This window comes from Centroberyx gerrardi, chromosome 5, assembly GCF_048128805.1.
Source record: "Centroberyx gerrardi isolate f3 chromosome 5, fCenGer3.hap1.cur.20231027, whole genome shotgun sequence".
NCBI lineage: Eukaryota > Metazoa > Chordata > Actinopteri > Beryciformes > Berycidae > Centroberyx > Centroberyx gerrardi.
In genome coordinates, this window is record NC_136001.1 from 12,363,928 (window position 1) to 12,434,035 (window position 70,108).

The 70,108-nt window shown below is 39.2% G+C and overlaps 7 protein-coding genes across 9 annotated transcripts; 3 read left to right on the forward strand and 4 right to left on the reverse strand.

Moving 5' to 3' along the window:
* The first annotated feature begins 3,222 nt into the window (after positions 1-3,222).
* Positions 3,223-12,798, forward strand: tspan2a (tetraspanin 2a). The gene is made up of 8 exons (XM_071903909.2): positions 3,223-3,370; positions 6,249-6,351; positions 10,413-10,510; positions 10,719-10,793; positions 10,897-10,989; positions 11,105-11,170; positions 11,403-11,486; positions 11,698-12,798. The coding sequence occupies exons 1-8, from the start codon at positions 3,302-3,304 to the stop codon at positions 11,761-11,763; spliced, it is 654 nt and encodes a 217-aa protein (XP_071760010.1). The 5' UTR covers positions 3,223-3,301; the 3' UTR covers positions 11,764-12,798.
* Positions 12,799-14,169: 1,371 nt separating this feature from the next.
* On the reverse strand, positions 14,170-19,163 carry slc25a55a (solute carrier family 25 member 55a). Of its 3 annotated transcripts, XM_071903889.2 has the most exons (10): positions 19,008-19,163; positions 18,162-18,268; positions 17,844-17,969; positions 17,339-17,394; positions 15,801-15,891; positions 15,598-15,716; positions 15,311-15,506; positions 15,034-15,188; positions 14,847-14,922; positions 14,170-14,733 (listed from the first exon to the last, which is right to left on the reverse strand). In XM_071903889.2, the coding sequence occupies exons 2-10, from the start codon at positions 18,179-18,181 to the stop codon at positions 14,574-14,576; spliced, it is 999 nt and encodes a 332-aa protein (XP_071759990.1). In that variant the 5' UTR covers positions 18,182-18,268; positions 19,008-19,163; the 3' UTR covers positions 14,170-14,573. The 3 variants fall into 3 exon arrangements, with proteins under 3 accessions (XP_071759990.1, XP_078139705.1, XP_078139706.1); XM_078283579.1 differs by lacking the exons at positions 18,162-18,268; positions 19,008-19,163 and having other exon boundaries at positions 16,738-17,394; positions 17,844-17,936; XM_078283580.1 differs by lacking the exons at positions 17,844-17,969; positions 18,162-18,268; positions 19,008-19,163 and adding an exon at positions 16,738-16,808 and having other exon boundaries at positions 17,339-17,390.
* A 4,103-nt stretch (positions 19,164-23,266) lies between these two features.
* tshba (thyroid stimulating hormone subunit beta a) lies at positions 23,267-25,388 on the reverse strand. Its single transcript, XM_071903910.1, has 2 exons — positions 25,221-25,388; positions 23,267-23,545 (listed from the first exon to the last, which is right to left on the reverse strand). The coding sequence occupies exons 1-2, from the start codon at positions 25,380-25,382 to the stop codon at positions 23,267-23,269; spliced, it is 441 nt and encodes a 146-aa protein (XP_071760011.1). The 5' UTR covers positions 25,383-25,388.
* Positions 25,389-28,227: 2,839 nt separating this feature from the next.
* On the forward strand, positions 28,228-35,270 carry slc5a8l (solute carrier family 5 member 8, like). The gene is made up of 15 exons (XM_071903861.2): positions 28,228-28,581; positions 28,948-29,013; positions 29,272-29,323; positions 29,898-29,965; positions 30,312-30,466; positions 30,928-31,068; positions 31,158-31,287; positions 31,400-31,488; positions 31,833-31,945; positions 33,332-33,399; positions 33,519-33,605; positions 33,785-33,978; positions 34,710-34,819; positions 34,946-35,031; positions 35,151-35,270. The coding sequence occupies exons 1-15, from the start codon at positions 28,228-28,230 to the stop codon at positions 35,268-35,270; spliced, it is 1,833 nt and encodes a 610-aa protein (XP_071759962.1).
* A 1,137-nt stretch (positions 35,271-36,407) lies between these two features.
* LOC139915276 (uncharacterized) lies at positions 36,408-40,455 on the forward strand. Its single transcript, XM_071903852.2, has 5 exons — positions 36,408-36,500; positions 37,032-37,581; positions 37,686-37,838; positions 37,931-38,533; positions 38,722-40,455. Exons 2-4 carry the CDS (start codon positions 37,038-37,040, stop codon positions 38,083-38,085), a joined length of 852 nt encoding a protein of 283 aa, XP_071759953.1. The 5' UTR covers positions 36,408-36,500; positions 37,032-37,037; the 3' UTR covers positions 38,086-38,533; positions 38,722-40,455.
* sycp1 (synaptonemal complex protein 1) lies at positions 38,491-47,167 on the reverse strand. Its single transcript, XM_078283437.1, is given in 34 exon segments — positions 38,491-38,818; positions 38,975-39,040; positions 39,182-39,289; positions 39,380-39,451; positions 40,462-40,605; positions 40,708-40,794; positions 40,918-40,992; positions 41,091-41,183; positions 41,281-41,391; positions 41,476-41,592; positions 41,718-41,780; positions 41,869-41,931; positions 42,019-42,075; positions 42,107-42,112; positions 42,204-42,285; positions 42,369-42,439; positions 42,579-42,696; positions 42,827-42,930; positions 43,093-43,236; positions 43,316-43,432; positions 43,537-43,598; positions 43,683-43,750; positions 43,836-44,020; positions 44,113-44,207; positions 44,881-44,989; positions 45,116-45,189; positions 45,453-45,519; positions 45,646-45,704; positions 45,812-45,885; positions 46,017-46,084; positions 46,233-46,397; positions 46,507-46,547; positions 46,679-46,763; positions 47,078-47,167. Coding segments are annotated over 34 exon segments (3,081 nt in total). The 3' UTR covers positions 38,491-38,677.
* Positions 47,168-50,213: 3,046 nt separating this feature from the next.
* Positions 50,214-56,261, reverse strand: slc16a1a (solute carrier family 16 member 1a). The gene is made up of 4 exons (XM_071903851.2): positions 56,045-56,261; positions 52,458-52,601; positions 51,460-52,233; positions 50,214-51,338 (listed from the first exon to the last, which is right to left on the reverse strand). Exons 1-4 carry the CDS (start codon positions 56,259-56,261, stop codon positions 51,103-51,105), a joined length of 1,371 nt encoding a protein of 456 aa, XP_071759952.1. The 3' UTR covers positions 50,214-51,102.
* Between the last annotated feature and the right edge of the window lie 13,847 nt (positions 56,262-70,108).

Genomic DNA, 70,108 nt, shown 5'->3' on the forward strand with positions numbered 1-70,108 from the left:
GCAATTTGTGGATATTGGATAAATACCACAAGGTAGTGTTGTACAGAAAATATACATCTGTCGGTATAGAAACCACTATGGATAACTGGATGGATTTTTGGATTTTCCTGATTGGCAACTGAGCAAACTTCAGCTGAACTCAGGTTGATGCACCTTCAAACTTTCAGCAAATTCTTTTATGCAACTAGTCCCAAATTTTGATTTGTGTCCTGTGGTGTTCTCTTGCCGGGCTACAATATTGTTATGTCTCCCCTGCATCCTTTCTTTTTTTTTTCCCTTTTTTCCATAATTTTTTGTTGACAGGTGCAGTATACCTTGCTAGTCCTTAGGGTGAATAACATTATCAGTGTAATGAGTAAGCAAGAATAACGAAACTAATGTGAACGCATAAATATGTGTTAAGTAAGTAGGATATATAGACAAAATAAATAGACATAAAAAACATAAAAATAAACAAATAAATACATTAAATTTAGAATAACAGAGAAGTTATAACAATGGCAATAAATCTAGAAAAGAGAGAATACACCAAAATAAATAAATTAAATATGAATCTTCCCAGCATCCTTGATGCTGAAGTACCAGCAGACTGCATTTGCACTTCTCATACTGTCCACTAGATGGTAATATAATGATGAATCATATCTGACTAGTCATCTGTTAATGCACACATGCAAGACACAGAAGGGAACATTCAACTTGTAAGTGAAAAATCATTGAAAGACCTTTAACCTGTATTTCATAATACTACACCTAATTATTCTGTCAGATTTTACCACACCAACCCACTTTTTTGCCTTCTTTCTATCGTTCTTCAAGACGTTCTTCGACACTTTGTGAAGTTGGAAGGTTGTGTAAGAGCCAGGATGACACTGATTAGCGCCGCCTTTCTTCAGGAAAGAATCCTATTCATTAATTACATTGATATCACCGCCTCTTCTCTTCACCTCTGATGTCTTTGGATTGTAAGGATGACTCACAGTTGCACCATATGGATATTGCACCAGATTTACATATCAAATGCAAAAGAGGAGGGTGAGGGGGGGTTATGGAGGGATAATGAGATTTTGACTCCATTATTTCCTGTGGATGTGGTTTCCATTAGGATCTAATTCCATTGTGATAATTGCAGCTCTGAGTTCACAACAGGATGGGAAAACAAAACTGACAGACTATTATTAATGAGAGTGTAGAGAATATATCGATGCTCTATATGATGCTACGCACAATGATTAAACTGTTAAATTTGTTTCTTCAACACAAATAGAATACTAGACAGCACCAGTTATGACCTTGTGTGTGTGCAGTGGTGAAGTTGTAAATAAAAAGTAGATGAACTATGAACTCCAGCTAGTTAGCATAAGATGTACAACAAACAGTCCAAAATATAAATTATATTTTCAAAATAATCTATTTGGGAAACACCCTATTTAACTTTCATCAGTGTGATAATATTTTCTTCAAGACATAATATTACTGTGTGTGTGTGTGTGTGTGTGTGTGTGTGTGTGTGTGTGTGTGTGTGTGTGTGTGTGTATCTATCTATCTATTTATCTATCTATCTATCTCTATCTATATATCTATCAAATGTTTATGTTTTTGTTGGTTTTTGGTTGTATTCTCTCATACAAACAGCAATACTGCTAGTTTCATAAACAAATAATTTTCTGTTTTGTTTACTCTTGTTAGTGTAGTTATCTAATGTAGACAGAGAAAGAGAGGAGGCAGACAGAGTGAAGTGTCTCATGTTCCCAGACTGATCCTGATATCCTGCCAGAGAAACAGGGGGTCGCTGTTTCCCTCTCACATCAGCGCAGCAAACAAAGGGAGCACAACATGAAAAGCTGAATGTCAGAAGGAGTGAACTCAAGTTGACCCCTCCGGACCGGGGGAGAAGATGCAGAAGAGCTCTGGCGACGCCCCATGAGCTCTCTTCATTCACAAGAATGGCCTTGTATTCAGTGTGCAAATGTGACACCGTGATACTATAAGTGCATGCATACATAAATTGAAGTTAAACAAGTAATTAGTTTATATTTGTTAAATTTCATTGCTGTGTCTGGTAAATTTGTTGTTTTAGAACTATCTCTGTATAGGAAAAACCTATAAATGTATTAATAAAATGAAGACACATTGTTTATGCTGTTATTGTATTAATTTGCAATGGGTGTCTGATTTAATTCACTAACAGTTCTGTTCTTCATAAAGTAACCTATACCAGGTATAATTTATATAATATTTTCTACACGGACACAAAAAGATAGATATGTAACACAAAGGAATAGGCTACAACTGCCTGCAACTTCTTACAGCTGTGTTGGTCATTGGCACAGCAGTTGGATCACTGTGTTTTAGGTACATACAGTACACAAAGATCCCATATTTCCATAATAAACATGTGATTATATTTTTGGCATGGTTTAGGATGACCTGAAGAGAAAACAAAAATGGTGTTTCAGTTAAAACCCATCAGAGTAAAATGTATTGTAATATTGCGGGACATGAATGATGATTCAGTTGATAAATAATTCACAATCATACATTAATACTCATCATAACAATTTAGTTTGAAGGTAACAACAATTGAACTAAAGTTCAAAAAACCCATGGAGCTTATAGGCTTCCCATCATCGCTGTAAATGGTGACTTTGAGATTTTGATGTGAACAAAAATATATAGCTGTTCAATCCGCTAGTGCAGTGGGTCCCAAAGTTGGGTCCAGGGCCCCCCAGGGGTCCTTGAGGGGGTTCAGATGGCCCAGCAACTGAGGAGTAGCTGAATTTCACTAATATTTTACTTACTTGAAATTAGCACAGTGAGGGAAGGGACGGCCGTTTTGTTAATACAGTACCCACCAATCTCCCACCTACAGTTTGGACTGTTATATAATTCTGCACCAAGTCTTATCTACCCAGCAGGCGTTTATCTGGGTGACTTGACTGAAAAATGTGGCAACCCCAGCCCTTATACACTCATTATGCTTAACTCTAGTCAGTGATATTACACTGAAATGAAACTAGTCTTTATTTTGCTGGGGGACCTCCTGGAGCACCCCTCAAGGACCCCTGCCCGTCCCTGGACCCCACCTTGGGAACCCCTGCCCTAAGTGCACCCTCACACAGAGATGGGCGGTCCAAGAAGGCGCGCAGCCTGTGCAGCTTATGCGCATGTTTTCATGTTTAGATAGTGTAGCGGTGCAGGTCATTGCATGGTTGATGTCCAACTGGGAGAGGCGTGCATTTGCAAAGAATAACTGTGGGATATTGTTTTGATTGCAGATAGCGACAAATCATCTGGCGCCATGAGTAAAGTGCAGGGTGGGATGAAATGCGTGAAATATCTCCTATTCGTTTTCAACTTCATATTCTGGGTAAGTCCGCTCCAGAAGCGGGTTGATAATGATCTGCATGGAAACAATGTTGCATTCAGTGAGCTCAAACGTTTCATTGTTGCTGAATTGTAGCCTAACCTTTGTTCGCAGTTAAAGAAATTACACTCATGGGTTGAATAGCCTGAACATTTCTATCGATTTTTGCCGGAAGACAGATTTGATTTTTATTTATCCTGTTGTTATTATCAAGCTCTGTTGTCATGACAAACCTGTTAGTGGTCCACCTTATTATGGTATGCATGGGTTACATGTAGCAATCAACGTTATTAGCTACCTGTCGGTCTAATGATCAGCGAGATACCGTTTGGAATGAAGCTTGCGAATATAATAGTTTCAGTATTCAATTGAGAAATGGATGAACTGTTACTGTAAGCATGCAGTTTGTTTCCATCCACCTGCCACGCTAGTCTCTCTCTCTCTCTCTCTCTCTCTCTCTCTCTCTCTCTCTCTCTCTCTCTCTCTCTCTCTCTCTCTCAGTCCTACAACATGGGACTGCTGTTTACTATAGTAGACCTTACGTTTCCTCATGGCCTTAAGGGCATAATTCTCAATCCATTTCCCTATTATATGGCCATTATATTCACTTAATTAAAGCCCATAAAGTAGTCGATAAAATAGTCTATAAAATACTTTATTATTAATAGTAAATTAAAATGATTGCCTTAAAGCCACTTATCCTTTTAATTATGCTTCATTATTTATGTATAACCTGGTGAAATTGTGTTGCAGTCACTTCTGTCACTTCTACAGTCTTATACAGTCATACTGCAACACACACAGAGGCCAGAACTGCAGTGTGTTGCTACATTTCCAACACAGCTATGAAACCCAGCCACTGTTTTTCGACCCCTCGCTTCACCAGTTTGGCAGTGTGATGTGACTTTCCTGTTGCAGGCCTGGGAGTGTGCTGGGTGTTGACTGGGTTAATCTGTTTTGGGTACATCATGGGCGTTTTTGCTATCATGGAGAGGGACTGTTATGCTGCATTAGGTTTGCTCAGGTGTGTGTTACCTGTGGCTCTGTCTGGGAGAGCAGGCATCAGAGGCTATTGTGGAATCCCTGATGATTTACAGTGCAATGACTTTTCATCTGACACTGTGTTAGGTCTTATTATTATCTATCTAAATTAGTGTAAATACATTTGGCATGATTTACATAACAAATTTAGAAGCAGTGAAAAATTAATTCACACTTTAACATGCAAAGGATTAGGCTACAGATCTCCACACATGCAAAAAAATAAATACATTTTATTTTATTTTCTGTCAAATTCATACTTTATGTTGATCCAACATTAGAAAAAATCTATTTTGTTATTCTCATACCTTGGTCAATTGTGAATGGTCAAATAGATAAAATCATGTATATGAAAGATCCTGTTATAGACTCATGTAATTGACTTCAATGGATACTTATGTTTAAGCACTAATTGATATAGTATATGGGCTTCAAGCGGCTGCATCGAGTAATCTATGCTCTGTAAGACAATCATTTGTCCCAAAGTGGTGTCACCCAAACAGACAGCAGCCTCTTTGTTCTGGAGTTTGGGGACTGAGAGCAGTGCCGTTGTGGTCCGAGCCAAAAGGGGCGTACAGTACACTGTCATTTTGGGGTGCGGTGCCAACGGGCAGCCAATGCCTGTGTGAGTTACATCACAGGCTCTGTGAGGCTGGCACAGCCTGTGGCTGAAATGCACCATGGGAGATGGACCACTGATGTGATGTTGGGGTTCAGATCTGATACGCCGACAATCCATATTGAAGCATACAGCAACAAAGTGTTTTTCCTTTTCCAAATATTTTAATTCTCACTAAGGTCCCTTGTTTATGCTACAGGCTGTATGAATAGAAAGCTTAAGCCAGGATAGGATCATGGAATAAACAGACTGTTTTGGTTACAGTTTCATATTAGCATCAGTATTCTTCTCAGAATATTGGAATTCAATATTTTTGTCAGAGCTCACCTTTAAAGGTTTAGAGGTTTAATAAATCAGAAAGAGGCTAGTTTTTTTAATTCATTGACTGAGTTCATGGCTCTACAAGACACAGAAACATGAGTTGTAAATGCATTTTCAACCTGTAAATCATTTGTTTACATCTGATTTTTTGTGTACAATGTAGAGAAATTCACCTGTTGTTTTGCGAGATATCTGAAAATTGTGATTATTATTCATCAGCAACTCTACCCTTCATGAATTTATGTGTAAATAACCCTTAATCTGTTCATTTAAATTAACCAAAGATTGGAGGTTTAAACAAAATGTGTCTCTTAAGTGTCTCTGGAAGGACAGAAGGATTAACTGACTCAGGGTGACACCACTTTATATTCCTGGGTTTCAATCGATAGGTTTATTTCTGGTAAAGCTTGCCCAGGGAGCAGCGATGTGCGACGTCCTGCTCAGTGTTGTGATGAGCTGAGACTCGTCAGGCGCATCACACCTGCCAATCTGTTTCTCACATCCGCCCCATATTACGCACCATTTCCCACCAGAATAAACCTCACCATGGCTGGCCAAATTTAGTCATCTCCCAGAATGCCATCCCACACAGCACAATTTTATTTTGAGAAGAAGATGCAGGAGAAGTTACAAAAATGTCTTAAAGTAATACTTCATCAACAGAAAATCCAAGGAAAATTATGTCACAGTACTGGACACACTGTTTGATTGACAGGTGATCTCTGGGACGTGCAGTGCAGAAACACCACAGTAATGATTGCTTACCATCAAATTACCACTTTGCGATTACATTTCAACAATGCTGGGTCTAAATGTGTGCCATATTATTCTAATCATGCAGCACCTGCAGAATTGTGTAGCTATACCATTAATATTGAGTGTATGTTTTTAATTCCACAGCTGTCAGGCTCGTTTGTGCTGGCAGTGGGACTGTGGCTGAGGTTTGACCCAGATACAGTCCAGCTCCTGACAGGTGATGGCGCCCCTGAGACCTTCTTCATAGGTAAGTCAGAGTCCGGCCTTCCTGCAGACTCACATCTGCATAGATATGGCTCAAGATAATAAGTGAAATGCATTTGAATACTTTTTTCTGTGATGGGCAGATGGACAGGCCTCATTCAGTGCATTCATCTTAATTATCTAAAAGTGCCAGTTTAACTTATATCCACTCTGCAACAATGGACATGATTGGCTGCACCTATTTGGCACACAGCTTATGGTATGAGGAAGGAAGTCGCATGTAGATTTTATCAACCCCAAAATGGCTACAACTTTATTTCTATTCAAAGGGGAGCACCAGTCATTTTATTAAGAGTTTGTGTTATTCCACTGGTCTAAGACAGTCCAATCAATTTGCAAATAGCAAACTAGAAAACTGTGACTCTACCTTGCCATGTAACTATGTATAAAGTGTGAAAGCTGTTGCATAGAGAATGATTTTTTTTCTGATTTTTTTCTGGGGATCACAACACATTTTCTAGTGTAATAAAACTAATACATGAACTATGACATGAACTAATACTAATACAAAAACTCAAACAAATATTCTGTGGGTCCACAAAATCAGTCTCCTATTCTTTATAGCAGCTCCAGATATTATATGACATCCTAACATTTAGTTCTCAGGCTCATGGCTTTAGGAGGGAGCAGTTCATATTCACAAATATTGATTTGATTGTCCTACTATTGGAAAAACATGAATTTGTCAGTTGAATGGTGTTCCCCTTGAGAAGGGAACTGAGACAAACTGACTTGAGCCTTTACTTGATTATTAATGAACATTTCTGTCTCTAGACTAAAAGGGCTTATAGGTTCACCACAGCACTTAGCGAACAGCTGTGGCTTTTGATTGATATTGAATGAACAGTTCCTCCACAATGCTACCAATAAAACATACAGTAGACAATTAGAACATACAGTAGACAAGACAAACACTCTTCAGTGTTCAGTGGTGTTCTAGTATTCTGTACAATAGGCCTTCTCTCTCTCTCTCTCTCTCTCTCTCTCTCTCTCTCTCTCACTCTCTCTCTGTAGGCTCAAATGACTAGAATGAAGCCTATTCTTGTTACTCCCATTTAGAGCATGACCTAAAATGGTGACTTCACTTCATCAGCTCTCTGCCATGCTTTCATGGAAGTGGCTGCTGCCCCTCAGGGTGTAGTAGCTTGTCGGGGTGGGGCAGGTGACGGACTATGACTTCTACCCTTAACACTCAGTTCAAAGCAACAGTCATGATATCATGCGTCGCATCCTTCCACAAAGTAATGTTTCACACAGCAACTGGCCAGCTTCTTAGTTCTAGCCCTGTGTAAATGTAAGAGAAGATAAAACAGCGGGGTTTTTATTCTCACTGTAATTTGTTTGATCCAAGAGCATGCCAACTGCTGCAGGTATGATAATGTTCTGCTCAGTTTGGTTAAATTTGACATTCAAATATCATATCAGCTCCTCTTACCAAACACATTTTCCTTGATGATCAGTTGCTTGGTACCTGATCTGCCCATGAACAGCCCTTGTTGTGTTCGGCAGCGAGAGGCTGCAGCAGTTGACGCTGCAGGAGTTTGTCAATTTATCTATATATCTCAAAGATCCCGCTTGATCACAGCGCTGTGTCGCCTTACAGAGGAGCCTTAGCAACAAAATAAATATTATCTTGGGCTGCCTGTGCAGAATGGTGGAGTGTGGCTGCCTACAAGTAGCTCTAGCAAGGAGACTTTACAAGACTAAACAGAGTGATACCATAACAAGGCAAGGTGGCAGCATTCCCTATGGGTGATTCACTTTCCATTCTGTCACCTCTGTGACTCTATGCTGCTGTGTGTAAACAGGCATTGTGTGTGCATGTGTGTGTGTGTGTGTGTGTGTGTGTGTGTGTGTGTGTGAGAGAGAGAGAGAGACAGAGAGAGAGAGACAGGGAGAGAGACAGGGAGTGAGACAGAAAGAGACAGAAAGAGAGAAAGATCAGTTTGCACTCACTGATTTGCATTTCCAACTGATACCTTCCACCAACTTTGGCCCAGGAAAGAAGTATAAATGGTAATTGTCTGTTAGATATTGATGGTTTCAAAAGGAGGGAGTGCTGTAAAAAGCTGCATATCAAAAGTCAGTGCCTAAGCGATGGAAAACATCATGTGTCAAGACGAGTTCTGTGGACACATTCTGTATATGGAACTTGTCTTCGCCCATGATATTTTCCATTGCTGACCCAGACAATCGGCTTTGAAGCAGTGCATTTCTTATTTCCAGATCCCTCCAGCAGTCTACTCACAGTGGACGGCTTCGTCTTTACCTCCCCTTTTGTTCAGCAGCAGGAAAACAACAGCTTGCATTCCCCCATGTGGATTAATTAAATTGCTGCAGTGGTTGCTGCCTATGTCACTGATTAGGCCCGTAGCATGGACCTTAGGGACTGGCCTGGTGTATAGTTACAGTGTGAGGGGTTCAGTAGTGAGGGCTGGGAGCGAGGGAGTAACACAAGGGAGGTGACGCCATCCCAGCTCTTAGCCACCATGGCTGGAGCTGTAGTTTAATTCTCGTTGCAGCAATCAAACCCCGGGCAAATCCCGGTCTTTGTCAGGCCTGCTGTCATCTCTGGCTCTGTATTGCTGCTCAGGGGTTGAGAAACACACAAGATGCTGAACATTAGGGTTGCACTATGAGAATGATTATGTGTTTTATATGTGTCAGTAGAGTTAATTAACCTGGAAAGAGTTTATTTTTGCTAGGCAAAAAAAAAAAGCATTGTCAATCAAAACTAATTTCCCTTATATTATCTTAAAATATACCGTCTGATTTGCCTTTTTCCCTACTTTTTAGCATTTTGCATAAGCTTAATGAGTGGTGTGGTGTGGGAATTGAACCTGCCACCATAGTGGAGTAGAGGCCTTGCTCTTCAATAGACTATAGCCTTTAATTTAGATTTTAAAAGACACAGCACTTGATCCTGGTCCACTACACAAAGTCATTTGTTTGCATATTCCTCTGAGACACCTACAGATGGGTAGGGTTTCCAGAGGGGCTGGAGTGTGGGGTCAGCTCTTTGCAGAGTCCAGTGTCTTGTTCTCCACATCAACAGGGATGGACAGATGGCTATTCCAGGGACACATCTTCAGACCTGTCAGTTTTCAGACAGTCTCTTCAAGCACTGGGCCACTCTGAGAGTGGTTATTCTGCTGGGGATTGAACACAGGGCTTCTGTGTGTACCTCAGACATGATGACCACTACACTGTGATTGTATTTTATACACCAATGCTTTGACAGAAATACACAAAATTCAGGCTGTAAAAACTGACAACAGAATGACAAAAATTGATTTTTGAAAGTGAACAGAGGAACAAGCCAAAGAAGGGAAAACACCTTATTTCCTATAAATTGTGCCGGGGATTTTCTTTTGTTTCAGATCTCTTTCATTTTAACTCACAAAAGGCTGCACAGAAGGAGTTTCCACCTACACATTTGAGTTGACAGAACAACAATCCCATTATAACCTCTACTTTAATGGTGGTCTTTATAACAGCACTTGGATAATGCTGCCACCTTCAGTTATGGCTATGAGTTGCAGTCATATCACATAGAGCAGTGATTCTCAACCTTTTTCATATTAAGGACCCTAATTTAGTCCACATTAGGGCCACCGACCCCCATTTGATGAGATTTTGTATCTTGGACCCAAATCTGAGAATATTTTTTATAGTTAGGTATGATTTTGTTCAGAATTCCATGACTATCTGTAGAGAGATAACAGTGAAGCTATGATTAAAATAGTCACTCTTCTACATTCTCTAATTGTGTTAACTTCTTGTAAATTAAATAATGGTGAAGTTTAACAATTCATCAATTTGCTTGGGACTGCCTAGTACCCCCTCAAGGACCCCTGGTGGTCCCCGGACCCCACGTTGAGAACCACTGAGCACTAACACTATGATTAGATTCCAGTCTTTTCCTATGAAGCAGCAGTTCCTATCAAGCAATATATAATGAACAGAGTGAGGTCTTGTTTTTTCCTGATTTATTTATTTAAAGTACTAATCTGTCTCCTCTTATCTCCCCTTTCCTTTCCTCAGCGGTGTACATCCTTATTGGTGCAGGAGGGCTCATGATGCTGGTGGGGTTCTTTGGTTGCTTTGGGGCTGTGCGCGAGTCTCAGTGTCTTCTTGCATCGGTGGGTTGAAAGCGTTCAAAAGCGCTGCCTGTCTATAGCGCATCATCCATGCGCTACGTTGCTGTGCTTTGTTGTTCCTGTACTGACATTTCAAAAATACATGCGACATAATCCCCCTGAATGCTTGCTGGTTCACTGTACCTAACCTTTCCATGTGAGAGACAGGCCTAGCTCGTATGCGATGATAAACTTGCTCTCTGTCCCGCAGTTCTTCGCTTGCCTTATGATAATCTTCGGTGCAGAGATTGCAGCTGGCGTGTTTGGATTCATAAACAAGGAACAGGTACAGCATTTTTATTATGTTCTTTGCTTTTGAAATACAATGATTCAATTCACAGAAAAGCATTATCACTAACTTATTTTGTGTTATCTTTTATCAATATTAGATCGTCGAGGAAGTCCAAAAGTTTTATAGCAGCTCCATTGCTGACAACTCCAATTCCAACAGCACTGCAATAGCATCCATGTACCACACTGTTGTGAGTACAATATTCTTCATGTTCGTTTGTCTCCTTCATTTGTCAGTTGTTGTCACTATCAGTGTGACCAGGATCAGGGTTTTATCCTGATAGGGCCTTTCCTTTGCATTTATAGCTGAACTGCTGTGGAGGCTCCACACCAAACCCTGCTCTGTGCCCTGAGGTTAATGAGGAGACCAAGGTAAACGCTCATGCCGCTTTAACACCGCATAGCCACAGAGTGGCAGTGTAACGCCATTGTAAAACTATAAAATTGCAGCAGTATAGTGTTGGAACCACATACTGTAGGCTATATGTATCAGTAGTATTTATCCCTCTCCCTTGTTTGATATAAAATAATTTACAGCAGGAGAGGTTTGATGTCAACAATAGAACGGCATGAATAATGAAGTGTTGTTTGTATTTGTTTATAGGACTGCCTGACTGCGATAACAGACTTTTTCAACGAAAAGCTGTATATCATTGGATATGTTGGGATTGGGATTGCAGGAGTAATGGTGAGGATTTACAAAACCAAATATTCCTCATAAACCTGATATAATAGTTCAGATTTTTGATAATTTTGTGATAATTTGTCACCATTTATCCACAATGACAATTTGTTGATTAAACTGGTTCATGCACGTCATGTACAACCTTTCATGAATCCTCACAGCCTACTGATATTTGTTTCAGCATGTCCCAAAATGTGTGTGATTGTCTCCTCAGATCATAGGGATGATCTTCAGCATGGTGCTCTGTTGTGCGATCAGGAACAGCAGGGAGGTCATATAGACGGTGAGTTGACCCCGCCTCCCACCCTACCAGCCAGCCCTGTACAGGCTCACTGAACCCCTCAGAATCAACCTATCTGCATAAGACGGGGAGAGGCCAAGGACTTTTTAATGTCATTTATGCAAGTCCAGGGTAATTAGGTGGGGAGGTTCACCGAATATCACAAAGAGAGCACAATTACATCCCGACTGTCCCAGTATCAAGGGCCGAACTCAACACGATACGCTGGACCGCCATCTTTACACCTTCTCCTCAACGCCACCAGCACTGAAACACATTACTTTCTCTTCTTTCCTTTCCATAACACATGCTCTGCGTTTGGCACTACTCTATGACATTCCTCGTTTCTAGCATCCTCTTGTTACACTGCTGCCGTTCCAGAGGCTACAGTAAAAGGCCTCTTTGACACAGGAATGTTATGACTGAGGAGTATTGCTGTAAATATGGACACTTATTTTATGTATCTGCTGTTGATTAACATTATTTATTCAGTGTCCTTTATATCCCTTTTTACGTAATTTATAGGCCTAATGCCAATCATGTGCTTAAATGTTTTGAGGACTAGCCTACCTTTGCATTATAAATTTCATTATGTGCCTATATAGTCAAACACAGACAAGCCTCCAGCTATTGTACCCATTATCTATTCATCGTGATTTCAATATGTACAGTACTACTGTGCTTGCTGCCTGCGATCATTCCAAAGTATTTCTACTTTAAAGCACAATAGAGGAAGTGTAGACATGATATCAACCCAAAGGGTTAGGAAAAGTCTGATGACAAACTGCCATTCTGTAAATCTCCAAATTGATCTAAATGTTAATGAACTTATACAATGTCCTGCTCAAGCTCTTCTGGAGCATATGATGTGTGAACCGTAACAGTGAGCTAGTTTGCATTTTGTGTGAATTATTGTGGATGTAAATTTTGTTGGTGTGCCAATAAGATGTGAATTATAGAATAATGTAGTAAATGTGGACTCATAACGTACTGTTAACCACAATAAAAAATACATATTGGGTGCTTTTATTGACATCTGTGGTTATCTTCTGTTTCCTGCCTCTAAACGGTCAGAATCATAGAAGTTTGCTTTTCACAAGGTGCCAGAACTAGCAGCAGTGCTCCGTCTCATAAATCCACTCTGTGGCAGGTCAGCTTTCTTGACATGTCAGCATTCTTTCTTGTTAGATCATACAGAGCAGCAGCCAAGTGTTACACCTGAGTTGAGCAATGTTTGGCAAGTAAATGTAGCACAAGTATGCACTTATGTAACTGCTATGTAGACTACACTGATGTAAGGGCCCAGGCACTCAGGATTCTACTAACAATATTACCAATGAGATTTATCTATCAATGTGCAATTGCCCTAGGGTACTTTCCTTAGATTGCTTACATAAAAGGTAGCTTTTAAAATACAATGGTAATGTCAAGCAGCTCTAATCGTTGATTTCCTTTTAGGAAGAGTTTCTTTTAGTAGTACACATCAGAATACTTTCCTTCCTGGGTTTATTATATGTGGTGATAACTGATAACTTGAAGTATATAGTGGTTACTTCTACGTTTGAGGCCCGTTACATGTATTTGTCATTTGTCCACTGTCCGTAGTTTCTTCAAAGTTCTTGTTCTTTTTTATGCAGCATTTCTGTTATTTTGTCCATCTCCTTTACGCTGGTGACACTGGTGTCTCCCATATCTGTCTGGTTACATCATCCAGTTTAACAGACCCATTAACACAGGTTGAGAGCATAGTAAAACTTTATTTCTTACATTTATGTACAAAAAGACAGCACAAACATAGAAAGTGTGGTAACAGGTATTTCAACATGCACACAGTAGCATAACGCTATTTTGGCCAAGAGCTTTTTCTAAGAATGAGAAATCCGCTCTGTTAAGGCATAAACCAAAGATGGTTGAATTTTTAAATACTTTTAAGCTATGCATCGAGTCCCCCATTCCATCTAAATTGAGTTTAGGTGGACAAACACATACAAACATAATGTGCATCAATGCATCTCAAGTATTTGCAGATATAATACAAAGACTGCTGTTAACGGATGAACAAACTACTGTAGGGCTAAATATCAAGTATATGTCAGGACACTGGTCCCATGTCAGTAGGAAGGTTTATGATCAGTCAAATTAAACATTACACTCACATTTGTTGAAAATGTATATATAAAAAAAATAAACATTCTTCTGCATGTGTAAATTGGGCCTCGTCGTGTTTCTTCCTCCAATCAAAGCCCTTGTTATTAATTGAAGCCTTCATGTCATAAGACAGCAATGAAAAAAAGAATAATTACATGAGAAAAAAAAGATACTGCAAGCTACTGCATCCAACAATTCAAAAGTGTATCTCACATGTTCAAAAGCAAATTTGAAAAGTGATGAATTGGGAAAAACAAATTGAAGGTCTGTCACTTTAATGAAGTCATTCCCAGCTCCTCTCCCTCACAGAGGGAAGAAGAGCAGGACTATCGAGGGACAAAGAAAAGATAACACTGCAACTCTAAGTCCCCAGCCCAGCAAGGCTGATATCTTCAAGTGCAAACATTGGTCACAGCCTATTGAATAAGCAAAAATGTGGAAGTGCAACGCAGCCGTTAGACCACACAGTAAGTTCAGAAACCACAGAGGTTTCGTTTTTTTCACTGAAGCTGTTCTGACCCCTCAGAGCAGTCATCTGTAGTTTTTTTTTGTTGTTGTTGTACACCAGTGGTATGTAGCTGCCAGTTGTTTGCTGATATACTTCATCTACGCTGAAAAAGGTCCTGTGCATAGCCAGCCAGCTTGACGAGGTCGGTCTGGTCTCATGCTGACAGGAAGCTGACAGGCGAGTTGTCCAGGATATATTCTCCAACACCAACAAAGTACATGACCTGTGCTATACCGAACAGAGGGGCAATGACCAGGGCCCGGCAGCCTGCACCTTTCAGGAAGGCAGAGGGTCCCTCCTTCCGCATTATCTTACTGTGGGGATACAGACGGAGGGGGTTTGTTACACACACATACATACACGACTACAATAAAAAGCTACTACAGGAGAATGACAGGTAGATCAACGAATGGCTCAGCCGTCTCACCTCACACAATCCACAACACCGTTATAAGTCTCCTCAGTGGACCCTTTGTTCAGTGACTGCAGTCTTGTCTTCACCACTGGAAAGAAGAAAAAAAAACCTGAGATTACATCCATACCAATTACATTACTGCTGATGACACTCAACAGGACACATCAAAAGGTGACGTGGTTGACGTCTCAAAACTCACCATCACAGGGATTAACAGCCACTGCAGCAGTGGATCCAGCCGCACAGCCAGAGAGGAAAGCCCAGTAGAAGGGTGCGGACTCCTCAGGACTGGGTTTACCCAGGCGATTCAGGTTGGCAAACAAGGGGAAGTAGACGATCGAGAAGGGAACATCCCTGAAAGAAAGAAATCAAACCAATTCAAATTTGTTAGATATCAAAAACTTGGTGCAGTGTAATTGGTCTATAAAGTTCCCAACTTAAGACTGCTTCCACTTCAGTGAGGAATGAGAACTTACCTCATTAGTGTGGCTCCCAGGCCTTTGTAGAGCCCCTGGATGCCCTGGGTGTGGAGCAGCTCCCTGGCAATCTGAGTGGCTGACACCGCCCGAGGTGCCTGGACCACCGGGCCAGAGTTGTAGGAACGGCTGAGCATGGCGTTGGTGGCCGCAAGCTTAGTGGGAGACATCATGCCTGGCTTTCTTTGCTGGGCCGCTTTCAACAAATGATACAAAATATACATTAGTGACATTATCATAAAAGAAGAGAGGCTAAACTGTACCAAGAATGTGTTATATTTGCTCACCTAGTCTGCCTGCATCCTGCAGTTGAATCTTGAGCATTTCCATTGGGGTAGTGACAACAACTTGGCACATGCCTGCACCACAACCTGCCAGCATCTCTTTGAATACCGTCAACCCCTTCCTGTTAACAGTTAAGAGAAATATTAGAAAACAATTGATGGGACATGGTATTTCAATGAGTGTAAGGCCAGACGATCTTACTTACCCATCCTTGGCAAGGTGATGACGGAAGAAGTCATTAGCGGCGAGCTTGATTGCCTTCTCAGGGGTAACCAGGGTCAGATTTACAGCAGCACCTGAGGACAAAAACTGAAAATTAACAATGCATTCACAATCAAATTTGAATTCTTCAGTACATGTTACAACATTCCCAAAACATTCCCCGCCACTATCATTTCAACATTAGAATGGAATTATTCCATTGTATACTAATCTAAAGCACACCATCATACAAATGGAATAGACAAGACAAAAAGCTCAACTCAGAGTAGATTCAGACATGATGATGGAGGGGGATTATTTCAAGGGAAATTACATTAAATGACATGAGTTTGAAAAGGAAAATGAGAAACGAGCTAGACATAACGACAAGAGAAAGAAATCAGGAAATGAACAATCAAAGGGGGATGCAGACTAGAAAGTAAGTCATTATATTATAGGGCCCACTTTAATGTGGAGAAAACTTTGGGAAGAATGACAGTCTATGTGTCTAGAAGAAAGCTACAAGTCAGTAAGTAGGTTAATGTTTGGTTAAAGAAGACGAAATTTGGACAGAAATTAAAGAGATGTTAGTGAAAGGACTGGCTGAATCCTTGGCTATGGGCTCTGTCCACGTGGACTTTGCGTAAACTTTAAATGCATCTGTGGCAATCTGATGCATTCTGTCCATGGCAAGCTTATGTACCATCTCAAAAACAAATGTTATCAGGCCGCCACAGATGCGTTTGTAAGATCAACCAAAGTCTGCGAGGACACAATCCATAGTCCAGAAACTGGGATTCCACCACAGAATGACAGGACAGTGGAGGGACAGCCTAATAGATAGTTACGAATATATATAGACAAGGAGCCTAAATACGGAACAAATAGATGGCAAAACAAAAACTTGTGCCTAGTTTTAAATAGAGCAGTGTTGTAAGAACCATTAAATGATTTGCCTCCAGCGTGGCTGCGCCTTATCGGCTAGCCTTCAATATCCCAGGGGGACCCAAGTCTGTAATATGAAAAACACAGATGCAAACAAACAGCATTCCTCACACAAGCAGAGACCCACACTAAAGACCTCCATTTTCCTTAAATGAAACTACTCCCATAGAATTAAACTTTTCCTTTTCTACATTACATGAACAAATTAATGAAGCAGACAATTTCTGTTCCTACTGATTGCTCATGTGCTACATTACCTGCCTATACATTACACAGCAAAAAGTTGTAAAAGCAGTTTGCATGAGAACAATAGCTTTGGCTACTTCTCTTTGATCAGCATTTCATAGCCTATAATGATTTAAACTAAATCATATTTCTAAATAATTAACGCAATTCAAGCATTGACAATATTCTATATACAGGACATGAACCCTCAGCAAACAATTAAGTGTACCCATATGTAATCATATCCATGTGCAGCTTAACCATATAAAAATACTCTTATCCTCTGCAAAGTTTTAGTGTTTGAAAGCAAACTTCTTCAGGTACTGGTATTGGCCTATGTGTTCCTAAGACTCAAATGTGAATGAATCTTACCTCTATACATTCCAAAGTATCCCTCTGATCGAACTGTCTTCACAAGGCAGTCCATCCTTTAGAAACAGAAAGAAAATTGTAATATCAGTATGAATTGCCTAAAGGGAGAAACTAACTAAAATGTTCATAGAAGTGAAATTATACAAAAAATTAACTCAAAGCCAGTGATTATTCCAATTTCAGTTTAACAGGTGCCAGAGGCAAGGAACAGTGGGTGCTATGAGCAAAATGGCTGCTGAGAGGGTGAACAGAGCAGTACATTTCCATAGTCATTGGGCATTCCAGAGGATTAGGCCAGTCATGGGAGATAATGAGAAAGATGAAATGGTCCTCATGGTCTACCAGGTCAGGCATTTAACTTAGTCTATATATCCATCATGATGACATGCACTGAAGATCAACATATGTCAATCATGGGATTAGCAAGAACAGCATTGTATTATATAAGTGATTTAGCACCAAGGGCATCACATATGTCACGACAACAGTAACTAAGAAGACTTACATGCTTTTGTAGACCTGTTGACCTGGTCTCTGGTTCTGCAACCTGGTCTTTGCCAAGTCAATGGGAAAGACACAAGTAACCCCAACAATGCCAGCAATACCCCCATTAATCAGCTTGGCTGGGAGGCTGAGTGGAGAAAAAAAACACGGATTTAGTATATCAAGACAACTACCCAGGACTCTTAACAAAGATGATAATTACATGGATGCAGGACAATTATGTTAGGTTGGCCAACAGCTAAACAAAGACATTGTACACCTATAAACAATACTTATACTGAATTAGATTTAAGTAGGAAAAAGACACAAGTAGACTTACCTAATCTGCTGCTGAGACATGGTGACTTTCAAAAAAGTAAAGATAGGAGATGTAAAAACGAAGTAGTGTGTAGACAAGTGTTCTTGAGTCAACCAATGAGTAGAGTCCTAGATAGAGATACATGTATGAGTTACTTGATGCACAGACAGACTTCTGAGTACACACATGCAACAACTCTCGCTGCACACAAAGCTTATCCCTCACACATGATGCGCTTTGGCTTATCTATGCACCTCATTACTAAAGGGTGACGCGTCCTGCTAGGCGTGGGCGTGTTCCAGCTCACATACCGGGACACCATAAATGGGCATTACCGCCATTTGTAAGCTCTAACGCTCTTACTGCCTAAAAGCCGGTAGTCTGTAATGCAATTTTTGTTGAATCTGCTGTAACATCCGGCCGGTGAGAGGTTTAGCATAAATCATCGACTTCAACTCCTCGTGAACTGGTTAGAATTTTTAGGGAAAAGATGCAAAAGCTATGGGAAAACATCGGCTTAGCATGCTTCAGACTAGACATCCCCCTATGATTTTTTTTTTATCCCATTTCTGATAAGGTCAAGACTTGATCAATGAACGTTATCCATTGCAAGGCCTTAATTTGCTAACTAATTATAACACGAGGAGAAAAAAATTTCTACAAACAAGTGTCCCTCTAGTCTTACAGAGAAACACACTTCCTTTCAGATGCTCAGAGATAACGGTTGATTAGCTTAGCTAGCAAGCAAACGCTAGCCAGCCGGTGTTAGCCATTCAGAACAATACAAGGTTTGAATTTAAAAACTTAGTCACGTTAAACACACGTTAACTCATTTAAACGTTGTTGTTTTTTTTATCTGCTACTCACCTAAAGGTTATTTCTTTCGCAGTTATTTTTTTTTTTTTTAAAGTTTGTTTCGTTTCACTGATAACAGCTATGTCTGCTTCAGCGGTCGACTGAGTTAGATCTAGACTCACTGGAAAATTCCATTCAATTTTAAGCAGGGGGAGGGACTAAACCAAGTCGAGACACAGCTCCATGCAACCCGATCCTTATGTCGCATATTTACATACTGGCGGCTGATTGGCTCCTTTTTACTTCTCTCGAACGAAGAACAAGATCAGTGTCGCCCAGCCCCAGCCCCAGCCCCAGCCCCTTCCAGTTTTAGGCTTTGGTTAAAAACCACTTCATATGATCTCAACATTAACTCATAGCTGATTTTTTTTTTTTTGCTTCGCAAGAGACCATGTTCTCAGTCGAAACATACGTTTGGTAAACTCTACTACACCGTTTGGGACAGTTGCTGTAGGTGCCCAGGGATAGCAGTATGATATCAAGCTACATTCTGTTCATGATGGAAAATTACAGGGTGAAAACCAAAGCTCACGTATAGACATGTAAGCTCTTGTTGGCCTGTTGCCACTGAAACAGGTCTTGAAGTTGATTTAAAAGCAAGTCCCAAGTCAGTCTCAAGTCTTGAGGCACAAGTCTAAATGTAGATTACCAAGTCAAGTCCATGTCATTAATGTCAAATCTAAAGTCTAAATGTAGAACATCAAGTCAAGTCAGAACAAATCAAGAGTCCAGTATCAATTTCATATCTTAAAGGAAACAAAATATCTAAGACTTTTCAATGCAATATGGTTTTAATAGGATAAAAAATTGGTACGAGCATCATGAGTTTGATTTCTATAGCCTAATTAGTTAACTTCAATAAAATCTCAATAAAATCCCATCACTTTAATCTAAATCATTTACACAAACACAAGATCTTTCGTCAAGACTTTAGAAACCTTTTCAAGTTGTCAAAGTACAAGGGAAAGTCAAGTCCCGAGTCACCAGAACCCAAGTGAAGTCAAGTCTCAGGTATTCTCTTCATGCATCAAGTTAAGTCTCAAGCAACTAAAACTGTGACTCAAGTCTGACTCGAGTCCAAGTCACGTGCCTCAAGTCCCCACCTCTGCTGGTTGAAGTTAAGCATGAAAATTCTGGACTGGAGAAGTTCATATAATACATGATTCTATTCTATTCTATTCAGATCCATTTAGGATAGTCTTGGCTCAGTAACCTTTGTGTTTATATGTATGGGAACTTGCAATAACAATTGGTCAAGTGATTTCTTTGGAACCGGTTAAGCCAAATAGCAACACATTCATGCCAAATTGCCTGAGCAATTGTCAAGACCTTTTATAAACCTTGGTTAGGCCAAACCAATAACAAAAGCTACACTGAATTCTTCAAGGGAAACTCCAAGGCTGGACCAGACAATCTGTTTTGTAAACTCTACTAAATAGTGTAGGCGCCCAAGATATCTATATAAACTGCATGATATTAAGCTATACATTCTGTTCATGATGGAAAATTACAGCGCAAATACCAAAGCTCATGTATAGACATGTAGGCTTTTGTTGGTCTGTTGCCATTGAAACAGGTCTTGGAGATGTTGATTTTACAGCTATAGCAAACAGCCATTATTGTGAAAGGCATGTCAGCTGAGTGAAGGGTAGATTAACTGTTCTTTACTGGTGAAGCATGACCAAAGTTGGAACGATCTACAACAGTGAGTGCTACATACACGATAAGTAATAGGCCTACTTATTTTCGCTTTACTGCATGAAAACGGGCATTGAATGTAGTCATAAACTTGAGGTAAAAAAATATAGCCTATATATATACAATTATCACTGATGCAAAACCATGATATCATCTCAACACCAACTCAGGGGCTTTCTGCTTTGGAAGAGGTCGTTCTCAGTCGAAACATGATATCCTATCTGGCTGAAGTGAAACACAATCATCCCAGAGTGGAGAGAATAATAAACTATTCTATTCTATTCTATCCGAGTCAAATAGTGTAAAAATGAGTGCTATATACAAAACACTTATGCCTACATTATGCGCCTATTTTCTCTTGATTGCATTAAAACTGGCGTTAAATCCAGTCAAACAAAAAGTATCACTGATACAAGATCATTCTTCACATGAACCTCAGTCGAAATATAATTGCATGTCTGGCTCAAGGAAAACATACGGAAGTAATGAATGTAATGAATTCTTCTATTCTATTCTATTCGACAGAGGTCCATTTATAGTCTTGGCTCAATATCCTTTGTATTTAAATGAATGGCAACTTGCCACAACAGTTAGACTTGGGGTTTCCCCTACACAGGGTGAGTCACAAAGAGACTTGCCAAAACAATTAGTCAAGTGATTTCTTTGGAACAGGTTAAGCCAATTTAGGAACACATTAAGTCTTAGCAATTGTTGTGCATTGAAACCACTCTGGGAGATGTTGATTTTAACAGCTATTAAAGCATGACTGAAGTTGGAACAATGAGTTACAATGAACGTTAGATACATTATAGTTATATACTCAACGATGTTCTCCTATTTTCTCTTGTGCGCATGAAATACAGCAGTTGTAGTGAACTAAAATAAACAAAACTTTGAGAGGAACCAAGTAGGAATGCAATGGTGAATTTGTGACAACAGCAGCAGGGCGCAGTTACGCAGTCTAGCCAACTCTTACTGAAGAATTTGGTTTCTCACATTTTTTCTGGGTGAATAACACAACAAAAACAAAACTGTAGTGGTTTGTCTGAATGGCACAGCGGTAGGTATGTGCCCCACATAGTTGGTTCTCCTGGAGCGCTGACGGAGGCAAATTCCATTTCATCCATTGCTTTATCCATTAGGGTATTAGGGCTGTGGTTTTCAAAACACCACCACACAGGGAATTCCAGCCGGGCAATTCAAACCATTGTGTTGTCTTATGAGTCGGATTGTTTTAGAATCAAATCAGGTCGGCTGAATAAAAAATAAACCACAATTAAATGTATAATGTATTAAGGTCTCTTGCTGCATTTTAAAACGCAATGGACACCATAATGACACAGCATGTCTTTTTGAATCTAATGATGATTTGCTGGGTTTCAAGTCACCAGCTTTATACCATTTCAATTCAATTCTATTCAATTCTATTCCAGGCTGGTTCTGAAAACGTTTCGTGCCAGTAGAGTGGGAGTTGATGGACAGGAAAATATAACTGAACATATATATCATCAAACAAACCTACTTTCATCTAACATAAGATTTTTTCGGCAACACATTGAAGTTGAATAAACGCTACAATGTGATATCTGATCATCTGGGTGATTTGTTGTCTCACTACTCCACCTCACCCAGTTTTTACCATTCCGTCAGCAAGCGACGCTGCGTACGCACACATCGGCATGTGGTCACTCACACTGGGACATTAAAATAAAGCTGTGGAAACTCTGTGATGTCAAACTAAGAATTGGAGAGAGACGGCACAGAGCTCCACGGTGGGCTTATCGTATATTCCCCCACATTACCCACTCTGAGCTGCAGGGCTATAAATAAACTCCAGCTGTCTTCCCAAATTCCCCCTTTGTAAATCTCAGACAACACATGACACACAAATGGTCTATTTGGGATGAGACAAAAGCTAGCCAAGAGTTCACACAATGAGCTCTTCTTTTTATGTACTGTGGCTGGTCTTTAAAGTTTTACATCTTTATTGTTGGTACATTTTATCAGTGGCGGTGTATCGATGATAATCATGTGACTTGTGACCAGAATGACTCTTAAGGTAAATATAGCAACATGAGGTGAGTCAGTGTCAAGGCCTTTTATCTGTAATGTAGTAAACAGAATGCTTGTGTTGTTGTGTGACGGCACACTACTTCCAGCACAGGATGTGATTAAGTCAAGGACAGCTTAGTCGGAAAGCTATTTACAGAGTTCAGCTTTAATTGAGTTGCATTCAGGGTTTTGGTTTCAGAGAGAGCATAATAACTCTGGGCGTCACACACACACGTGAGCAGACAGAAGGCTAAATAAAGTAATGAGGCTGACAAAAATACCAGGATCAACCTCCATTGTAAACAGAGTTGTAGAGCTGCAGCACAGACACATAAGGCAACAAAGGCACAATACAGCAGGATGGTACAATGGGTAACAGTACAGACAGTTCAAATGTCACTTTATCCATCGCAAGCTAAAGGATGACATTTGTCTTCCCTCAGAACATTCACCGATCATGACATTTCAACTCAGTCATTTTAACAAAAAGAGGCAAGCTGGAATAGACAACAACAGCAGAATCAGAAGGGGGTCATGTAGTTGTTCTGGCCAGGATATGGGTAGATACGCCTGACCGGCTTGGTACACCTAGCTCCGTCCCCGCCGGCCCTGTGGGCACACTCATCGCTGTCAGTTTTGCAGGCGCCACAGTGGCAGCTGAGAGCCACTGGGTAGGTGAAGAGAGGGTTGGCGTCGACGGGACAGCCGGGCAGGACGGCTGTGCGGTACTCCATCTTGTCATAGGTACAACCTCTCTGGATAAGGAAGCGTGGCCCTACTATATCCCTCACGTTGCTGTCCTGGTCACCACACACAAGCACAGGATCAGCAGATGAGTGATCTTATAACACATTTTAATCCCTTGAGCTAACGAAAACATAATATAATAATAAATAAATAAATTAATTAATGAATATAATTTGTAAAGCACTTTTCAAAAACAAGAGTTTACAAAGTGCTGAACAGAAAGAAATAAAATCGAATACAAATAAGAAGAAAAAAAAACTATAAAATAAACAGAATAAAACAATACAATAAAATACAATAAAACACGCAGTAAAATGCAATAAAAAAACAATACAATACAATAAAACACAATAAAACACAGGTTAAATAGAAGGAAAAGCCATGCAATAGAGGTGAGTTTTTAACCGTGATTTAAAAACATCCACCGATTCTGCCATTCTGACGTTGTATGGTAAACTGCTCCATAGTTTGGGGGCCAGAGCCGTAAAAGCTCGGTCTCCCTTTGATTTGAGCTTAGTTGGAGGGACAGCTAAAAGACCTTGGTCTGACGAACGAAGACTCCTTGAAGTATGGTAGGGCTTTAGAAGTTCAACAATATATCTGCCATGCAAGGCCTTGCAAAATCAATTCTAAAATGTACTGGGAGCCAATGTAAAGAGGCTAAGACAGGGGTAATATGAGCAGAACGTCGAGTCTTAGTTAGGAGTCTGGCAGCGGAGTTTTGGACAAGCTGTAGTGGATTTAAAGATGACTGAGTCAAGCAAGCAAAAAGTGCATTACAGTAATCTAAACGGGATGTGACAAAGGCATGAATGACTTTCTCTGTATCTTGAAATGACAGGATGGGGCTGATCTTGGCAATATTCCTGAGCTGAAAAAAGCATGATTGGACCAATTTTGTGATATGGTGATTAAAGTACAAACTGGAATCAAAATAAAATCCTAAATTCTTAGACACTAACCTTACAAGGCTAGATAAGGAGCCCAGGGATTGTTGAACTGCTTGAGCAGTAGGGTCAGAACCAATGATTACAATTTCTGTCTTATCAGCATTCAACTGGAGAAAGTTTTGGGCCATCCACCCCTTGATGTCAATAAGACAATTGTGTAAGATAGACAGTCTGCTAAAATCATTTGAATTAAAAGAAAGATACAGCTGCGTATCATCAGCATAAAAATGGAAGGAAATGTTGTGCTGTCTAATAACATGCCCCAAGGGTAACATATAAAGAGAAAACAGAATAGGCCCAAGAATGGAACGTTGAGGCACTCCACAAGAAATCTGACGTTCAGACGAGGCGAAATTGCCAATGGACACTGAAAACATCCTTTTGGAAAGATATGAAATGAACCACTCGAGAGCTAAACCACAGATACCAACCCACTGGTGCAATCTTTTGATTAGGATGTTATGACTTAGGCTCCTCATTTTTATAATAAAATAGGCAAATTAATGCGCTTTACTCTGAAATAGAGTGTGGCTCTATTATCTAATGTGAAACATTACTGTGAAATTTTGCACAATTAAATAAAGGCCTTTGGACTGTGTAATGCTTGACCATTAAAACTACAAAGTATAAATCCATACATACACGTGTTGCATATATGTTCACTTAGAAACTTTTCATTTTCTGTATGACATTTTAGCCTGAAATTACTGTTTTCTTTTTTTCCAACTCTAGATTCTAATGACAGACATAGTCATTTATTTCACTGCAATGTACATACCCTTGAGTAGCAGAATCCCATGCAAATAGTAGTGTTGATGGCCACACAGAAGTCACACTCTGGCTTTTCCACATACAGTGTGTAGTCAGTGGGAATACACATGGGAACAGCTGGGCTGAACAGCAGGAAAAGGAGGCCGCAGGTGAACACTGAAGATTCCATGTTAAGCAATGTTTGCTTTGTTTTTCAGTCAATTCCCTGCTTGGGAAAGAAAGATAAAGACACAAAGTGACAACCAGATAACAGAAATGATCAATTGTATGGTATGGTATCCTAAAATAAATTCTTCATTCCTGCTGCTCCCCTCTGGATGTAAAGGTCACTCGCTGGAGAGAAGTGGGCAGCTGCAGGCCTGAAGATGCTGTGAGTCTGAAGATTCTGGATGATCAGTATTTATGTGAACATAGTCCGCCTTTATCCAAGCTGCTCGTTATCTCCTATCACTGACGAGCAGGAAGTATTCAATTCTTAGTCCATTATGGGGATGACATGAATTAATGATCTCCTTCACAAGCAAAGGTAATCAAATAACACTGACGCAACAGATTCTGAGCCAGGTGCTGCTCTGTATGTATCTGGTTCTGCAATAAGGTGTAAAGCAGGCAATAGCCACTAGATGTCACAACATGCACAAAATCTTCATTTCTGATTGAAAGTACTAATATTTTTCGAAGATGTATTCACATTTTTACTTTGGGTTTCCTTTGCTTTCCAAAACAAGTAATCTTACTCTCATTTGAGTAAAATGTAACTTCAGTAACAACACTTCTTAGTAGGACCTCTTTCCCCCTCTGTTCAAAGTACTGTATGTGCATGTACAAATTATGCAGGCTGTTACCAAGCAGGCACTGTGGGTTAAAGAAAGTCCATAACAAAGAACAATAATGCGCATTAGTCAATAAACAAATTCAAACTGAATGCCATGTACAGAACTTGAACACAAAACATTCAGAGTAGGTTTATCTAAATGCAGAACAACTCAGTAAGTAAAATTTGAACTGCTGTCTTGATATAGTATTCATGGACAGCTAAATCCAAATCCAAATTCCTTTTGTAACAGACTATAACCTACTGACTCCTCAGTGAAGAGATAACAATTTTCCAGCACTGAACACTTTCAGACGGAAGGGGTTTCCTTATCTCTGTTTTTGTTTAATGATTGTTGAGGATTAGCCCCGTCTCTCTGCCACATTAATAACTGTGAAACATGTGATTTGTTTTTGATTGTTTACTATACACAGACACACACAAACTTTGTCTTGGTATTCCTGTTCTGCACCATAAAGTAGGCAATGTTGTACAAGATACACAAAATACATTGGAAAGACTGTTTTTCTTCTGTCATGTATACAAGGTCCTGTCATACACAAAAGAAGAAAAACAGCAAAAACAATCTGATAATAAAGCAATCAAATAATTATCTTTTTATGGTGTGCATGGCTACGTAACTAGTCTGTGTTACCATTATCTAATAATACAGTCAGGATGATAGAATGGGAATGATGATCAGAATATCACAATAGAGTGAGACAGGTGCATTGATATAATGTAACTAGAATTTAAGGCATGACAATATCCATGAAAAATATCCATTACAGCTGCCCGTCCCTTTTCTCCAGCTCTATTTCACCTTTACGTAACACTATATGACATTTTACATTAACATTTTAGGCATTTAGCTGATGCTCTTATCCAGAGTGACTTAAAATGCAGACAACTGCAGAATAAGCTTAAATTCTTAAGTCAAGTCAAGTCTCAAGTCTTCTCTTCATGGATCAAGTCAAGTCTCAAGCAGTTAAAATTCTGCCTCGAGTCTGACTCGAGTCCAAGGCATGTGACTTGAGTCTCCACCGCTAATATTACAGGTAACCACTCTATTGTACAGAGACAGTGCTTCCTGATAATAGCTGTTACAAGTGAAGAATTTCATTCCAAAATGTTATATATCCACATTATCGTCAAAAAAGATAATATTGTCTAGATAGTAATTTTTGACTAATAACTTCAACAATAATTCACAGTGAGGTTTACTTTGTGGCCTGCAATCATTTAGTAGGTGTCACATTTAGTTCATTAGTGAACTTCTGATTCTGAATGAATATTTAAGATACTGAAGTGCTAAGTAAAGAAATGAGAGATGTAATTTTTGACACATGCAAGGGGATGTGTCAGTGGGAGCAGTGACCTAACAAACACCTCTGGAGTTATCTTAAAGATTTGACTTGTCTTGTCCTCTGAAACCTCTAACATCACCTATTGCTGAGTAAGCGTGTCTGGGACAAAATAAATAGCACTCCATGACATGTTACTTTACCACTTCATTGCATAAAAGAATGGAGACATCTTGACTGCACAAGGTCCCCTATTTACCATCAGAACAGCACCAATATAACTGGTACAGACTACAGGATCCTCACTTTTTACAATCAAGGAAAATTGTGACCAACTTCAGTATCGTGTGTCCTTGATGGATTATTAACTAAACTAAACTAATCTTTATAGTCTGCCGACACCATGAGGATGGATCAGGCTCCTGGCAGCTGCAAGAGGAGTAGTTGAGGTATCTGATTGTTTCCTGTTAGTATGGAAGGGACTCTATTGATAGTTAGATTGGGAAAGCTGTAAACAACAAAAGAGGACTAAACTTCCAAAAACTTCTATCGGACTTTCCTATTGGTTTTTGTAGGTTTCAAGGTAAAACTTTGAAGCTTGAAGTTTTTGTGCAGTTGACTTAATATTTGTTAAACAATTCGTAGTCTAAAATCTATTTTTTCTTTATCTCTTTAGTGTGCATTTTTGCAATTATTAGTTGATTGAAGTTACAGCTTTCTATTGTGCGTGTAATTTCATTGTCTTTACACTGAATTGTGAGTAGATTGTCAAGAGAATTCGAAAGAGAAAATTAAACATTAGCAAGATTGCATAATACAGGAAACCTGTTGGATTTAAGTAGTCTTAACTGCAGTTAGAAGATAAGTGCAAGGAGGATCTTTCTGCTGGATTAACCATGGTTGGTACTGGCGGTCCAGTGGCCTCCTTCTCTGTGTGGGATTATGTGGTGTTTGCTGGAACAATTTTGGCAGCTGCTGGCATCGGCCTTTTCCAGGCCATCCGTGGCCGCAAGGAGACAACCAGCGAGGAGTTCTTATTGGGTGGACGTCAAATGACAGCTGTGCCGGTTGCCATGTCGCTCACTGCCAGCTTCATGTCTGGCATCACGGTAATTGGCACACCGGCGGAGGCCTACCGGTTTGGAGCAGCCTTCTGGCTCTTTGGCTTTTCCTATGCCATCATGTCCACCGTCACTGCTGAGATCTTTGTCCCCCTTTTCTATCGACTGGGGATCACCAGCACCTACGAGGTAAGGAGACATTGTAGACTGTAAATTATAACTATGGTACAAAGGCTGGGTGGCAGGTGAGAGAAAATGGATTTACAGTAGAAAGGTCAAAAGAGCAGGCATGCTTTGTTGATAAAAAAAATTTATGTGGCTAATTATTAATCTTGTGTAACTGGCGGTTTTGGTGGTTTGAAGTGATCAGGGCTTTAAGGCTTTAAAGAGTTGCACAGTATCCAAATACTATAAAAATGTTTCCTGTAAGAGGTGGGTGGGAGTTGGGGGTAAAAAAACAGGAATAAAGAAAAACCTAAAGCTGTTGTGTGCTGCTGGGTTGTAAATCATCACTTTAAAGGTGTCTAACTGTCTAGGTTTCCTTTTCCTCTGTAGTACCTGGAGATGCGCTTCAACAGGACCATTCGGTTAATTGGAACAACCATGTATATCATACAAACGGTAACTACAACGTCATTTCATCAAAAAGAGAATATTCAAATGGCGTCTGTGTTTAGATAATGAAAAACAAAAAGGCAAAAAGATGAAGAGTGGGACAAACATCCACGCTTAATATGGCAAATTTGTAATATTAAACAGCACCTGTCTTTTTCCTTGTTGACTATGTAAATTTGAATCTTAAAACCAATTCCCACAAACCATTAACGTGAATCACATGTTTGTTTGCATCCAATCAACTAATGGTGGCATCTTTCTCAGGCCCTGTACACTGGTTTGGTCATCTATGCCCCAGCTCTTGCACTGAATCAAAGTAAGTCTTGATACATGGTCTGTTTTGACAATAGCAGCATTGTTTATGATACTTTAGTTCCCTATAAGCACATGTGTTTTTTTTCTTGTTGATTTTCCCATTTGCAATTCCCCATCCTTGCACCTATACAGCCTCTCCACTGGGCCACAAAGCTGCCTGAGCATATTGAATCTTACATAATTTAAGTAATCAGAAAACAAGATAAAGCAAGAATTGGGGCATGTTTTATCTTAACTGAATTATCTGCAATCATGTGATACATTTTCTGATAACAGATTTTATATGTTCATGTAAAACATACACTTTTTTTCTTTCTCTCTTCTGTTTAGCCAGTACACAGGGCAAACCTGTACAAGAGAGCTCACTCTGTCCTTGTTTAAATAAAGGTTGAATAAATGACATGATAAAGCACAAACCTATGCTACAAAAAGGTGGATAATACAGACTTTGTATCTGGTTCAAGAGAGATTACGGAGACTTTGCCTTGAACTTACTAAAAGGGTCACACAATGTTATGACTCAATAGTCTTATTTTGATACATGAGTTATAATGGAGTTTTTTCTTGTTACTCAGTCACTGGGCTTGATCTGTGGGGAGTGTTGGTGGCTACAGGAGTGGTGTGCATCCTCTACTGCACTCTGGTTGGTAGTATGCATTGTACAATGTAACTGAATGAATGATCTATGTATTCAATCGTGTAAAAATAGTGACAATAGTGTACTCGCATGACAAACTCAAATAAAAGCAAAATATCTTTAAATCATTAATCAGAATTTTTTTTTATCTCAAACTATTAAACTAACAATAATGTGTTTCTCATTATGACAACACTTTGGCATCATCCACTTATTTTGGTTTTTGGCTCATACAAAAGATAGTCTATCTGATCTAATGTTGGTTTCTGCATGTTAAATGTACTGTATGTATATTATGGTTTGCTTGATAATGTGTAATTGTGCAAAGTTGATTCCACTGATTATGTTTCAGGGTGGGCTGAAAGCGGTGATCTGGACGGACGTGCTGCAGATGGTGATCATGCTGGCAGGTTTTGTGGCTGTCATCGCTAGGGGAGCTGTGCTGCAGGGAGGCCTGGGGAAGATTTGGGAAGACGCTGGTCATGGAGGCCGGCTAGACGCATTCGAGTAAGCGCGCAAGCAGACTTAGGTCAAATAGTATTTGTTCTTAGAGTTTCTTTTAACCTTATTGGAGTACCAGATGGGTGGGGTTTCCCTAATCAGGACAATTCAGATAGTGTCTGATAAGTTGTCAGTGACAGAAAAACATAGGCAGATTTAATCAACTTTCCTGTAATTGTCTAAGTTTTCCATCACTCATTAGTGTGTCATCATGTAGTGTCTTAGGCAGGAAACGTCACTGGCAGCAAAGTAAGTAAACAAACTATGGAAAGTATTCAAAAATACTATTTGACCCAGGTCTGCACACAATGATGATCAAGAAGACTCAACATCAGTAACCTGAAGTACACCTATTGAGACAAGATTTATAATTTTGGATCAGTGTCATTCCAAATATCTGGGTAATGTAGATGTCACCACAGATTACCTTCAATATTCTTTCAAGAGTTGCTGACCTTTTATCCCAGCTTTGACCCGGACCCTCTGAAGCGTCACACTTTCTGGACCATTGTGGTTGGCGGCAGCGTGATGTGGACGTCCATCTATTCCATCAACCAGTCCCAGGTGCAGCGCTACATCTCCTGCAAAACCTTAACACATGCCAAGATGTGAGTGTTTCTGCCCGCCATACAAATAAAATATCACTAATGCTGCATACACTGACAAGTCTTAGATAATTGTGTTTTTCCTCTCGCAGGTCATTATATGTCAACATGATTGGCTTATGTCTAACTGTGAGTCTGGCTGTGTTTTCTGGCCTCACCATGTTCTCCATTTACAAGAACTGTGACCCGCTCACTAATGGTGATATAGGCGCCCCTGACCAGGTAACTGTGATGTAGCAATTGTCTCTTTATGCATAACCAGATGGACTACACAGCACTATATAACCAAACATTATGGGTGACAGTAAAAATTGTGCATATATTTGTAACCCAGCTGCTTCCCTACCTTGTGATGGATATTCTGGCAGCCTATCCTGGAGTCCCTGGCTTATTTGTGGCTGCTGCATATAGCGGGACCCTTAGGTGAGGCCTGAGAGACAAACAAGCAAAATTTCATTCTTTCACATCAAAGTAAGCATGCTGCACTAGATAAGAAAAGTGTTACGCCAAAGTGTCCTAATAGATAAGGGACACAGGGAAGGAAAGCATGACCTGATACGACTTCTGGTCATGTTCCTTTCTGAGAAGAAGTCATTGTTCCATTGACTAATGCAAAATATTTTACCATTAATCAGCATTATTATTTATTTTTGAATACAAAAGGCTACACATTATCTACATACTACATGCAACTAATCTAATCTTTAATCCAAATGCATCAACCTTTCTTTTCAGTAGCTCAAAGACTACCATTGCATCTGTTTCAGCACTGTGTCTTCCAGCATTAATGCCCTCGTTGCTGTCACTGTGGAGGACTTTATTCTTCCTCTGTGGAAAAACCTGACACAGAAACAGGTGTCCTGGCTCAACATGGGTCTGAGTAAGTTGTGCTCTGACGTTGGTATCCTTCAGTGGTAATTGATTTAATCGCAGAACTGAAAAAAGTAAAAATATAATTTGAGAATGTTGAGAATTTTTACATTTATATTTTAGGGATTTGGCTGGTTCTGGTGACTTACAATGAATGCAACAGTAGAATATGCTTGAAATGTCAACTTTGCCAGCATCATAAACAACCCGTATTAAAAGTGCAGGAGTGAAAGCCACAGCACCCAGTAAATGTAAATAAATAACATACTTCCATAGTATTCCCAGAATGGTCATGTGTTTTAGAAAAGTGGAATGTCAAGAAATGAGTCAAGCTGATATAAATTTTCAAGAAAAATACGTCAGACACTTTATAATGTAGCTATATTCATCTATATTACTATCCTGAGCCCAACAGTAATCACTGCACAGTATGACTCCTTTGGGGTTACAAGATACAACCATTATCTTATCATGTTATTCTTAGCAGCCAGTTACACGGGTTACCAGTTTCACTGTGTGTGAGTTATGACATGATAGATAATGTGTTTTTGTAAAAAAAAAAAACAGTAGACAATCTGATAGCTGAAAAAAACCCAAAGCAAATCCCATGCAATTACACTGCAATAAAGAGAGAGTAGGAGAAATAGGGAATAAGAAATGAACATAAAATAATTGTAATAAACTTCATTTTTGCAGCACTTTTCCTAAAGCAGAGTTTACAGAGTGCTTTATAGGGAATCATGCAAAAACTATGCTTAATGGTAGAATCATGTTTAATTAAGTGAAATCAACATTAAAAATGCTGATACAGGCTCTTGCATAAACTAGGAGGTTATGAATTTATTTGAGATGTGTAAGAGCTGGTTGTCCTGGGTGTGGCCTTTTGTGTGTGAAAGCTGAGGAAGACAGAATGTACCTTTGTCCCATTCAATTTAATGTAAACACTGCTTCCTGTCGATTTGTATGGCGTTTGTACACAAGGCCACAATTGTTCATGTATGTTAACGTTTACTTATAGCTTGTTTAATTGAATTTAAATACATATGGGAGTGCATTTGTGAGAAAGAGTCAGAAAGAAAAGGATTGTTATTAAGATAATTCATTTTGAAATACATTGAGCCCTGTGGGATTTACTTGCTCATACCCCAAAAGAGCAGGTCTGTGTTTAAAGACTAAAGGAAAACTCAGATTTCAGTTCCATCTAAAAAAAAAAAAAAAAACTCTCAAAAAAGGCATTTTGAAATGCGATAGTTTGAATATGCACATATTAAAATTAAAAACCCCATGTAGAAACAAAAAAATGACTCAAAATTTCATGCAGTAGCCAGATTTCTGCTCAGCTTTTAAGAATGTTTATTTTATGGAAATCAATTAATGTCATCTTAACAAATTCCAGGTGTGTTCTTTGGTTTCCTGTGTATTGGGATGGCTGGAGTTGCTTCTTTGATGGGAAGCATTCTGCAAGTAAGCCTCTCTAACGCCACGCAGCAACACAACTACAGCCATTTATTGCTCTACAGCACCACCTACTGCTGAATATTAGGAATCACACCCAGTTCCTCCTGACAGTTTTCTATTTGCAGGCAGCTCTGTCCGTATTCGGAATGATCAGTGGGCCTCTTCTTGGTCTTTACCTATTAGGCATGTTTTTCCGCACAACAAACTCAACAGTGAGTATTCCCTATCACAAGTATATTCACTAGCACAACCATGCCTTGAGGTTTTTTTTTCCTAAATAGAATCTTTCTGACAGCACTTAAAATCTTGCTACATAAATAAATCCCTGTAAACATCTAAGAATCAGAGTAAATCCAGTCTAACATGGTGGGGTATCATATTTACTTTGCAGGGCGGACTTGTGGGACTGATCATCGGCCTTGTGTTGACTCTGTGGGCAGGCATCGGATCCCAGATTTACCCTCCCACAGATGAAAAGACGAAACCCCTCCCACTCAGCACCGCAGGCTGCAACAACACAATGGGCCAGAACTACACAACGTTGGCTCCCTGGACCAGTCCAGTAACATTAACCCCTCAGGATGAGTGAGTCACATTACAGCCACCTCAAAACGTACGTTAGTAAAGAACGTAATACGGTCATGGTAAGTAGGAATAGTCATTATCATATTATGTAGCAAATGAAAACAAAGATCAGTGCGTTGTAGCTATTAAAATTAATGAATATGGACTAAAAATCTAGTGAATATTGAATAAAATCTCCTGAGTACAACTTTAAAGTAACCAAGATAGGGGGGAAAAAGAGCCACTCCCAAAAAAGTTTAAAAAGACTTTTATTTTATTTGGCTATTCATTTTTAAAAAAAAAAAGAAAACTGTGCCCAACGCATTTTGGCCTTACAACCTTCATCAGTGTAAGGAAGCTCACAAAGAGGAAATTGTCTCACATATAATATGCGCTTGATGATGGCTAAACAGATGGAAGCGATTACAAATCATCTCAGAGTGCCATGTCATGGCAAAGGCTTTGGAAAGAAATTCATACATAGGCATCAACTTCACTATTTACATTTGTCTAAAAAACTAAATTTCAAGCATTTAAGAATAAGCCTTTAGATCAAAATGGCTTTAAGATAAGTAAACACATAGTACATTCAATCAGGTGCGTCCCAACTTTTTACAGTGTATATACTGTATATATCATAGATGAAAAAGGGTGCTCTTGTCACTGTTACACCAAGACAAGTGTGGAACAACAGATCTGGTAATGTTTGGGTCACAAGAGTGATGAGTGAAATTATTTGTTTTGTCTCTCAGTGGCAGGCCGGCGCTGGCAGACACCTGGTACTCTCTGTCTTACGTTTACCTCTGTCTCCTGGGCGTCCTGAGCACAATGGTGACCGGCCTGCTGGTGAGCATGATCACAGGTGAGCCATCCTCCTCCTCTGCCTCCCGCTTCCACTGCAGAGACAGGTCAACACCGGTTTAGCCTAATAACCGTTCAATATGAAAAGCCATTACAGTTACGTGATTACTTATTTACTTCTCTTTAGGTGGATGCAAACAGGAGAAGCTGAGCTCTGATCTGTTTGTGACGAAACGTGACCTCATCTGTTTCAACTGCTGCAGTAACTCGCAGGTAAAGAGATTGTTGCTCTTGTCAGATAATTGGAGACAGATTGAAGATGTTTTACCCACAGAACTACACAGTATTTTTTAAGTTACTGATATGCTGCTTATGTTCTCAACCCACAACAGGCATCAGACTTGATGGAAAAGGATTCCACGGATCTCCACATGGGAGCTGACAACTCTCAATTCACAGACTCGCGCTTTGACATAATGGATAAAGATGTTGAAAAAGTCACTAAATTTTAATGCTGCTATGTCAGTATACTGTTCCAGTCTCAGAGAGACATTTTTAATGGACAAAACACTTTTTCCATAAACATATAAATGACAACCCACAATGGTTTTGCTGCTACAACCCAGTGGAACATTTAAGTCACAACAACAAATCATTTTAACTCTAAGATGTGCCTGTTTATATTGATACAAATTTTGGAGTATTTGAAACATGTTGCTAATATGCAAAATTGCTGTATATTTTGTTTCATATCAAATAAGCATCAAATAAAATATTTTGTTTGTTTAATGTCAGTTCACAAATACAAATCAAATTACTTCATTCTTGACAACCAGTCATGCTGCAACATGGAAAATGATTCATTCTTGCCTATTCATGCTGACACAAATGCTTGTATATTTGAGGCATATTGTAATTTTGTGTTTTTTTTTGCTTTACAATATGTATGATGATATTACTGTTTTCGGGGGAGAAGTTTTAGAGCATTTGTTATGCCTTGTTAGTTTTATATGGACATGGTTCATTCTTTATTCACTTCCTGTGCAATTTAGTCACAACCTTTACTGATAATAAATCCTTTGTAAAAAGTTCAGCAGTGTTGACTGAAAACACACACACACACACAATCATTCAATACAGAGAACGTGAGTGAATGAATGTCAGAGGGCATGCCAGAAAGACGAGACAGAGAGAAAAAAAACAATGAAACTTAGTTTTTTAAAATGATCTATGTCTATGATGTACTTCTAAGGTAAATATAATGCATTATTTGCTTTGTGATGTACTTAAATGCTTTGGCACTATTGGTTCTCTTGAAGTGGCGGGTGTTAATTTCCCACCTTGTTCACTTTCATCCGTGCCAATAAAGTTTACTTGAACTGAAATTGAGAGAGAGAGAGAGAGACAGAAAGAGAGAGACAGAGAGAGAGAGAAAGACAGAGACACACAGAGAGAGAGAGAGACAGAGAGAGAGAGAGATACAGAGAGAGAGAGAGAGAGCAAGCGAGCGAGCTTTGGTCAGGGTAATAACCTTGTTGCTTGTCTCCTTGGCAACATACAATAGAGGAAGTTTACAAAGAACTGACCTGCCCACTTTTACCTGCCTCGATGCCAGGAAGACAATCCTTGTGCTGTTTCTGGCGCGTAGGGAGTGGAGAGTAAGCTGTCATATCAAGGGGGTGGTGAATGACTTTCAGGGAAGTGAACAAAGTTCCTGTTTTCACTCTCGCAGACAGAGCAAGGTGAGCTGAATATTTCATCTGTCCGTGGCAATGACTTGGCAAAACGATTAGTAATAGAGATTGAAAACATATACTGTATATTCATTTCAAGGCTTTGGCTTTGACAAGCTTTCATTTGAGAGATAGATTAGAAATATTATAGTCCTTATGACTACAAACGTTCAGAGTGTTGATATGGATTATCTCTTTAATGCCAAGAAGAGCATTTAGGGTGTACCAGCTTTCAAAATATGAGTCAAATACTGCTGCAAATATCATTTTAATGAAATCTTTGAAGATACACTGGAGATGACATACTTACAAAGGGTCACTACTTGTCACGTTTGATTGTGCAAGCTTGAAGAGGCTTAAATACAGAGTAAACACAGACTAGATTTTGTTGCTGCATATTACTAAGGGAAGGATTGTTGCCCTTAAACAGTTCGGTGGTTCTAATGTTTGATCTTGGTGTCCTTTACCAATGTAGTCTTTACAACATTTGCTCTTTTACTTGAGGGTGAGCCCATGTTTTTATTCTGTTTTCCAGTACAGAACTCAATGGCCATGGATACCAACTTTGTTCCTCTGGCATGCTGCCTTCTGACCCTTTCTTTCGCTACAACTACACCACCATCAGAAGAAGGGGGTTTGAATTTGGCTGCCAATTTGACTGGCACAGTTACAATGTCAACTCCTAGCTTAAACTTGACACACACCACTGCCATGGGAGCTCCATCTAACACCACCGCTGATGGTATGACAGTCTTTGCAACAGTTATCTCAACCTTGACTGAGGGCACAACTCCCTTTGCCAGCACTACCCAAGATGATACAGCACTCACCAAGGCCACAGCAACATCTGAGAGCACAAATCACCCCCAGACGACTCAGTCAACAGCCATCTGGACCTCTGCAACAGATGGTGCATCCTTGACGACCACAATCCCCAGCACTGAAACTCCAACCTTCACTGTGCTGACAACCCAAGCAACCCAGACAACTGTAGATAATACCAGTACACCTGATACTACATTCAATTCGACTGCAAATTCATCTCCGACTGTCAGTACAACCTCAGATTCAGTGCACAATGCCACACAAGGTAAGATACAGGCTCCATATTCTTATTTGCTGTTTTATCATTTTTTATTCTATTTACCTCCTGCCAAATTACCTTATTTTCTTCATTTTTTCCTGCATTACTAGGTTTGGGACTGAATAATTCAGAAAAGAATATGACTATTCTCTTCAGCGTTGTACTTGGAGTGTTTGCTGTCAGCCTGGTTGTGTACACGTTCCACAGATGCAAACACAGAATCCAATACTTGCATCAACCTCTATACAACACCGAGGACACAGGTAAGGAGTTAAATCCCCCATTCATCATGCAATCAATACAAACTCATTAGTCTATTATTAGCGGCTAAAAAGACCGATTTAATTTTCACCAGATCAATTCGTAGCAGAAGATGACACGCTCGTAATTTCTGGAGGACTTTATGATGGCCATCCAATCTTTGACAATCAACCAACAGCCACAACAGAACAATCTCAATTCTGCCTTGAGTTCCTTCATGAAGAGGATGAGAGGATTCCTACATTTTAAGATGTCACCTTTGACAGGCATATAATGGGACAAACCAATCGATTTTCCTCATCAACTATTCAGTACTATTTTCAAGACTGGGATTTCTACAACTGTGAACTTCAAAACATAACGGAGAGGCTAATGGCTGAGATGAAAGGAAAATTATGATGGCTGGAATATTGAAACAAGGACAATGCTAAGGAACTTGAACACCCCTTTATCTTGTATTACAATAACAGCATACATAAATATAATGAATATATGAACATAGCAATTTAGAATGAATATACATACCAACAATATGAATTTGTGCAAAATAGCTACAAAGAAACAACATTGGAGCAAGCACATGCAGCATGAACTTTTACAAGAACACCACCAATGGTAAATGATTCTATATCTGGTGAATTGGTAGTTGCAAAACAACAGCAAAGGAAAATTTTCTTCAAACTTCAAAATATGGAGGGTGAGTAACTTCTTCCAGCATCTACAGTCACCTAAAATCCACCTATGATGCCACATGAATGTTTAGAAACAAATCTGGAATTTATATGAACACCTACACTTATCTATTATTACTAAGTGTCTATCTGATCCATAAGAGTACTATCTATGCAAAGATCTTTTCATTAGTCGTCTTCTTCTTTTTGTCAGAGCCAGTAGCAGCAGTCCAACCAGCATCTCTCATCCTTTTTATTGCAGCCAGCTTCAAGGAGTTCCCTGGTGATTTATGAATGACAGGGCTCTGGATCTAAAGAAATATTGATCCAATTTTTCAATGTAAATTACCAAGTATTACTTGATAAAAATATGTATGCTAGTGGCTAACTTCTTCACAATCTGACCGTCTTCTTTAAATGCAACAACATTCTTTTTGATTAATATTAGATCAATAAGCTCATATTACCTTTTTGGAGATGTTGAGTTTGCGGTGTGGAGCAGAAAAGCTGGGTTCAGGTGCATCTGCAAAGGTCTATCATGAAGAGGAACAAAAGATCAAATTAGTTCTTCTGCCAATGTTACACACATTGATCAATCAAAGTTCACTACATGAACTGGGTTGATGATAAACCTCTGGCTAAATAAACCCTCAGCCATAAAAAGTACTATTCACCAAGAGATCATTTTGTTCAGAGCTGTCAGACTTGGGGTCAAGCTCCATGGTGCCCTTCCTCCAAGGTGCTAATTTTTCAGTAGAAGGGGGTGTCCTTATTCTATAGGACTGTAAGGGAATTGAAAGAGTAAATCTCAGAAAAAGATAACTAAATCAAACAGGAGCATTTTAGGAAATGTCTGAATGATCTGATTTTACCTTGATCTTTGGTGTTGCTCCAACCCTATTTGTGGTACTCCTAGATGGGGTTTTGAGGTCTTTCTGAATTTCCTTATACAAAAGGCAAACAATGTAAGTCTGAGTTATTATCAGTGCTGTACAACATATACAACATGAAAACTATGGTATAATGGTCTCTAAATCATAGCTTGCTTAGTAAACATTCACTTTAGGAATAAATCGTTTTGTACCTTGGTTTTTGGTGTTGTTCCAGATGGAGTTTTGATGGATTCAGTGTCAGTTTCCTTTGGCACAGAAGACATAAAATGTTATTTACACTTAGTAACAATCTTGTGATAATAGAGCTGCACACAAGTTATGACATTGTTAACCTTGTCTCCTGGCAACTGAATACTATGCAGCGTCGTGCACTAATAGGCTACAGTGATATGTGTATCGAGTTGATGCACGCTTTGCAACACCATAGAGACACAAAATGAGAGTAACACTTCTTAGTGTCAATGCACTGTACAATACACATCCCATACACAAACACACATGCATACACACACACGACACACACAAATAGTGTTGTATATCTATATGAATTAGGTTGCTGTATGTATTAAGATACATGCTGGATATCACCTCTACTCTAAAATTAGTGTTTAAAAGCAAATTTCTAGAATTTTTTTTGTGTTTTATATAATTACTAATTGTATATGAATGGTAATACCTTGGGATTATGGTCAAAAAATGGATAAAAGCAGAGTGAATATAAAATACTTAAAAAAAAATACATTTGTTTTTACCTTAACCTTTGATGCTGCTCCAGCTCTGCTGGTAACGTTCCAAAGTGGGGTTTTGACAACTTGAGTCTCAGGTTCCTTCAGCATGAAACATACAATGCCAATTATGATGGCAGTCATAATCAAACTTTATGAGAAAGCAAGCAGGTTACCAGTGGTGAATTAAAATGTAACCATGTAGAACTATTTTATGCAAAATAAACAGACTAATTCTTTTCATTTCCAATTCACCTGAACAATGAAGGATGTGCTTGAAATGACACTAGCTGCTAAATCTAAAAACAACTTTTCAGTAGAATAAATTTAACTCACATTCATCTTTGTATTTGCAGTACTCTCATGGTCTTTGCTGTAGTTGGGAGATTTTCTGGTCTTGAAGTCAAATACATGCCTCTTTACAGACATTTCTTTCGGAGTCTCTGTACATCTTGCTTCATTAGAGTTTGATTCTGGTGACTAAAAGTTTAAAAATGAATTATAGGGAATGTGCAGTACAATTCTTTTTCACAACAAACCTGTTATTCAGTGGTTTCTTATTTTCTGTTCTACATATTTTACCTGCTTGTTCTTTGCTTCTGACTGTTGACTGATTTTCATGGATGAAATGTCTTTCTTCAAATCATTCATCTCCTTTTGCAGGTTTCCCTAGTAGCCAATGAAAAATGTCTCTCAAAGACTGAATTGTCTTTCAAAATGTAGTAAGCAGAGATTGTTTCAGAAGAAAACAGAAAGAATTCGTAACTGATGCCAACTAGATGAAAGACTTACCTTCTCTGTCATCTCTTTCTTCAGCTGTTTTTTCAGGCAATCATTTTCTGTCTTACTCTGTGAGAGCTCCAACTCCTGATGGTAATAATTCAGTGTTGACAGTGTTAGTATTTAATGTATTCATTATTTAATTTCAATCAAATTTTCATTTTATGCTTTTTTCAGCATCATACCAGGGACGTCCTACTAGCAACAGCATCCATTTCTTTTCTCTTGTTCTCATCAAGCTCTGCATCCTTCTCTTCCACCATTCGGTCATACTGGCTCTAGCAACGACAAAGTCAAGTTCCTTCCAATGCAACATGTGTTTTGATTGACAGCCATGCTATTAAAGAGTATTTCCAGATAAGATGATGACCTTACCTTGTGTTTTTCCATCAATGCAACCATCTCGGCTGTCTTGTGCTGGCACTTCAGTTCTGCATATTCCTTATTCTTGTTGGCCTCTGCAGCTGCACATCTGAGCTTTTGTACCTATAAGAGAATGTGTTTGAGTTTTTTTTTTTTTTTTTGTGTAACTAAAAATGTGCCAAAAGAACATTAAATTACAACAGTAACCTCAACCTGAAGCTCTGCTGCAAAGGTTGATTTGGACCCAAGATCCTCAAGCAATTTTTGATGTTCTTCCTCACTCAGTCTTTTACAGTTATGGGACTCCTCTTTGAGATTGTTGATCTAAAGTAAAAAACAAACAAACAAAAACAGGCATTTGCATTATATGGGGGTGCGCTTTTAAGTGTAAGTACATAGTATCATTGTGAAGATTTGAGAACTAGAGGGGGAAAAAATCATTACTATACCACATTTTCAAGTTGACTGGATTTCGTAGTCTCTTTTGCTATTTGTTTCTTAAGTGTTTTATTCTGAAAATACATAAGAGAACCGTTAGCTAAATAAATAACAATGTCATTGTATGTAGTGTGTATCTTTAGTTTCATAGCCACTACAAACCTCTTTTTGGCATTTCTCCTGGGCTTTAGCTTTAGACTCAAATTTTGTCTTGAGATTGCACAGCTAAAAAGCAAACAATTGCTGTATTAGTTCTAGAAAATGCCCAATAATAATAACAATAATAAAAGCATCTTATTGATTTTTTATCACCTTTGCTTCCAATTCTTTGATCTGCTTTACTTTTTTTGTGATTTCCTCCTGCAAATGCTCACGTTAGAAAGGAAAAGAAGCACGAGACTCAACACTTAGCAACACTATTGGCAGAACTACATGCACCTTTACGGCCCCTTGGGTTTGTAATAGTATTAACAACAAGTGTTAATTGACATACTTACCCTTTCTTTAATGTTCTTCTGCAGGTTCTCAGTTTCTTCATATTTGTCATGGATTTTGGTGTTCAGTGAGTCAACTTCTTCTCTATTTAATGAAAATCAGACAAATTTTAATCTACCAAACTGTACAATGTCTCAAATCTTTAGATCTAGAAAACGCAAACTGACCGTAAACATCGGTTTTCCTCTTCAAGTCTTTGAAGTTCCTTTGTGATCTTCATCCCCTTTTCCTCACTGGCCTGATCAGTCAAAGCATTTCCATCATTTATCATTCATACAATACAATAAAAAAACAGCACTTAAAAAAGTGCATTAGTCCTGAATGCCTCCAACGGCTATGCTTGAAAATGGATTAGCACATTTGATTTTTGTTCAGACCTTCAGGTTTTTCTCAAGAGCTTTTGCTTCAGAGGATCCACTCTCAATTTGCTCTTGAATGGTCTTCTTCTCAGACTGAAGTTCATTAAAGCTTGACAATAGCTCTTTGTAGTTTACTCTTAACAAGTAGACACATTAAACATTATTACGATACAAATAATTATTCACTGTAGACATTAAGACAGAAAACAGTATAATTGACTGTAACATTGTAGCAAATATTATAGAATGATTATTTAAGAACTCACTCATGCTGCATGATGTCTTTCTTCAGCTGCTCCATCTGAAAGGTGTATGCTTCATTTTTCTTCATCTCATTAAATAATTGCCCCTCCATCTCCTGTACTTTGATCTGAGGGTGAAAAAAAACACATAACATGGTGAAGCTACGCAATATGGTAAGTCCTTAACATATCTATCAATATTTATTCACTATAAAAATGATTTCCCAATAACAAATTCCACAGTGAGTTAGAGACTGTAGGTAAAGGAGAAAAAAATTGTCAAACCAAACCTCATAAGTATTGGCCTTCTCCTTTAAATCTTTTTGTGCCTTTTCAGCTGCCTCACAAGCCTTCTCTAGTATATTCTTTTCAGCAGAGGCAATCTCAACTTTATTCTGTGTCAACAAAAATAAAGTTGAAAAAATGGGGCATATCTTTTTTAAATCATCAGCACTAAATTACTGGATAAACTCAAACATCTGTATTCTGAGATGGAGTGTGTATTCGCATCACCTTGAAAAGTCGGGCTTGTTCAGTTTTCCTTGAAAGCTCAGCTGTGAGTTCCTCTACTCTGACCTCGATAACTTCAATCTTCCCCAACAGGGAGTCAATGGATTTTGATTTTATGTCCTATGAACAACAATGATGTAAGTGTCTTAAAGTCAACTGCTGTAGTGATCTGCTCTACGATGATGAATGCTTGAACACTTGCATCTAGAAATACAAGACTTCACCAGTTCATCCTCAAGGATTTTGATCTGCCCATCTTTCTTTGCACTCTGCTCCATGGTTTCTCCTATTGAATAAAATATTTTCTTTCAGCTTGACAGTTAATTGAGTGTCAATGGAAAATCAACTTGTTTCATTGAGTGAGGCTTACCCATAAGTGTGGTTTTCCTTTCAAGCTCCTTGTTGATTGCAATGAGTTTAACCTCAAGTTCCTTGGCCCTTGAAAGTGAGTCATAACAGGAACATGATGTGATGAAAAATAATAGTCTGGAAAATATTGAGAATTTTCAGGGCTTAATCACACCTCTGTCTCTCAAAGGTTAGTGAATTTTGTAGCTCATGAATGGTTGTCTGAATCTGCTCCAGTTTGTCTGCTTGTTGATCTTTAACTTTGTTGAGCTCCTGCAAGCTTGAGTCTTTCTTGAGGATGATCTGCGCATATTCTTCTTTACTCTGTTCCAGTGCTGTGGCGATAGCTTCCCGACTTGTCTTTGAGGGAAAGATAACAATTCAGTCAAGGTAGACAGCGCACAACAGAGTCTACTTTAATTGAACATGACAGGAATCTTAACACCGCTCACCTCAGTTTCTTTACAGAGCTGCTCTGCAGTTTGCAGTTTTTGAAGAAGGCAGTCCTGTTCATTTTTTGAGCTTTTGAGAAGTTCATATTGTTGATCTGTAAAGGTGGCAAATAATGTTTGATGGTAATATTATCTATAGCATCCCTCTTTTTCCTCCTAATTACTAACAGAACTGATGTTGATCACTCACTACATTGGAGTAAATACGATTAATTGACATTAAGGCCTGTCATTTTATAATTAGGACTATTTTTTAAATATTTTGTGACATTTTTATAAGTTATAAAAGAACTTACACACTGCATAGGCAATAAATTATGTAATACGGATAGTAAAGACGGATAGTTCCAGTCCTCAGTTCTGTTTGTTGTAGTCACACTGTTGTAAAATACATGATACTTGCAAACCTTTGACCACATAATGGTTAATTTAAATATTAGCAAAAATCACCACTCATACCAATAATAGAATCATGTTGCTTGGCAGATGAAAGATATTTAATTATTATTATTTTGTTATTATTGTACTAGTACTGAGTATTACTAAGTATAGTACTAGTATTGAACATTTTCATTCTTTTTTTATTACCATGGTGAGTTGCTGCCATTTTATAAAAGCCGCTTTGCATCATGTCTAACAACACCTCTTGTATATTTTTGCTTACTTTTAGCATTTCTTAGTGGTCACTACAAATCACTCTCAATCTTACATTATGCATTTTGACATAAGAGCAGCTTATCTTGAAATCTTATCTTATCTTGATCTTACTTGCTGTCTCTTGAAGTTGTTTGCAACTCCCCTGGGTTTCATGAAGGTTAAGCAGGACTTTTTGTAGTTCATTCTCGGTATCCTTCAATTTTGTTTGAAGCACTACAACCTGTAAATGCATTCTCCATTCTTTAACTCTGTAGTCTCAATAACCTGTCTCCAAAATCTACATGGTTATACGGAGTACCCAACTAAATTGACTTGAATTGAGTGTTGTTGTTTTTTTAGTACTAACCTCTTCCTGTTTCATGTTATATTCTTGATCAAATTTCTCCTTTAGATCTTCGAATTGCAGCAATCCCTCTTTGACTGGAAAAAAAAATAGATCAAATAGTTAATACTCTTGTTCTCCTGCTAATCAATAATCAAAGTCCTCAGTCCTTTACGGAAGTGATTTTCCTTGACATTTCCAAGACATTATCAATAAAGTGTGCAAGGATATACTCAATATCAAAGTGCCATCATTGCTATTTGTATGAAATGTTTTTCCTGACTGAAAAATTTGTCTTTAAGTTTCTGTTTTTTCCAGGGTAAGTGAAAACCATGATAATCCTACACAGAAAAACAAATACCTTTCTGCATTTCATGTTGATCGGCTTCTACTCGAATATGAAGGCTCTTGAATGCAGCAATTATTTTCTACAGAAAGAGATTATTTGTAATTGTAAACCCACCAACCAACTTTATGTACTATTGCTTTGCTAAATACTATCCAACCAGTCAAGCCTAGCTTCCTTTTTTATATGGAGATATAGAGATATTTACCTGAATACTCTCACTATTTTCCATAAAGAGGTGATGTGTTTCCTCTCTCTCAGATTCAACTACAAAAACAATTATAAAAATGTATGCATCATTAAGTAATTATTTTCTGCATCAAAATAATGTTTGGCATACTTGCGTAGCAAATTTTAAAGTACTTTTTACTTACATAAATGCATTTTCTCAGCTGAGCGTTGGAAAGTATCTTTGAGTATAGTACACAAGTTGCGTGTTGCATTGTTTCTGTATTTAAAATTAGAACTTTATGTAAACAAAACATTTACATCCAAAAGTTCCATTGTGGGGTCTATCAAGCCTTTATTGAGCCTATCTAGCCTGGCTAAAACAGAACAAAATCCAAACAAAACTCATACTTGTTCCTCAAATCTTCATTTTCACTGATCTGTTCCTCCAGCTTTATACTGAGACTTTCATTTCCAAACTGTAAAATGCAGAGAAACACCACATACAACAATACGCATACAACCACACCAAAGGGCTTAGAGAATGCTGTGTGACTATATTATCAATCATCCCTTCATACAAAAGAGAGAGAAAAGAAACCCTGTCATACTAACTGAAGCACACACCTGCAATTCTTGAATGGCTTTGCGCTGCGTTTCAATTGTTCTTTTGTTTTCTTGCAGTTTCCTTTCCTTTTGCACAGTCTCAGAGTCAACCTTGACTTTCCAACACTTTATTTTCTCAACTTCATCAAACAGCTTAGAATAAAGCTGTCCAGGATTGTAATTATTCTGGGGAATATGCACAATAATGGGAAGTGAACTGACAAAATTTAGAATGCATTGGCTGCAGAGGCCAAGTCTATACCTACTCCACATGTCTATACAACACATATCTTACCTCCTTTTCCATTGGTGGTAAAACTTTCATCTTGGGCACATCTTTAGAGGAGACAGAATAATACCTAATGAGTTTATAATGCTCATAATAAAGTTTATGATACCTTGCCTACTTCTCATTGTGAAATTATGTAGCCTGAAATGACAGCTTAGTGCTGCATAATAGAAAATACCTTGTCTGGATGGTTTAGTTGGCACAACCATGCTTGTATTGGAGAAGGACATACTTTGCTCTTTGTCATAACATTTATTGTAACCCTGGGGGAAAGCAGATGTTATGCTTACTCATCATAGGTATTAATGCTTCCACCCTCCTAGGCTACAACAGTCTCTATTCATTAATGCTTTATTCTAACAACAAAGCAAACAATGACTGCAAGTTTAAGTTAACACTGTTATTGCTGGTTGAAGGTTAGCTAATTGTTGTGCTGGACAGTTTTGTCAGTGTTAATGTAACAAGCATCACACTGCCTTGACTACACTTTATCCTTAGAGATTTAAAGAGCACTAGTAGGGTGGTAACAGTCGTCTACCTGCTGCAATGTCTGCATGAAATCACCGCAGTCCTCAACAATTTCCTGAGGTCTAACAGCAGAGACCTGTCCTGAATTCGCCCTGAGAGGCACCAACAGCTTGAAGTTGAATCCTCGGCCTCTCTCCATTCTGAAACAAAGGACGACAAAGGTAGCGTTAGCGTTAAATTTAAGTTAACATAGGTTATAGTTAGCTATATAAATATCAAGAGGTCTGAATTTAGTTCAAACACAGCTAGGTGGCTAGGTGGTTAGCTAACGCTATCACTGGAGGAGTTAACATAGCTAACGTTAGCTAGCTAACCAACGTCACCTAATGTGTTAGGAGTTCCCAATAACTTCAAGAAAACCACAAAACAATAATAAAATAGCTATCTACCTGTCAGTGGTAACGCTAATTAGCTAGCCTTTAACATTACCCAAATTTACTTTTCACCTTAACCTGGCTAGCAATAAAACAAAAGTGAGGAGAAGAAACCAACGGCACTGTCGGCTTAACGGTTTAAATTCAACGACGGTGTGCGGGCGCGAGCATGAGTTCTCCTGTGTATAGTGGCGTTGCGACGCGAATGCACGCTCATGCCGCTTCCATTATCGGACAGCTGGTGGCAAGACCTCCATTACCGGACACTCTTGACGTGGTTATGTTCTTTTCCGGAGAAATTAACACTAGCACGCGCTACAAACGATAAATCCACTGTATTTAAACAGGTTGACGTAGGAATGTGCATTGTACGGATACATACCTATAGGAATTTTCCGGGCTCCTCACATCTTATCAAAAAGTTGTGTGGAAGAAACGGGAAATGATGCCATCGCTGTATGAGACGGGGGAATGTCCGATAATGGACCCATGGTCTCGACTCGTAGGTTCTGTCCATAATTTAATAGGTTTATCACTTAAAATGGATGTGTCATTTTCAGTACATATGTGTCTATATATAATAAGATAAGAATAATCTTTGTTAAGCACTTTTCAAAACAAAATTACAAGTGCTTCACAATCAAGAGAAATAAAATACTGACAAAGTACAGACAATGAAACAGAAGGGTAAAATACCGGTAGTAATACATTAATAGTAAAATGAAATAATGGTGCGTTCACGTGCTGGCGGGAAAGTCCGACATCCGGGACTTACAAGTCGGCTGTTGAACAGCATTGCATTCATGTGATCTGTCGGAAACTCAAATTCGGAAGACAAAAAATAAGCAAACACGGACGTCCTGCAGTTTAACAAACTCATTTGACTAACTTCATTCAAACAGATGTTAGGTTAGTCTGGCTAATGACAAACTTGCAATAAAGGTGCACATGTAGCCTATGTGATTTTTTACTGTTGACCAACACACAACTTGAGTTTTTGCCTTGTTGGGAAGGTTAAAGGTCACCATTGCCTCATAACAGCGTCAAAACTCAAGTCTTTATTATTATTGTATTTATGTATTCATTTATTTATTTAATTGAAGCAGTTGAAAATTACAATTGGAGTTAAGACATGACTTGAAAAAAGAAAATATCCTTTTAGATCCAGACAGCATTACTTGCTCAAGACCTTTGTTGCATGTCATACCCCTCTCTCTCCCAACCTTTCCTGACTGTCTTCACTAATGTCTATCTAATAAAGGCAAAACTGCCCACAAATCTTTAAAAAAAAAAAAAGGTTCCTGCCTGAGGATCTCAGGCTGTGCACAGAATCATCCTACTATAGAATGAGGAAAACTCTGTCCGTCCGTCCGTCTGTCTGTCCGCATCCATTTTGCTCCTCAACAGGTTGGCCAATCAATCTCAAACTGCACATGGGCATTGAGCATTGGCATAGGCAGGGACTGACAGAGCTGATTTTTCCATTTTCCCAAATTTACGCTGTTTATGCGCCTTTTTGGCAAGTCTGCGCGGAGTTGTGGCGCGCACATCCCCGGTTATCTGCGCGGAGTTGTGGCACGCGCATCCCCGGAAGTCTGCACGTAGTTGTGGCGCGCGCATCCCCGGGCATGGACTAGTAAGGTATAATCAAAAGTTCAGAAAGATAACTAGGGGTCTGGCCATGCAAAGCCTTAAAACTAATCTGTATTGGTATTCATCAGGATACATTTACAACCTTGATATGGGCAGTTTCAATGCTGTGCTGTTGACGGAAACCAGACTGAAATATTTCAAATATGTTATTGTTTTCCAAAACTTCCAGGAGTTGCCTTGAAATAATATAACACCCATTTGTGTTACTTTTCAACATAACTTATGTAATAACACAAATATGACACATTAAAGTGTTGAAAATTACAGATGAGTTTTAAAGGCTGAAATCTTTTACACAATTGTGTCCAACAATGGACCTCATGTCATAATGTTAATATTATTAGTTATCATTAGGCAGGAGATACACCAATAGTGTCTATAGTGTGGGACTCTTAATTATAGGTCAGTGATTGGAATAGGTTCCAATCCAGTACTAGTCCAGTACAGTATGCAGATTGATAAATTAAGATATCAATACTTTAAAGACATGTGCTTTGGCGCCATATAATTTCTTTTGGCAGGAGGATGTCTCCTGACAATGATGAAAAGCTAATCCCGAAAATGCTGAAATGCTGCTGTCTGAGAGGTTCATAGGTAGCCTATAGCACCTTGGCTTTGCAGGCCAAATGGCATTCTGTTTCATGAAGCCTACCAGACTGTTCTGTGAATCTATCAACAATAGATCATCAAAGCTGTTTTTGAGAGTCCAATAAGCTGTTAAGCCAGTGAAAAAATGAGAGGCTACATCCTCTAGCCTATGTAATTAGCCTATTTTGTATTTCATAAGTATTATTTACTTTTTATTTGATTGTGATTGTTATAGAATGGTGAGTGCATAATTTGATTAAATTAATAAATTAACGCAATAGATGCATTTGTTTGTGTAATTGTCTTATAGGCCAATATGTGACATGAATGACTGTAAATTGAGTAGTAGGTATTTGGTACTCGTTTCAGCCGATCTGTGCAATAAAGTACTCACTACTAGTTTCTGAAAAATGTATACTGGTGCACCTCTCAAGACCTAATATGTTTCTGATATCATTTACAATAAATCAGATGTTTGTTTCCTCTGCCTTAGATGAAATGAGAATACAGTGGACCGTACATAGCCTTGTCAAATGACAGTTTATTTACTTTACAGAAACATGCGTTCCACATATAACTTGCAGTCTATGGCACATTTTTCCATCATGTGAATACACTAGGCTATACAATAAGCTTAAATGCCCACACAGTCATTGATTATGACCATAGATCTATCATCAAAAATAGACCTGCAAAATGATACAGAATGTTCAAAACTTGGAGGAATCAAGGATTAGTAGGTACATATTTGAGGAATATACAAAGTGATAGTGCCTCTCAGGATTTTTAATCATCAAGAACTGCATACTGCCACCAGGTCCTTACCAATAGGGATTTTTTTTTTTTTACAAATGTGTTCGAGAGAGATTTAAAGTAGCACATAAAGTGGAGTGAATTATTGTCAAGTGCTTTCACAGAAAATGTTTGCAGTCTCTTTCAAAAAATAAAGCTGGCTCTGCACTGCAAATGTTCCCTTATGAAAAATAACTATAGAAATCTGATAATACATTTTAGAAGGATAAAAAAAAAAAAAGCTAAATATAAAGACCTATAGGAATATTATAGTGATATTATAGTGATACAATAGCAGATAGAAATACTAAAGTATTAATACTAAGTATGATAAGGTCACTTGAGTGGGCTACTAGGCATACTATAAGTCCCTATAAGAATATTATAGGGATAGTATAGGGATTTTTTCGTTAAGGTTTGAATAGGATTGCAAACGTATTCCATGAATTCTTTCAGACACTGAATTGCATGTGAGCCTATAAGTGCATTTTGCTGTGGTCATAAACAAACAATGCATTGTCAAACAGTAGAGTAGTAGAGGAGACAGAAGGATGTGCTTTCCTCAGTGCTGTTTAACACAAGCATCAGTGTTTTTTCATTAATGTATTTCTCACAGACAACATTAAACTGAACACCAAAAGTGTAACATATTAGGGAACAAGACAAATTAGACAGTGTCTTCTCTGCTCCTAGCCTCTGCCACCTCCTTGGCAGCATTGTCCCTGTTGGACCTTGCCTCTCTGCCTCCCACCTTGGCCCTTCTCTCCTCTTCTTTTTTCTCTTTGTCCAGCAGGCGATAGTTGATTCCCATTCCTACGAAGAGGAAGACGCTGGCAACGATGAGGAGGATTCCACAGCCCTGGTAGGTGTACTTGTAATCATGGTAGACATCTTTGAACTTCCCTGTGGAGATCAAAAGAGTTGCATTTCACCATTTTTACCATTGTCAACACTTAGGTATGTTGCTTATCAAATATATCCACACACACAAAAAAAGTTCATTCACAATGGATAATGCACTCACCAAGTAAAGGGGGCCCTAACAACACAGGACCGCACTCCACTATAGTGACCAGCCCCACGCCACTGGAGAAGCGCTGGGCTCCCACCAGGTCCATCAAGGTCTCAAACAGCACCGAGCTCAGCCAGCCAAAGGCGAAGCCGAAGAAGATGGCGTATATCACAAAGCCAGTGTAGTCTACTGATAGGGGGGCAAAGATGTGGCACACGCCATTGTACAACACAGAGGCAGCAAAGAAGTATTGTACTCTGGGCCGGATCCACTTGGTGTTGGCCACAATTCCCATGGAGGGCCGGGCAACCATGTCAACAAAAGCCAGCACAGACAGCAAGAAGGCTGCCTTCTCTTTAGGGATATCTTTACTCTTTGCAAAATTACTGAGGAACACCAGTGGTGCAAAGAGGCCGAAGAACATGACAACATTGCCCATGAGATAGAGCAAAAAGCCACGGTGCTTGAACAGAGAGAGGTCAATGAAGCTGTTAATGACCTGCGATACAGTCCTCCTCTGTGTAGTTTTCTCTGCAGGTTTGGGTTTTGGTCCTATAGGTCGCATGAGGGAACCAGCAACACAGCAATTGAAGAGCAGGCCCCCCAGGATAAGGAAACTCCCTCTCCAGCCAAACTGGTCAAAGAACCAGGTGTTTAGAGGAGCCAGGGTAGAAAGAAAGACAGGACTGCCAGCCATGGCAATTCCATTAGCAATGGGCCGCTTATTGAAGAAGTACTTTCCAATCATAGTGAGGGCAGGGTTGAGATTGAAAGACAAACCCAAACCTATGAAAATAAGAAATAAAAAGGTTAGCTATAAGTTTGCATTGAAAATAACTTTGAATTGTATATTGAATCATAAATGCAGGATTTCTCATCCAGGCATAAAACAGTTTGGAGATTCAAAGCGTTTCATAGTCTTTTAAAGGACACTAGATGGCAACAGAGTTCAATAAAACTTTGCTGATTTATGACAAATTGCAAAATTATGGAAAGTCAGTATTAGATACCTCCCACCACACCAATACAGAAGTACAGTGCTTCGACAGAGTTGCAGAAAGAGGCAGCAATGAGGCCTGATCCAGATAAGCATCCTCCCACCATCATGACAGGACGACTCCCATATTTATTAACCAGGATGCTGCTGATAGGACCTGAAGAGTGAAGACCAATACACACACACACACACACACACACACACACACACACACACACACACACCAGAAGGTGAAAAATGGTGATAATACCACAGAAAACAGCTATAGAGTTGTTATTAATGCACAATTCTACATTTGACCACCAGAGAGCCCCAATGCCACAGCTCTGGCACAGTGAATTCACACAACTTCTGCAATCATTTTTGTCAATGCTGCACTGCAGTAGATGTGCTCTCATGCCATTAATAATGCGATCTGTCATAAAAAGCATGAAAATCGTAATGAAATGATCATTTATTTGGTTCACAGATTCATAAAAATTGACAGAGAAAATAATTGGCTTGTGGACTCTCCTTAATGGGACTCTAAGCACATTTAAAATGATCATTGGAAATACCTCAGTTCAGATGAGAAGGTGGGTGTATGTGGGTGGGAGAGTGTGTGTGTTTCAGGGGTTGGGGGTACTGGTGTGTGTATGGGGTCAGAATAGCAACTAAGGTCTTAACCATTCCCTTCTTAAATGGGTACATTGTTTGCTATTCGCTTTAGCATTTTTGGAGCCTGGTTCACAAGTATAAATATAGAATGATTGAATGAATGTAGCAACAGTAAATCAACGTATTAATATGCATGTACCTTGGATTCAACATTAATTCAACAAAAGCACTATGATTTGTAAACAAATGCTTAAAAGGCACAGGGGTTTCAGGTCGCAAAATGCCATCTCCGTCTATGGCTTATAACAACAGGCCTAAATGAGAATGAGGATCCACATGGAAGACACTTCTGCCTCCCTGCCAAATCCCTGCACTACCCAATGAACCTAAATAGAATCTGACAGTTTTTGTTTAGAGGTTGTCCAGACTCATTTGCCAGCACGGTGCAAGACAAAGGGTTTTTAAATTGTAACGCAGGCAGGCTCCGCACTAACAATGAGTTCTTTCCTTCCGCCTCGCATGGAGAGTTGCTTAGGATAAAAAGGTGGGAGAGAAACCAATGTAGAATATTACGAATGTAATGAATCAAAAATTGAAGGAGTACAGAAGTACATAACAATAGGTGGTTAATGAACTTCTCCTGAGGATGTGCTCAGAAACGTAAACTTTTACAGGCTGTAACATGATTCAGCTTTCATTTACTCACATCACTGACAAACATTTCTTCACATTCTTTTACTTTAAAGTAAAAGGCAATGAGGATGCGAGGCTTGTTGTCCTGTGGGCACATTAACATCTAAAAGCATGCATTTATTAACAACTAGTGCAGTGCCCATTCACCCCGCTGCTGCACAGAGCGCTGTTCGCCCCGCCCCAATGCTGCACAGAGCGCTGTTCGCTTGTTTATTCAAAGTTTATTAATATTGAACGTGTTGCGTGTCCAAATTGCACCAAATCCGACACTGCACATCCTTGGGTCCCCAGCAATACACCCACCAACTGTGAAGTAGATCTATGGTTTAAATCCAGACAGAAACTTCACAAGTGAGACTAAACTATGCTTGAACCGTAGAAGCAGTTTACGGCCTTCCATTGGTTGATTCTGCTGCCAATCAAACGTGTCTGCGCTCCTATTGGCTAGTTTTACTGCCTCCGCCTCTGTTTTTTTTCTCCTGTGTGTGCTCGTTCTTCTCTCTCGGGCAGTTTAACTGAGCGGGGCGCGTGCCTTTGTCCCGCTCAGCCAGTCAGAGCCCTGAAGCCCCGCCCCGCTGCACTCAGACACAGAGCTGAGAGGCTCGCTGTTTGCTTGTTTAGTCAAAGTTTATTAATATTGAACGTGTCGCGTGTCCAAATTGCACCAAATCTGACACTGCACGTCCTTGGGTCCCCAGCAATACACCCGCCAAGTGTGAAGTCGATCGGACGAACGGTTCTCGAGATATGCGAAGGACACACACACACACACACACACACTCACAGACAGAGAATTAGTAGATAGATGATGTTTCAAAGGAACAGGCACATTGAGTCCATTGTGGCTGATAACCTTTTTGATACTTTTTAGGACTGGTGCAAATATCACTGGCATGTGATGGTCATGAAAAACGGTCCAAGGTCAGCCTATGCAATCTTATGGCCATCATGTGCTGCCACTGATGAACCAGATTATTAAACAACACACTGTTAAGAGAAAGACACACTGAGAAGAACCGTCAGAGATTTCCACAGCGCGACCCAGTAACCTTTAACCACTGCTGCTACTGATTGCATGTTACTCTGCAGTGAAGTGGCACCTTTTAAGGGAATGTGTTGCTGAACAATAAGCAGCATTGATTCCTTGATGGGGAACATGGTATTTTTGTAGTAGGGTAATGAGGGCTTAACTCACTTTCTGGACTAAATGTGAAGTTTCACTTGCATCGGACATAAAACTCTATATGGTGTAACTAACAGACCTTTGCTGACTTACTTTTTCAGCATTCATGCAGCAAAAAAAGATAGAATTAGTTCAGTTTAGAATAAAGTACATTTAACAGTATGCATGGGATACTATCATCTTGTCAAAGTGCTATCACTATGTTTTAATCCGTGCAGGTCTTGCAAAGACATTTGAAGCTCTAAAAGTCAGGTCAGAATAGAAAGCTTGCTATATTTTTTTCATGGTGCAATAGTTTTCCACTGTTCATCAGTTGGATGCACAAAGCAACCTTAGAGTAAATAGAGTCTTACTGTATTGTTGTGCTTTGTTTTCAGACCACAGACAGTTTTGATGGACAAGGAGAGCTCCTTTGAACTATGCTCTTTACGTGTTGAATATCATGCAGATGAAAAGAGCCTTATCGTCACCTGACTGGACAGATCTATTTGACATCATCCAGCGTCCCATTCATCTCCTCACTGCAGGAACCCATCCTTGCCCCTCAACGGTCCTCCACTCTCATGCAAAGCATCAAGGACAACATTCATCTGGTATAAAAGGCACATAGGCCTAAACCCCATTCATATGCTCCCGAGACAGGTAATGTTGCACTTTGATAAACAACACTTCAGTGGAGGAGTAACAGCATTTAAAAACTCCATTTGTTTTATTTCAGTGAGAAAGGTTTGAGTCAAGTCTGGCCATCTTAATTTTGACAATATTGTCAAACTTGCGCTGTGGCCTCAGTATGAACAAATGATGTTTGCAGAGCTATGGATTGGCTTTTAACCGAGGGATAGTGTATATTCTATCTCCTTGAAAGTGTGGGAAACAATTACTGTACTTACGAAAGAGTGCTTCACTTTTATTGTGAATATGGCTTAGAGAAAATACCAAGATCATGTTGTGTTTATTTACAGACTCACTCTGATCCTGAATTAGTCAATGACGCCAGGAGAAAAAATCTTCTATAATTGGACTTAGAGCCAGAAATGATGATTCAATCTTTAAATCTATTTAATGTGCTAAATGCCAAATGTTAACTAACCTGTGTTTGGTGGATTGTATTTTGGATCATAGCTCACCTCCGCCATACGTGACAGCTAACATGATGGAGGAGATCCAGGACACCTGACTGCTGGTCACATCGAAGATCGCCTCAATCTCTTTGAAGAAAACAGTGATGGACTTGGGGAAGGCATAAGAGAAGCCGATAGAGATGAAGGCCCCAGCCACCACCATCCATCCCCAGCCACCCTCAGGTGGTGTGTAGCCTTGAGGACCACCAACGGCAGGCGCCATCTTTGTTCACTAAAATCCCCTTCTATTTGTACAGTCCTGTTAGATTAGAAGAGAACAAAGCAAATATACTTTCAACCCAAGTATACAACATTTTTTGAGAGCCTGTGTTTGCTACTCATGAGCCAGCACATGTTTGTTACCATGAATCACTGTAACTTTTAAATATATCATGAGACACTGCTTAGGTTTAATGTTTGAATCAGATTTGCTGTTCTTTGCAACATGACAAACAGGGTTCTGTCAAGTCCAATTCACATCCTTTCTTTCCATTACTTTTACTGTAAAAACTAGTAATTTGTGCAGCAAATTATTTATTTCATTCACCATTACAGAAGCAAATACTGTATTGCAACTCAAGGTCAGCAGATTTTTATATGCTGGTTTTGCCTTTACAGGGTCGATGCATCATTATCAGTATACACACCGCACTAAAATAGAATAGGCACTGGTGAAAATGAGCGACAAGAGGAGAATGTGAGGTGAGAAGTCACAGCAGTACCGCCTAATGGAGTGAGATGTTTGTTTTAGTGACTCAAAACATTAAATGTATGCTTTGTCCTTGGAAACGGCATATTCTGGGGTTTTACTTCTATTTGTTCATACTGTCTACTGCAAAACATGTTGAATCCTCACGTGTATCTGGAAAGAAATCAGATTTGTCAAAAAGATTCCCTAAATCCATCACAGAGTTAAAGATTAAGGATGCCATTTCTGGACTTATTTGTTTTGAAGTGCCCTCTGCATCTATTCACTGAGCTCCCACCCGTTGATCTCCCGCAGTCTCACTTTAGAGGTGATGAATAAGAGTCCATCTGCAGAGTCAAACGGCCTACTATATTGTTTACACAGGGGAGACTATCCAGAGAGCGCATCGATCAGACCATGAACACAGGTTGAATTCACACTGCTCAATAGCTCAGGGCTACGCTCTGGAGTGGGTGATGATATAGTGTTTTTGCATTTTCAGCCAAGGAGGACTTGATTTGGTTGATGAATTGGTTTGGTGCTTTGAAAAGTTATTGGATAAGCCAATTGTGTGCAGTGAGTAGTGAATATTTAATGTGTTGAAGAACTTTTGTTATTGAGCTGGGATTTAAACTGCTGCTATGCAGTTGTAAATTTGCCTCCCACTTCATTGTACAGATGCTATAGGTAATGTAAGAGAACTAAAAACTTGTATCTCTTATTTATTCATATAGACATTATCGGTCAGTTGGAGCTGTAATGTAATTTGCTTTCAGCACATAGGTAAAACAATTACTATATGTTCCATATGGTATTTTTTATGTTGGAAGATCAAGGATTTACGGGAGCGTGATGCTCAATTTGCTCAATTTAATGTATGCACAAATGGATGTGATATTTGTCATTTGGTTTAGTATAAGAGTTGTGGAATTGTAGTCACCTTAGTTAAGTGGTAGAGGTGAATGTTCTGGATGTCCCTTTACAGCTGTCACCTTGTCCACTCTGGAAACTGAGGGTCTGCACAATTACAACGAAGGTCAGTTCAAAGATATTCGCTGTCTGAAAATAGTCACCACACATTCAACAGGCAGCCTCTCAAATGGGACAGTATGCTGGGGAATGTTCTTTGTTCGAGTTGGGCTGGGAACAGAGACAGTGTTGTATTATAAAGAATGAAAAATTCAGGGATTGACATTAGATGATGAATGGAGGAATGAGTCAAGACCGACAGGGCTGCAAGTAACATGGCTAACCCACAGAAATAATGAATAAAAAGGATAGTAATTCAATACCAAGGATTGATCGCCTGGCTCTAAAATGGAGAGAAAAGCATCTAAAATCTCAATGAAAACTGGGTTGTAGATTCAATTCATTTAAGCAAGGTAGGAGAGTGAAATATATGTAGACATACAAACAGAGGCATCAACACTGCCCGCCTCATTGTAAAGGTCTAAATAAAGCAGCCAAAGTGAGTGGCCAGACAGTACCACTTGACAGCACACACACCGGCACAAAGCATGCTCAGCAGAAGACATTAGTTGAGCCGTAACAGGATCTTGGTGTCTTTGCTAATGGGATGCAAGGCTGAATCTTCAGTAGAATTAATTTGCCTAACATTGGCTGCTCAGTCCGGCACTCTCAAGACCCTGGGTTTTCCATTTGAAGCTAACACACCCTGCCGTTGGAGTTGACCAACACAAGCAGGAGGGCATCAGAGACAAAGCCACCGCTGCCTATACAACAACCATGTGCTGCACATGGGGGCCCCACTTCTACAGCTCCTCTCTAAGGCCACCATGACTTCTATTTAGTTTGCTGAATTCTGCAAAAAAAATGTGGCTTAGATTAATAGTTTATGTTTATGTTTATTGTGATCCTCATTAGCTGTTACAATTGCAACAGCTACTCTTCCTGGGGTCCACATAAAAACAAAATACAAACAGTTAAAAATGGAGACAAAACAAATAACAACAAAAAAATTGACAAATAATGAGCTATATTGAATTAAATATGTCAAAATTATTTTTGTAGCTGAGCCTTTTTTGTTTCCAATGTGGGGTGCACTAATCTCACCAGGGTACCTAACAGGCTAGATGTGGGGCTCTGATCAGACAAAAAAAACTGCCTAGTTTTGTACCAATGTTAGGTTATTTCAGCATTGTTTGGTAAGCCTCTCAACAAAAGTGTTGGAATTATGTTGAAGGCTTGAGGGAGAATGAATGAGAGATTTCACATCCTTGGTTGAGTTTTTCTGCTTCCAGCAGTAGAGTTCTCATTCAGTCTCCCTGCAGCCATGCTTTGGGCACCTCATGATGACCCCAGAATGAACAATCAGTACCACTTATTGGATATAATGATTTAGTCTAATTAATCATACATGAGCATAAAATATTAAATATTCACTCATGAAAATTGAATATTCACACAAGAATAAATATTGTTATAACACACTGACAAAGCAATACATCTTTCATGTGAACCCAGCAGAAGATAAACACTATTTATGCAAGTGATTATTTTTCTCATGTTAAACTGATATCGGGCAAATGTTAAATAATGTGCATAAGCAGCTAAATATGCATAGTATCTGTGTGTCAAGCATCTTACCTTGGCAGGAGCTCTCAGACAGGGGGTAGATGAGCTGTGCAGATAGATAGCGCTCTCTGAGGCACGTTAGCACAGGGCAGACGTCATTGTATGGGACCGAGTGGCACTGAATATGTATGAAGCAAAAACCTCTGCATATATTTTACAGATACTCCAGAAGTGAGCTGTGGGTCTATATCCACTGTGACAGTCCAAAACTTGCCAGTGGCACTTCGGCCTCAGACTACATCTGTTTTCACTGACTAAAGCGAAGTTGAAAAGTTGAGTTCATCCAGAGCCCAGATCAAACAGTTGGACCATCTAGACACTACGTTGCTAAATAGTGAGGTCAGTCAAGTTCTTATTGGCTGTGGGAGGTTTAGTGCCGTGCCCCTAGAACGCATTCCCCACCCCTCTGTCATGTGCTGAGCTCACACACATGGTTAGGGTAATTCACTGCGTGGCCCTATAATATGTGTGACCTAAAAGGATATCAACCAATGTCTGCAGCCTAAGAGATAAGATGCTTTTTGGGGCCCCGATTTCCTGAACAAGCTGATTTATCAACACTATTCTATTGGATATTGGAAGTTGCAGCTATAAGAAATCCGGTTTACTTAAACAACAGGCATTGTTTACCTCAGCCACCTGGAAGAAAGATTTTTGATCACTTGAGAGGTCAGGTCTGGTTGAGCCTTTCTCCCAACTCCCCGAGGAGCCGTTAACGACTCTGTATCAAGGCTTGGGAAAGGAAAAGGCCCGAGTGCAGGAGGCCATTCAAACACTGTGTACTTGCAAAGTGCCTTCAAACTCTTGACACCCATGAAACATTCTTTCTCTTTGTTAGGTTGTTTTATGTTGTTCCCCTTATTTGAATCCAATGAGGACTTTTATTGCTTTGCGAACAGAGGATGCAATTGAGCACCACCTACAATTCAGTGTTTTCTCCTGGGCTGCCCTTTATTCACAAGTGCAAAATGCCAGGACTGGAAATGGATTTGGGACAAAAACATACCGATGCACGCACATACACACACGCACATGCATGCATTCAAGACTGTACATACATGCATACAAATGATAAAAGCAGGTAGGTTTCCTAGAACGTCTGGGTGCATCCTTCTCTTAGTTTTTTCTGAATGCACAGTCAGGGTTAGCTGCCATGCCTGCTTTGAATCTGAAAAGGAATCCAATGCATCTGTCAGATTAAACTATATCACCACAGCACACTTTTCTCTTGTTTCTCTTATGTCTGTTCTATTTGTGAGTGCCTGCACATTGTGACTATCTCTCTCTCTCTCTCTCAATCTCTCTCTCTTGCTATCTCTCTCCCACTGCAAGAAATAAAAATATTTCTGACGTGCAGCAGTTCATTTAAAGTAGAAAACACGCTTGCTTATCAGCATAATCACATTTGGAGTGAGCCAAATCTCAACTCAATGACTCAATGACAATGACATCATCCTCTCTCCCATCCCAGACTGTCTGGGTGTCTGTGGCTTACGTGTTGGACCTGTTGTCGTCCTGGGAGTTAATTGTTCTAGCCCTATTGTATGAGAAATCAGGAACCAGAGAGGTTTCTAACCAGGGAGACATGCCTAGAGTTTATGTTCAGTAATCAAGGATGTGTTTCCTCCATGTGACAATAGTGGCCAAGCAAAAAATCTATTTAAAACTGTAACAATCAAATGCAGCGAAACATATGCAGTGTAACATAAACATCTCTGCACATGCATTAGAATGTAAATCAGAGCAAATCCAATTAAAGTCCAATTTAAATCCAATTCTGGAGTGCACTCGCGCAAAAAAATGGTGTTTCATCTTACTAGTTTTCAACTCTCTAAATCCTCTGAGAGAAAAGATCAGAAACCTCCACATAACGATGTAAAATACCTTATGGTTTTTGTCAGAGGGATTACAATGATTAGCTCAGCTATGTGAAATATAGCCCTATAGAATGATTAACTCTTAGATAACCAACTTCAGTGTGAGTACTATATGTTCTCAACCAACCTACACCACTGTATGAACAGCATATTCTTGGAAACTGCCTGTGGATCTCAATTATACACTGTTGTGTGAAAATGGCCCAGACTGTGTTGCTTGGAGACTCTGATAGTGTGATTTTCAAGGAACTGCCTCCTTTTCAAACACGCTGCTTGCACTACTGCGCACCCAACCTCATCAGGTGTACACACCTCCTCTCTAGACTCAGATACTGCAAAACGAATAGGATCTGCCTCTCAGACCGTACGACAAATAGGCTGAATCACCGTAAAGTTGGTTATTTTGGAAAGACAACGCCAGCAGTGTACCCAAGAATCAAATAAAGTTTGTGTATGAAATTGCAGAGAACATTTCAACACCTCCAGCTTTAACTGGACTGGAATACAATTGCACCATGGTCCATATTTGAAGAAAAACAAATCTAATATCAAACCACGGTATTGAATAACTGAAAATCAACCTTAAGAATTCGCATCTTGCACATGCAGTAAAGATATATCTATTCTACTGCACTCAGCAAAAAGAGTCATTATATGCTCAGGTGTTATATAGCAACATTTCCAAACAGAATTGCCTCTTACAGGTCAAATGTCAGTGGCAATTATCTTTTGCCCTGGCACAGTGGTAAAGGTGAAAGTGGAGTAAATCCTGGCTTTGCTGGACCTAGAGAGAGCGGGGTTATGTGTTGCGTTCCTCATAAGGGTCAGAGTCAGGGCAGAATGTTGCAAAAGACAATTAGCTCACAGCAAGTAGGAAAACATCTATCCCATTTAGTGGCCGCAGTGACAGGAGCGCTTTCACCTGGTACAATGTGTATAAAGTACACCCCCAAACACACACACACACACACACACACACACACACACGTGCACACACAATATCTCTCTCTTTCTCTTCCTCTCTCTCTCTCTCTCCCTTTCTCTGTCTCACTTTCTCTCACTTTCTCTCTCTTCCTCTCTCAGGATAGAAAGGCTTTGCTTACTGTAGTGCAAGGCCAGGCAACAGAGTCACTGAGACACCGAGCCTGGAAGTGACTGAGGGTCCATCCACCTCTGGCATATAGACACTAATGCATCATTTGATCAGCAAAGCAGCGCTGTTAACGATGGTATATGATAGACACTAACCAGTTAACTCAAAATGTAAGTCTCCTATTTCCTATCAGTTGAGTTCAGATGACATTAGTCTTCCTGCGTGAGTTACTGTGGCATATAATGCACTTATTAGACTCTTGAGACATGGGGCGTTACACTCATTATTCTGGGATACAATGCACTCAGATCCTTGAGGTGTGTCCCCCCTGTTTCTCAGGGTACTAGAGTTATATTCATAACCTATATTTATAATCATTTGTTTTCATCTTCAAACATTCCATTTCATGACAAGATTAAAAAGCTGGTGCCCATAGCAATATAAAATGGAGATCCAAAAACAAATGAATAAACCTGGCCATTTTATCTGAACCCAAACTGCCAACTGTGTCAACATTCAGTGGGGCACATCCTGGATAATGATTACAATGGCTACAACAGTCGGTTATTTTCTAGATACACATGAGTGCCTTAATGCCATCACACAATTTAATCTTGCATCATGTTGTGTGGCCAAATAGAAGGGTGGCCCTGCATCCTAAAGTTATGCAAAGATCACCTTTTTGTTTAACCAGTGTTACAATAAAATCACAAAGCATTTTTATGTATTTGAATGCATTGTTACAACCATATCAAAGCACATTCACTTCAAATGCTGTTGGACAGACATTGAGATGCATATGTTGCATACTACGTACTGTTGGGGGCCGCAGAAATGGCCAGAGAAAGGATCTGAAACTACAACTCTGGAGAGGTTTGTGATAAATAACTTAATCACATGAGCTCTGTTTTGATCTTTTGTTTTGTTTACGAGCCTCCTCCCCTTCCATCAAACGCACACACATGCACGCACACACACACACACACACACACACACACTCTTCTTCAGACTTCAAGCAGTCCTTTGTGCCGACTGACATCCGGCTACACAATGTTTCCTGCCATAACGGCCTCATCCTCAGGGTGGGTGCTGAACTCGAGACGCGTGCGCTGCCTCTATGAACTGCTCTCCACTGTTTCGCTCTTTTCCTGCCTTTTTTTCCCCTCTGGTTTACTCTGTACATCGGCCCTGTTTGTATAACTCTGATCTGCATTCACATCCATGACTTGCACATATTTCTGTACATATCTCTGTATATGAGCCAGTATGTTTTTATGAACATATTTCTGTACATATGCTACTTCCATCTGATCTGATAATGAGAGAATTTAACAATGCACATTTACAGACACATTTCTGTACATATGGTACCAGTAAGATATATAAATTTGATAATGTGAATAACTTATAATGCACATTTGCATGACTGGACACAGTGTTCTGTAAATCAAATCTGTCATCTGTTAACCTCTAAATCAAGCAACAAAGACCCGGTATGTTTATTTACTTTGTTGTATTATCCTCAATATGTTCTTTTGTTGTTTTATCTTCAATACTCTCTGTTCTTGCTCTATTCTTATCTATATCCTATTTTCTGCTGCTGCAATGACCCAATTTTCCCACAGGGACTATTAAAGATTCATTTAATATAATATAATCTAAACACACATCACAAACAAAACACACAGAACTTTCATTGATGCCCAGTTTTGGACAAAAAAAACGTTAAGATGAGTTAAAATAAGTTAATCTAACATGTTTGTTTAATTAGGCCCTTCACTGTGGAGATTATACAGCCTGCAAGTCACGATTTATCACACATCAAAAGCACAACAAAAATGTTTCTGTGTTTATGGACAGACGACGCCTGTGAAAACACCGATAAAGTATGGTGGGGCATGTTCCCTCTTCACAGGGGTCCCATTGTAAGATAAAGAGATCCTCGGTATTTAGGAAATTATGTGAGAACCCCTGCAATAGATGCCTCATAATCTAGATTGTGTAAAAGAGGGCAGGTTAAAGACCTTTCTGAGTTTTGCATCATGGTTAACAACAGATAGCCTTTTGGTCTATGAACAATAATGACGCCTGCACATTCTAGCTTTATCATGCAGAATTTTAAAGTATGAACAATGTTACTCTCATATTTGAAATTATGAAGTTTATGTAAAGTTTTTCACATTAGTTAAATCCAGAAGGATCTTTTGTGACTTGAGGCTTGTCTGGTATTTATGAACCCCATATCTCCTTGATTTGGAGCCATTCCGTGTTGTCAACACGTTCTTTCCTCCTAACCCCTCTGGTGCTGCAGGGAGGCGGTTGTAGTCATTAATGTGTCTGAAATGTGATTGGAGTAGAGGGGCAGAGGGGTGGAGGCCTGATGACTGGAGAGCTGGATCTGAGGCTGGCAGGCAGTAACAGGAGAGCTGTTCTGCTTCTTTGTCCAACAGCACGGAGAGCTGACCTTGAGGGGAATGGAGAAAATTGACAGGGGGGAGAGCGGTAACAAGGGCCAGCCATATATCAGGGAGGCAATTTGGAGCGGTTTATCCGATGGGGGTCAATTCCTGCCGCAGTACCATAGATCAGAGTTTTCAAGCCTGAGCACGTGTTCATAGGGATAGGTTAGGATAGATCCATTTTTGAATGACTGAGCCACTGATCAAACCACAGCAAATCATTCACACAAAACACAGAAGTGCGGGGTAATCATCAGGATTTGTGATGCAAGGAGGGGCGCATCAGCAGATTTATCTCCTGCTATTTGTGGCCTTGATGTAGCGCTCGCTCTGGCTCCAGTCCAAGTCACACCTTTTTTAAGAGGCCACATCACAACGTTCCATTCAATGCTTTTACCTATCAAGGACATGAAACAGGTTATTATCTCGGACACAGGTATTAATGTTATTATCATGGCCGAAGATATGAGTCAATATCCTTGTTTGTGACCAAAGCATATTACTCCTCCATATAGGGAAGACATCAAACATCTGCACTAAATCTGTCATTATGTTACAATACAATGCCAAGACAGAGTAATTTTATAGATGCCTCTTCTCTGTGTCTGACCTTTTCTATTACTGCTTCTATTTTGGATCGCTGTATCTCTCTGCACCTCTGAGACTGGCCAGATGGCAGGTCTATTGAGTGACAAAATCTGAGAGACAAGAGGCCTGTTACACCACCAGAGTCTTTGGCGCAGGCCCAAGCCTCAGTCTAGGCTGGAATGGACACATAACTCCGCCACAGCATTCGAATTCCCCAGTCCAACTGAGTGAGCCAGGTTCAGATGCTCTGTATGTTTTTACGTAGCAGGTCAACATAATGAAGATGATGAGGTGTACAGGACTCCCACATGCAGATCGTTTCATATTGAATGCACTATTGTGTTGCAGTTCAGATAATTCCACAATAAATTCCTCATTGTAAAGCAAAAGAAAGATGAGACTCAAAGGCTGTTGCTAGCTTTTAATGAAACATTATTGAGTGGGGACATCTTGTGGACAAAATTTACATTGCTCCATATTGACGTTCCAAATGTGAAACTTCGAAGGGCCTCCACGGGCTTTAATCGTTGAAGAAAATTGAAGTGTTTCATTTATGAAAAATGTTTTCAATTTGTTTTCCCACTATGCTAATGGTGAAATGTCTATCCAACTGCTGTACATTTTTAAACCCATTCTGTCTCATTCCAGTACCTGAGATAATTTGAATCTCTTGTCATTGTGTGATTGTGCGGGTCAATGACTCTCTCATTCTAGCCAGGTGTTGCTGTTAACTGCATCCATTAGTGTCTTTGCAGTGCCATGGCTCTGTCTCAAGCATTTATCCAAGACTTAGCAAATCCATTTATCCATGAATTCATGATTATAAAGCCTTGTCAGCTTGAGGAATAAAGTAAAGATATGGGCTAATACCCAATAAAAATACAACAAAACAGAATCTCGGCCAGAAGTGGTTGGATGAGCAGGGAACATTACCATGGAGATCATGAGAGAATTGGTTATGCAATGCGATTCAAGTTACAGCCAATTCCCTATTGATGGTCTACAGGATTTCCACTGTGTGCCATCATAAAGCAGATATACTACGCAGTCTACAATGCACCTTCGTATCTTATCTGTACTCTGCTCATTTTCCACTTGAAGAAGTCTGGAAAATTGACTTAGAATTGCTCCATGCAAAGTGGTTGTACTTTCCATTTACATAGTTAGACACGGGGCATCAGAGTGTGGCGCAGGTATGCATGGTTTTCAACAAGGCTCCATCTCACCACACAAGAGACCCTGATCAGCCGTGCTGCAAATACAAACGATCCGCGCTCACACTCTCATTAATGTACTATGTAGAGGGATTCAGGATGCTGTCTTCTTTCCCATGGAGAGACATGAAAAATGCTGTGTGTGCTATTGTACCGTAATGTACTGTGCAGCCAATGCACTACCTGAGTCTCCTTTTGAAGCAGAGGATGGAGACCAGTTAGAGAGGATAATGTAGTTGCTTAAAGTTGTTCTTTTCTTGTGGAAACTGTACGAGTATGTGCAGTTCTTCAGGTATAAAACATTGCTGGTGATACAGAGATGCATATAACAAATTCCTGTGCTGTTTTTCGTTTAAACAGCCCACTCAGTATACTCCTTGATTTTTTGAACTGTAATGCTAAAAAGATTGAGCAGAAAGTATAGAGTGCCTCTGAATGCATCAAAACACTACTGTATACAGTATGTACCAATTCCTTATAGGTGCTTGTCCTGTCTAACTAAACAGCGGTAGCATGCTACACAGCCACATTCTTCGTTATAACACTTTTTCCAAGGATAAAATGGTTACATTCAGACAAACATGGAGTAGAGAAAGTTCTGGAGAAGAGGAGAAGACTGTAGTACAATTCCATTTGCATTTCTTACATCTGTTTCCATGACAGGTACATATAATCCTTTTTTCTGCCTACAGAACTTTTCTTGAATGGTAATTCTGCCTTGCCATCAGAGGCTTTGTCAGGAAAGGTATGTAGGCCTGGACTGTCTGAAAAGCTCCTAATGAATAATTAATTGGTGCCACCACAGTTAGGGCATAATTTACCTCAGCATTTCACACTGATTTTATTAAGCACTGGGGCAGACTGGACAGTCAAGTTGGAATCTATGCAATATTCATCACAAAAAGATGTATGGAACAACGGCTCAAGCCTCAGGATTTATATGGAAAAAACAACAACGACATCAACAAATCCCCCCCACTTGTAAAAACCTGGCATGCTTCACAGCTTTTCCAGCCCGTGCTTGGTGGATTTGTGGCAACCTTTCTCCAGGAGGCCAAATGGCTTGAGAGGAGCTGCTCTCATACCTCATAATGCCACGGCGGCCTCCAGGGGCCGAGGCAGCAGAGTGGGTGTGCAGGCCAAGCGCACAGCGAATTCACCGCCATGCCGTCCTGTACGCAGGGCACATGCTGTACATACAAACCCCAAGTTACCATTTTCCTAGGAGTTTTTACAAGGTCAAATCAAGCTTGCAAACAAAGTTCATAAACTTGTTCGCAGTTTATTTTTCTGCTTCAAACTAGGGTTTCTGAAGGCTGATACTGATATCTTGGGATTGAAGCTGGCTGATACTTTATGCCAATATTCAATATTTTATGTGATCAGTTCAGATGTTTTACCCCAAATTGTATTCTTGGCATAGTAGAAAAGCTTCTAAAACAGCATTCAGATCATGCAACACTAAACCTCCCCCCTGAAATACAAGATAATAACGTGAATAATTCTAATAATAATAAATATTCACACATAAATATGTGGAATCTGATCAAAATGTTGCATTAGAATTAATTCAGGTTAAGGGCTTCCTATAGTCAACCAGTGATCCATAAATAATATAATGTACAATAAATATGTAACCAAACAAAGAGGACAGAGGTGAGTTCAACAGTTCAACATCAGCCCAACATATTGTTCTAACCCTACAACCAAACTAGTCATAAAACTGTGCAGCAAGTGAAATTAGTGAAATCTCTCACCTGCAATGGTTTACAATGGTAGTAGCAGACAGAAGTGCATGAAGACTAAATGGCCTAATGGAACTGAAGGGAAACATATTTTATATTGTTAGAAATTAACAGAGCCATTTCCAGATCATGTAGTATAGAGCAGACTCACAACTTTATGGGAATTCAGAATCTGACTTTCCTGTAAATGAAATTGAATGTCACTGTCCCTCACATCTGACATCTGAGGTTTTGGCTTAAGGTTTTTAATGAGCCACACAATTCAGTTTTCCAAGATATTGTTAGCCTGCTTCTCCTGATACTCCCATATAGGCTGCATGTTTTTGTCCCCAAATTTTAAAGGGGCAGTTCACCAAAAATTATTTACCATTACAAATATCAACAAACAATTGATAAACCAATAATCACTGAAAGATAAGCATACTTCTGCGTGCTACTTAACTAAGACAGTAGATCAGGTTTGCATGAATGAAGGCTATCTAATTAACCAACTAACTAAGTCTGGGCCAATAAACCTAAGACATTCAGAGATGGAGAGGAAGGTGCGGTGGGGCTTCATAGGAATCAGTCGGCCCACTGTGTATTAATGTGTGTGTTGAAATAATATAGTATACCAGTTTAGAGTTTAAAAAGTGTGTTTTATTGTCACTGACAGATTATAATAGCAACAAAGCTTGTGTTAATTGGGTTAATAGGCTAATTGTGAGGTAGCTTGACAACCATGAGGTGGGTTAATTAGAAAAAGTACACCTTAACTATGGGTGCCAAAAATACTTTTGTATATTTATGTGCTCATAAACTCTGAAAGAGTCTGATATATAGTGTGTGTACTGAAACTGAGGCAGGAGATGATGGTTAAGGTTGAATTAAAGTCAAAATCTTTTAGAGGGGAAATTGCTGAAAAATATTTCATTTTGTCAAGTTTGTTCTTTCTTTTCCTACATTGTCAAATCAATAAAGCAACTATAAACAACAATTAAAAAAATCCACAATTTCAGTATCCTATGAAATTGTATCCTAACTGCCAACAATATTGCCTTCAACTATGAGGGACAAGATACAATAACAATGGCAAGACAGAGATTTGATCTGTGAGACCCGGCTGTCTTCCTTCATGTGTTGTATCCAGATCTGAATAGTAAATACTGTATATTGTATTCACAACACACTACACATCTCTTCCACTGCTGCTCCTTTTAAAGTTTTTGACACAAAACAACACTATGAAAGGTAACACTTTACATTTCAGTTCACTAATTAATGCTTAATTAACTAGTGATTAAGCAAACATAGTTATTAAGTATGATTCAGTCATGGTCAACTAATATGCTAATTAATGTGTAAGTACTTAATAATGAATTAATATTTGCAGTAGTAACTACAAGTTTAATTCATTATTTGTTCACATTTTATTAGTCATTAACTCTACCGCAGCCACAAATAAGTATAATGATAATTCATATTGTAATATGTTAGGCATAAGTCAATAAATAAAATACTGACTAAAATATAATTTTTTTATAGTGTCAATACTTGATTCAATATGAATAACTAAAATGCTAATGAATAATTAAGTACTTGGCAAGTAATTAATGAACAAACCAGTGACTAGCATCTTAAAAGTCCCATATTGTTCAGTTTTCAAATATACTATAGAATAATGTTCTTCATGATGTCTTATAAGTAAATGTTGTTTAGTTAAAAGAGTATTTACTGAATCAATTTGAAGACTAAAAAAGAATGTAAAAAAAAAAAAAAAGAATGAATAAAAAGATGGACCAAATCATAATTTATTACTTAATCAGCTTATT

Excerpts from the sequence above, each read along its gene's own strand:
- slc16a1a (XM_071903851.2), bottom strand. The coding sequence starts at position 56,261 with ATGGCGCCTGCCGTTGGTGGTCCTCAAGGCTACACACCACCTGAGGGT. Across the intron at positions 52,602-56,044 it reads AGCTGTCACGTATGGCGGAG|GTCCTATCAGCAGCATCCTG; the intron begins GTGAGCTATGAT and ends TTCACTCTTCAG. Across the intron at positions 51,339-51,459 it reads GTTAGGGCCCCCTTTACTTG|GGAAGTTCAAAGATGTCTAC; the intron begins GTGAGTGCATTA and ends TGATCTCCACAG.
- tshba (XM_071903910.1), bottom strand. The coding sequence starts at position 25,382 with ATGGAATCTTCAGTGTTCACCTGCGGCCTCCTTTTCCTGCTGTTCAGC. Across the intron at positions 23,546-25,220 it reads TGGGATTCTGCTACTCAAGG|GACAGCAACGTGAGGGATAT; the intron begins GTATGTACATTG and ends TGTGGTGACCAG.
- slc25a55a (XM_071903889.2), bottom strand. The coding sequence starts at position 18,181 with ATGTCTCAGCAGCAGATTAG. Across the intron at positions 15,189-15,310 it reads CTGGGAGCCACACTAATGAG|GGATGTTCCCTTCTCGATCG; the intron begins GTAAGTTCTCAT and ends TCTTTCTTTCAG. Across the intron at positions 14,734-14,846 it reads GGTGTTGTGGATTGTGTGAG|TAAGATAATGCGGAAGGAGG; the intron begins GTGAGACGGCTG and ends GTATCCCCACAG.
- tspan2a (XM_071903909.2), top strand. The coding sequence starts at position 3,302 with ATGAGTAAAGTGCAGGGTGGGATGAAATGCGTGAAATATCTCCTATTC. Across the intron at positions 6,352-10,412 it reads CCCTGAGACCTTCTTCATAG|CGGTGTACATCCTTATTGGT; the intron begins GTAAGTCAGAGT and ends TCCTTTCCTCAG. Across the intron at positions 11,487-11,697 it reads TTGGGATTGCAGGAGTAATG|ATCATAGGGATGATCTTCAG; the intron begins GTGAGGATTTAC and ends TTGTCTCCTCAG.
- slc5a8l (XM_071903861.2), top strand. The coding sequence starts at position 28,228 with ATGGTTGGTACTGGCGGTCCAGTGGCCTCCTTCTCTGTGTGGGATTAT. Across the intron at positions 29,324-29,897 it reads AGCTCTTGCACTGAATCAAA|TCACTGGGCTTGATCTGTGG; the intron begins GTAAGTCTTGAT and ends CTTGTTACTCAG. Across the intron at positions 31,489-31,832 it reads GCATATAGCGGGACCCTTAG|CACTGTGTCTTCCAGCATTA; the intron begins GTGAGGCCTGAG and ends CATCTGTTTCAG.
- LOC139915276 (XM_071903852.2), top strand. The coding sequence starts at position 37,038 with ATGGCCATGGATACCAACTTTGTTCCTCTGGCATGCTGCCTTCTGACC. Across the intron at positions 37,582-37,685 it reads AGTGCACAATGCCACACAAG|GTTTGGGACTGAATAATTCA; the intron begins GTAAGATACAGG and ends CTGCATTACTAG. Across the intron at positions 37,839-37,930 it reads ATACAACACCGAGGACACAG|ATCAATTCGTAGCAGAAGAT; the intron begins GTAAGGAGTTAA and ends AATTTTCACCAG.